General features: G+C 46.2%; 6 protein-coding genes across 6 annotated transcripts; 3 read left to right on the top strand and 3 right to left on the bottom strand.

Moving 5' to 3' along the window:
• Positions 1–18,898: 18,898 nt before the first annotated feature.
• On the bottom strand, positions 18,899–24,160 carry LOC139783181 (uncharacterized). Its single transcript, XM_071722311.1, has one exon. The coding sequence runs from the start codon at positions 24,158–24,160 to the stop codon at positions 18,899–18,901; it is 5,262 nt and encodes a 1,753-aa protein (XP_071578412.1).
• Positions 24,161–28,708: 4,548 nt separating this feature from the next.
• LOC139783180 (uncharacterized) lies at positions 28,709–30,403 on the top strand. The gene has a single exon (XM_071722310.1). It carries the CDS (start codon positions 28,709–28,711, stop codon positions 30,401–30,403), a length of 1,695 nt encoding a protein of 564 aa, XP_071578411.1.
• A 420-nt stretch (positions 30,404–30,823) lies between these two features.
• Positions 30,824–32,918, top strand: LOC139783179 (uncharacterized). The gene is made up of 2 exons (XM_071722308.1): positions 30,824–32,071; positions 32,907–32,918. The coding sequence occupies exons 1-2, from the start codon at positions 30,824–30,826 to the stop codon at positions 32,916–32,918; spliced, it is 1,260 nt and encodes a 419-aa protein (XP_071578409.1).
• Positions 32,919–32,983: 65 nt separating this feature from the next.
• Positions 32,984–33,961, top strand: LOC139783178 (uncharacterized). The gene has a single exon (XM_071722307.1). It carries the CDS (start codon positions 32,984–32,986, stop codon positions 33,959–33,961), a length of 978 nt encoding a protein of 325 aa, XP_071578408.1.
• A 14,470-nt stretch (positions 33,962–48,431) lies between these two features.
• Positions 48,432–52,688, bottom strand: LOC139783177 (uncharacterized). The gene is made up of 4 exons (XM_071722306.1): positions 52,217–52,688; positions 51,110–52,094; positions 50,363–51,015; positions 48,432–50,230 (listed from the first exon to the last, which is right to left on the bottom strand). Exons 1-4 carry the CDS (start codon positions 52,686–52,688, stop codon positions 48,432–48,434), a joined length of 3,909 nt encoding a protein of 1,302 aa, XP_071578407.1.
• Positions 52,689–63,745: 11,057 nt separating this feature from the next.
• Positions 63,746–64,666, bottom strand: LOC139783176 (uncharacterized). The gene has a single exon (XM_071722305.1). It carries the CDS (start codon positions 64,664–64,666, stop codon positions 63,746–63,748), a length of 921 nt encoding a protein of 306 aa, XP_071578406.1.
• Positions 64,667–71,917: the final 7,251 nt, after the last annotated feature.

Genomic DNA, 71,917 nt, shown 5'->3' with positions numbered 1-71,917 from the left:
CACCTGTTACCATCGCCGTACCGGAACCGGAAGTCCTAATTAATAATTTGTAAAATAAGTAATTTATCTGAGATTATTATTTATTATTGAAAAAATTCGTAATTATTTTCTACCAATTATTAATTTTGAAATAAGTAGTAATTTATTTTTTACAAAATACTTATTATTTTTACAATAAAGAATTTATTTCTACTAATTACCAATTTTTAATAAAAATTAATTTATTTTTCTCGCGTAACTAAAAATTTTTGTCTGACAAATTACAAATTTGTAAAATAACAAGTTATTTGCTTTTGCCTAAATATAATTTTTACGTAATTAGTAATTTCTTTACTAATTACTAATTTACTAATATAATATTTGTTGTTATTACTACTGTTGTGAATAATTCTAAAAAATGAAAATTTATTTTTTGCCAATTCCTAGTATATGCGTATACATTATACATATGTCTTACACTTCCGACATTGCATATATATGTACATATTCAGTACTTGATATTAGGGCTCTGATTTTATTCCGTTTTTCGAATAAACGTTTAAACGTGAAACGTTTATCCGTTTACATTTTCTTCCAGAAAAACGTTTACGTTTAAACGTTTAGTAAACGTTTAATAAACGCTTAGTAAACGTTTAATAAACGTTTAGTAAACGCTTAGTAAACGTTTAGTAAACGTTTAGTAAACGCTTAGTAAACGTTTAGTAAACATCACTGACATGTTATTTCGTGCGTGCGTGCATGCGTACGTACGAACGTGCGTGCATGCGCTCGCTCTCACTCGCGGATGTCGTCGATGATGCGAGCACGCGTGACAAAAACTTGTCGAACTGTGTCGTTCCCTCGTGCTTTTGTCTGCAAAATTAGGGCTCGCTATTATTTAAACAAAAACTCATTTACTCGTATATTTAGTAAGTACATTCATTTATGAGTAGAAGAGAGTGTTAAACTTGTTTTGTTCGTTTCATACCTACTTTATGCCATGTAATCATCTAAAAACAACATAACTGTATCCAGATTATCCAGTTTAAAAATGTAACGCGTTATCATTACCGTTACTCGTTAGCAATTTGAAAAAGCAACTTGTTACCGTTATCGTTACTATAAGAAAGTAACAATTCGTTACTTTTTTATAACACTAAAATAAAATGCGTGATTGATTTTAAAAGAAAATTATTATTTTTATAGGTACTTATATATACATAGATATATGTACAATTTAAACATACAGTAAACAAAAATATACAATAATAAAAATTTAAACATTTTATAATACTAACATTTTGTAATACTAAAATAAAATATGTAATTAATTTTAAAATGTAATTATTACTTTTGTTCTATATATATTATATGAAACATACAGCAAACAGAAACATACAATAATAAAACTTTAAACATACAATATACATTAATATTAATTTATTATGTAAAAATAAATAAAGCTTGCATTTATAATTACACATAAAATTAATTTCTTCGTGTTGCTTGCACTATTTGCACTCAATTTCATTCTTGCTTTTATACCAGCATCCGAATGCGTATTCGTTTTGTTCCAAGGCCAAGAAGTGCAAGCAGCGCGAACAAATCTAATTACTTCTGATTTATTGAATAGAAATGACTAAAGTAACGATGAAAGTAACGAATTCGTTTCCGTTACTGTAAAAATGTGACGACGTCACCAGAAAGAAAGTAACGGTAATAATATTGCAAATACTACATTACTTCCCAACGCTGACTATATTTGTAATAAATATTTCATTAATAAAGTACATTCAAAAATAAAACACTTAAGAAAGGGATAATAAACGTTTATAGAAAAACGTGAAAATATTCGGAAAAACGTTTTTAGTAAACGGATATGCTATAAATATACGTGTAAACGTTTAAACGTTTAAACGTTTAAACGTTTATCAGGCCCTAGACTTAAAACACGTGTATTCGGAAAAACGTTTCTAATAAACGGATATGCTAATTATACGTATAAACGTGTTTCCGTTTAAACGTATAATAGCGAGCCCTACTTGATATACATATACGTGTGTGTGTGTGTGTGTGTGTGTGTGTGTGTGTGTGTGTGTGTGTAGATGTACACACACACACACACACACACACACACACACACACACACACACACACACACACACACACACACACATATATATATATATATATATATATATATGTATATCAAGTACTGAATATGTTCCGTGTACTACTTTTCCTCTCCCTGCTCGCTCAGCTCCGTCCTTCAAGTCACACGTACGATACGCGCTTCATGCGTATGCGTGTGTTGACATATATACCGCACCGGCAGGAATTTTTGTCCCGCGGCCGCTATGTAAACATATGTCAACACACGTATACGCATGAAGCGCGTATCGTATGTGTGACGCACGGAGCTGAGCGAGTAGGGAGAGGAAAAGTTGTACACGGAACATATTCAGTACATATTCAGTACTTGATATACATATATGTGTGTGTGTATATATATGTACACACACACGTATATGTATATCAAGTACTGAATATGTACATATATATGTAATGTCGGAAGTGTAAGGCATATGTATAATGTATATGCATATACTAGGAATTGGCAAAAAATAAATTTCCATTTTTTCGTAACATTGTAATATTCTTTCAGAGTGTGTATATATATATATACACACACACTCTGGTCGGGTCTCGGTTGCACGCGGTGCTCTTAGCGCACTCGTACACGCACCAGCAGGAATTTTTGTCCCGCGGCCGCTATGTATACATATGTCGACACACGCATAAGCGCGTATCGTACGTGTGACACTTGAAGCACGGAGCCGAGCGAGCAGGGAGAGGAAAAATAGTACACGGGAAACTCTGATTTTGCGTCTTTAGCGCAAATCAGACGATTATGTATGCGTGTGTCTATACACGTATATGCCGCGGAACATCGTTCCTGACGGTGCGTGTACATACACGCCACGCACTTGTGTGCGGCACGAGAGTCATCTCAGTCATCTGTCACACACATGCTATCGAGGCCGTCGACACATTGCATGTGTGCGACGTGTCATGTATTATCAACACATTCTGAGATAGACCGGTAATGTAGAAAACGGGAGATTTATAAGAAATGTCGATATTATCGACATTTTTAGTTCCGCTTAGATGATGGCGCTATCCCGTCGGAGTTCGGCCTCCGCTATAGGATCCCCTTAAGTGTAGGTGCTTTCGCTTCTTTCTATCTAATTTTCGATAAAAGCTTTCAAACGATTGGCGTGGACGCGTAATGTCTTTCGTTTGATCTTAATTGTATAGTTTACGTCGCTGTGTTTCTCGACAATTACGTACGGTCCAATCCATTGGGATCGAGTTTTTTCGATCGTCCGCGTCGTACTGTCTCGTCGTGTAACAGTACCTTGTCACCTACTCTAAATGTTTCCTTATTACACTTTTGGTCGAATTATTGTTTTGCTTTTACCTTTTCATGCTTGGTATGCTCTCTCGCGACTTGATTCGTTGCGCGAATTCGTTCTCGGAGTTCCTGTGCGTAATTGTCGTATGCATACGTTAATTTCGGAGGCTTCGTTAATGCTGTCGGCAGGTTAGCTCGGTGTCCGTAGACTAGTTCGAACGGCGTAAACCCTGTCGTCGTATGAGGCGTTGTGTTATAGGTAAACATCGCATAGGGTATCCATTCATCCCAATCGGTTTGATCCTCGTTTATATAGTGCTTCAGGTATTCCGCTAAAGTGCGATGCGATCTTTCCAACGCTCCGTTACTTTCGAGGTGGTATGCTGTCGTCTGAATCTTTTCGATTTTTAGTAGTTTGCACGTATTCTTAAACATTTCACTTGTGAAATTCGTGCCTTGATCCATGAGGATTTTCTCCGGTATCCCGTGTTCCAAGACTACTTTCGTGACGAAAGCTTTGGCGACTGTATTTGCCTCCTGGTTTTCCACGGGTATCGCCTTGCTGAATTTCGTTAGGTTGTTTTGAAATGTAAGGATATATTTGTTTCCACTATTTGTGATGGTTAATGGGCCTACAATATCGAGCGCGCATTTCTCGAATGGTCACTCGGGTGTATCGGTGATAATCATTGGCATTTTCGTTTTCCTGCTCAGTTTATTTTTCTGGCAGTGCTCGCATTTGCTTACGTATGCTTCTACATCTTTCGTTATCCCACTCCAGTTGTGCTGTAACCGGATCCGATTCAACGTACGCGTGACTCCTTGGTGTCCTCCTGTAGGTGAGTCGTGATATTCATTTGCTGCTTTTCCTCTTCCGAATATTCTCTCGGGGAGTCATCTTCTTGTTGCGTTACATTTATCGCTGATGCCTCCGCTACCGGGTTTCGGCTTAACTTTCATCGTTTCCTTACTTACTCGGTTAGGCGGAGCGCGTGCCCCGAGAGCTTCGTGCCCCGAGGGCTTCGTGCCCCGAGGGCTTCGTGCCCCGAGGGCTTCGTGCCCCGGCGGTTACGGCCGAAGCGTGTTCTAGAGCCAAGCGTGTCAGAGTGGCGTGAGGCCTCGCGGCCGATCGCCGTTAATACTCCCGCGTGATCCGATTCGAGGACACTGCCAGGCGGGGAGTTTGACTGGAGCGCGTCGGCGTTCACATTATTTTTTCCGGCTTTGTGTACGATTTCGTAATCGTATTCCTCCAGTTTGAGCCTCCATCTTATTAGTCTCGAGCCGGGGTCGGTTACATTAAATAGCCAAATCAGTGGCTTGTGGTCGGTTATTATTTTGAATTTAATTCCGTATAAATATGGGCGGAAGTGTTTTACCGCCCACACAATCGCTAATAATTCTTTTTCGGTCGTGTTATAATTTCGTTCCGCCTTGCATAACACTCTGCTGGTGTAAGCGATCGGTAGGTCCTGGTCTACTGGCCCCTGTGAGAGCACGGCTCCGATGGCGTAATCTGATGCGTCTGTCGTCACCAGGAATTCTTTATCGAAATCCGGATAATTCAGCACGGGTGCCGTCGTTAACTTTTCTTTTAGCAGGTTGAACGCATTTTGCTGTTCCATTGACCAACTGAACTTCTCGCCCTTCTTCGTGAGCCTTGTCAAGGGTTTAGCTATTTTCGAGAAGTTTTCTATAAACTTGCGGTAGTATCTGGCTAGGCCGATGAAAGATTGGATGTCTTTCACTTTTCTCGGGGTCGGAAATTCTCGTACCGTTTGTAATTTGGACGGGTCCGGCTTTATTCCTCCCTCGGAAATCACATGCCCTAGATAGACGACTTCTTTTCGCAGAAACGCGCATTTATTTGGCTGTAGCTTTAGATTAAATTTCCGGAGTCTGATTAACACCGCGATTAATCGTTTGAGGTGCTCCCTTAGAGATGCTCCGTAGATCACGATGTCGTCGATGTATACGAAGCATTTTAAGCCTAATAATCCGGCTAGTACTGCGTACATCAGCCGTTGAAATGCTGCTGGCGCGTTTTTTAATCCAAACGGCATTCGGTTAAACTCGAAATGTCCGTCCGGGTGGAGAATGCCGTCTTACTCTTGTGGTCTTCGTGCATCGGGATTTGGTGGTATCCCGATGCTAGATCTAACACCGTAAAATATTTCGCGTTGCCTAGTTGGTCGAGTATGTCGGTGATATTTGGCATGGGGAAAGAATCTCCCATGGTTAAGTCGTTTACCTTTCGAAAATCTATCACGACTCGAAATCTTATCTTACCGGACGTGTCAGGTTTTTTAGGAACGACTATTATAGGCGCGTTCCACTGGCTTGCGCTAGGGCGGATTATTCCGTCGTCTAGCATTTTCTGTATCTGTTTCTTTACTTCGGCCTTATGCTTCTCCGGTAACCGATATGGTTTCACGTTCACCGGCGCGCTATCGGTTCGCGTATTTATTTCTTGCTCTATTGCCGTAGTCGCGCTCAGTTTGTCGCCGTCTAAATAGAATACATCGCAGTAATCATCGCAGATTTGTTCTACCGCTTCACGCTCTTCATTATTTAAATGATCGAGTTGTAGTTGCTCGCGTAATTTCTCGCGTCGCGTGGTAATGGGCTCGCGTTCCTCGGTCGCGTGTAACGTGAGAACGTCGGCGGAGTCGTTCACCGGCATATCTTCTAACGTTACATGTGGTGTGAGTATCTCGACCGGCTTGTCTGTAACGTTCAATATACTTATCGGACATTTGAATTCGACAGGTTTTACCAGACAATGTCCGATGAAAACTCCTGGTGCAGGCTCGCCGCTTTTCACTATACCTACTTTATTGTGGTCGGTGACTGCTTCTACAATGGTTTCACTGCGGGGTGGTAACGTCACTTTCCGATACGGTCGAAGTTTGAATGTGGCTTTACCTATCTTTAACTGCTTCGACGTGTTTGATATATCGGCCTTGTGCTTCGTCAGGAAGTCGTTTCCGAGTATCCCTTTGTACTCGATCGGGAAATCGTCTTTTACCACATACATTGTGTGGCGTATCATTTTGCTTCCGAGATCCACTGTTGCCTTTACTTTTTCGAGCGTGTGGATCTGGTGTCCGGTTACGCCTATTAGCGCTAATTTTTCTTCCCGCACCATTGTTTTTCCTTTTAGATTACCTACTTTAATTAACGTCAGGGTCGCGCCTGAATCTAGTAGTAAATCCATTTTTCCCTTTTCCGCCTCTTGAATAGGCAGCGTTATCATGTCCAACGGGCCTACTTTATGCTTCCCCGTTATCTGCGTCACTCGATACTCCTCGGCGGCGCGTGCCTTATTCTTCCTGGGCCGCTCTTCCTCTTCGCTGCTACTGCCGGATGACGTTTCGTCGCTCGTTTCTCGCGACTTATCTTTTCTTACCGTGCTCACGGGCGCCTGTTTCTTGGCGTCCGTTTTCGGTCGGGGCGGTCGCTCTGGTTTTGGTCGCCCGTTCAGCGACCAACATTCGTCTCGCTTGTGCCCTGTCTTCTTGCAGTAGGTGCACTCGATCGTGTTTATGCCGCCGGGCTTGTCCGCTCTCGGCAGCGAGAATTTATTTGCTTGCCGGCTCGTACGGCAATCTCGCCCGTAATGACCGGTCTTTCCACATTTGTGGCATCGTACGGCCGCGTTTCCCGCATTTCGCGCGTTTTCCGGATTAAATTTGTTTTTGTTTAGCAGTTGTCCGTTCCGCGGGGAGGGGCCTCGTAACTTCTCCTCGGCGCTGGCGCCGGTTATTGCCTCCTGTAGGCTTTGATATCGTTGCGCTCGGACCAGCATCTTGATATCGTCGTGCAACCTAATTTGGAAATTATGTAGGGCTTGCATCTTAATGCTGTCGAGAATCGCCTTCTGCTGCTCTTGCGAGTGCCCTTGGCCTTCCTCCATGGCCTCGTACAATTCTCGCGCTAGCTTTTCGACTCGACGCCCGAATTCCTGCGCGCTTTCTCCCGGTTTTTGTTTCATGGAATTAAATTCTAGTTGCAGGTGGGTCATGCCGCTCTTTCCTAGATATTCCGTTTCCAGCTCGCGCTTTAACTGCTCGAAATTATGAATATCGCGCGTGTCAAAATCTATCATGGCTTTGCCTTTAAATTTTGTGCGTAACATTGCCTCCAGAAGCCTCGATTCGTCCGCGGGCGGTATGTTTTTCATCGCGTAATTACTTGCGTTTAGAAATTCGCGGACGCGTTCACGGGATTCTCCGTTTATCTCGGGTATCGAATTTCGGGCTTCCTTTAAGCTAAGGCACCTGAGGTGATGTCCCGATTGGTTTCGGACGTCGGTATTCGTTCGCCCGTAGGTAACGTCCAGAGGACCTTGGCTGCGTCCGCGGCGACCTATTTTGTCGGGGCGATCGTAGTTTGCGGCTTCTATCCTGCTCACGCGGTCCTGCATATCGCGCATTGCACGAAGGAGTTCGACAGAGCGCTCGAATTCCGCGGCCTCTACACGGTTTATGCGGTCCTGCATTTCGCGCATCACGTTCAGGATGTCGTCGAGCACGGAGTCCCGTGCTCCTGGACCGGTTCGCGCTGGCTCAGGGGCTCGGCTTTGGTCAATTTCGGACGGTTGCCTGTTTACCGAGCGTCTGAGTCGCGCTATTTCCGAGTCGATCTGCTCTTGTGTCACCGGCATATCTCGAGTTTCGTCGCGGGGCGTATTAACCGGAACCGCTCTTCCTTGCTGGCTCATAGTGTCCTCCGCGGAATCTTCGTTAGGATCGAATATGTTGCTGTCGTATGACGTGAGGGAATATTCTCTTCGATGAGAGATTCTGCTATTCGTACTGTTTGCGACGTCTGAGTGTGCGTCTGCTCGTGTCGGGGTCAGTCTATCGTTGTCGTTACCGCAATTATTGTCGTTATTTTCGCGCGCTAAACTTGCGTTTATTTCGTCAAACGAAAATTCCCGCTCTACAACGACGTTCGGGTGCAGTTCTAGCACCGGCGTGTTATTGTCTGTAAATCGCGAGTCTAAATTCCGCCGCACGCGGTCTAATGCTTCGCTATTGGTATGTTTATTGACGCGTACGGGGCTTCGCGAGCTATATTCAATCGCGCGCAGCGCTGGCTCGCTGTGTAGGAACGACGCGTTTCGGACGGGGCGGAATGGGGTGATTTCGCCGTCTGACATTTATCGGCCCTCACCAGGTTTGTTATTGGCGTTCGCGATCCGTATCGCGTCGCTCGCGAAGTTTTACATTCGGCGCTCGCAATGATATTTTGTAACGGACTTACAGTAACGCCGTGTAGCTCATCTTGTCCGTTTTCCGCTGAGTCGTTGTCCTGCAGGGCCGCTTCGCTGCTTCGTTCGTCGCTTCTTCGCTGCGTCCCTGCTTTGCTGCTTCGCTGCTTCGGTCTGCTCGGGCTGGCGAGTCCGTGCGGTAGGTCGGGGCCTTCTCCGGTGTCGCTGATAACACTCGGCGGCTGCTACCGTTGCTTCGCTCACTCGGGATCTGGCTGGCTGTTCCTCTCCGGGATGTGTTACCGCCGTTTGATGATCCGTTCCCTTTTGCAGGCGTAAATCTGGCAGGATGTCCTCTCGTCCGGTTAGCAGATCCCACCGCTGCCACCAATTTGTTGTGCCGCGCCTTGACTGGGAGCTCAGGGCCGGCACCGGGTTCTTGAGATCCGCCGAATAGGAGGGAGAGAGGACACTGGCGATATTGAGCTTGCAGTCGATTTTAATAAAACAGATATTTTTATTGACGCACTCGTTGATTTTTCACTACTCTGACTTGCGGGTTACAATATACTATTGATACGTTGACTCGCGGTACGCGCTCGGTTCTTAGACTGCCCGCCGCTCATTGGAAGGGCGGGCTTTTTATCGCGCTCGGTATTGCTGACTTAGATGTCAGCGCTTTTGACTTCGGATCAAAGGTCTAGCGGGCTGGTGCTGTCCGGAATGCCCATATATGGTCATTGCCGAAACTCGTGCTGCTCTTCGCGTCAGCGGTTCTCGTCGCTAGGGTCGGATTTCCTCTAGGAGGCAACTCGGAGTTGCCAAGTGCAATAATTGATCTCTAATAAGTTGTGCGCTCACAACAGAATGTTCCACCGGAGAGTTACCTCTCAATAAACGTTGTTATTCATTTTAATGATCTGAGTTCGTAATTTATGCGTCACCCCGCCGAATATCGCGCTGCCCCTCATCAACCCCGCCCATAACCGTTTGTGACCAAACTTGTGGTCTAAAATTATTAAATCTTACTTTGAGATGAAATAACGGTCGCCACTACGTTTGACGCTTGAACGTAGAACGTATCTCAGCCAACGATAAAATCGAAAGCCGTGTATCTTCCTTCCTTCCTGTCTATTACCAAGATATGAAATGTCCGCTGCTTATCTTCGTGCGTCGTGAAAGACAATGTCCGTGGCCAAGGTCACGCACTACCATTCGGTTCGCGAACGAATTCGTCAAGGATTAGGATGAGGAATATTAAATAATTACTTCTTATCTTGTTTTGATTTAACAAAAACAAGAATATATATATTTGCTTTAAGCACACGAATACAATTATGCGTAAACGATCGAATTGCAAACTGGTCACGGGCGTTACCCGGGTACGATCTCGAACTCGGTATTTGTCGTTAATATCGTGTTATATTATTCGTAAAACAAACGCTGTGTTAAGACTGTGTAACTGTAATCACGATTCGCGATATTTGTCTTTCCAGATACGTGTATACGCTCTCGAATAAACGATGTATTATTATTGCGCAATCTAGAATTATCTAAGACCGCACTCGACTCTAAGTCCGCACTCTACCGAAGCTCGTCGAGGAAAGACCACAAAGCACGTCTGCTCGCTACGATGGTCACTCGAGGAAAGACCACGATCCCCCCTTGGAATCTCCCACTTCGGTCGCAGGCATGCGCGATTGGCACCTGGATGGACACGCCTTCCGCATCTGGCATATCGCTCTCTCTCTCTCTCTATCATATAGCTATTTCTCTCACTCTTGGTCAACCAAAACATTCCTTTCGACGTAAACAACTTTCCCCTTGATCAAAACATGCTAACAGGAATTTTCCTGAACTTCAAAATAATATTATGAAAGTTATTGAATCTAATGTGTAAATTATTCAAATAATTTGAGAATTTTAGCTATATAATCCCAACTCCATTATTTATGCATAATTCAAGAAAGAACTTAAAATTAAAGAATTCCTGTGATTTATGATCCCTTAACCTAGTTATGTAATTACGCACCCTCTAACAATAATAATAAATACGTTACGTTAATGCAAATACGTTATGCTATCAAAATCGTGTCTCACAATCATTTTAATTAAGTCCCTGCTCATTACATTGTTTATAACGTATTGCGATCAATTTCATGATTTTAATTACTAATCTCTCTTTTATTTTCAGGTACGCGACTTCGCCGCTGGATCTACGCTGGATCATCACAGGAATCATCAGGTAAGTATAAAAACTAATATTCGAGCATTAAAAACGAAATATTTAATGCTAACGCAAAATTTCAATTTTTCAGGAATTTTAGGTGAAACATTATTAAAATGCCTCAGCTGCCTTCAAAATAATGCCAAATAACTTTTCTAGTTATTCAATCCACAGATATATCGATTGTATTATTCTCGTACTTATAGTACGAAATTCGATAAACTGATCTATGACAATGTACTTCTTCAAATATGAATTATTTGCATTTTTTACTGTAGAATATCAAATGTCACGCTAATCTATAGCTCTTTATGCTATTTTGTTCATATAATTATCGAAAATCAAGTAATTGACAAGTTAATATTTAAAAAGTAAACTTTCTTAATAATCATCCGATTTGTTTCGGGTAAAGTTTATTGGCTTTATCTTGTGCCTAGAAACACGAATATATCATAAAATATTGTAAAAGTATCAAATTACCAAAATGTATTATCTTCCCCAAGAATATGTGTTATTGTTATTCAATGATATTTTCACGTTGAAAATCATATGTACTCTTTTGTTTTAACCACTTATACATGAATCGATCAAAATAATTATTAATTATTTGATATTTTGTTACGTCCTGCGAACTAAACGATTTCCCTTTTCCGCGGAAATTTCTATGCGCCTAGGATAGGCCTTAAGATTAAGATAAGTAAACTGAGAACGGTCGGTTATCGATCGACGAGTGAGCCTTGATCCCCTCACATTCCTTTTTTTTATGATCAAAATACCTATTTGCTTAGGCAACTAAAAACAACCTTCCAGATGACAAACTACTGACAGACGGGACATACGTGATCGGTCTTTATCAACCCATAACTATAAACCCGGCGCCACGACGCGCCAAAAGGGGCCTTAATCCCAGACGAAGAGTTTGCTTAGGATCTTTATTGCATCGCGCGACTAGTTCAAAATTGCCCGCGCAATGTTCCGACAAATGGAGACGAGATCTAAAACGTGCTTTTGGAAATCTTGTAAGAGCACGTGGCGGAAGTTTCTGTTTGCAATAAAACTGCAATTAAGATTAGATGGAATGCATTTGTCTGTCGATACTGAAAGCAGGGTCGCGAGATAAATAAAGGACCCTAATAAAAAGAGAAATCGGCGATAGTCGAAAACAAATGAGTCACTGGAAGAATCGCTGGGTTGCACCCCCGATAAGACAGTGGGGGCCTTACGAGACGACTCACCAATGAACAGCCGGAAAAATCAATAACCGTCTCTAGCTCTCTAGGATAGGCGAAAACTTAAAAATCTAGCTCTTGGGTGAGAAACATCTCACCCAATAAGAAATCCTTTAAACAAAAATTAGAAACATCCTGCCAACCAGAAGTTCCCAAGACGAAACCAGACACCTCCCACAACGAAACCCACCCTTTCCATTCTTGAAACTTCCCTATAAAAATCGCGACATCACGGGACTTACTCTCTTAGTTCAGCTCCTCTTCTGACAGTTCACTTTTTCGGCCCGGTTTATTTCAATTTACTTCGCCTCTCTTCCGTTTACGAACAGTATCACATTCAAATCCGATCTCAAGTTCTAAGTTAAATTCTGTGCGTGAACTTAAACTCATTGAGTATCGACGAGAAGCTATCCACAGGGCCCAAAGAGATCCAGCTAGCTACCCACGGGGCTCAAAGAGATTCAGCTATTCTACTTCAGTTTGATCAGCACCAAGAAGTAAGTCCTCTACATACATATTCATATATTGACATCGGGTCCCATTTATCTTTTATCTTACCCCTTTTGTATTCACTCGAACACTCACGCGTTCGGGAAGTCTCTCGGTTAAACACTAATCCTTAAACATTAAACGTTAATCCTTCCACCCCCCCCTTCTCATCACTATTCCGAGTTAGCTGAGTTATCGGTGGATTCGGAGTAATCTTCTTCACTATTATTCCCGGATTAGCCGATTCATCGGCAGATTCGGAATAACCTCTATTATTCCTGGATTAACCGATTCATCGGCAGATTCGGAATAACCTCTATTATTCCTGGATTAGCCGATTCATCGGCAGATTCGAAATAACCTCTATTATTCCCGGATTAGCCGATTCATCGGCAGATTTGGAATAATCTCTTCTGCTATTCTCGGATTGGCCGATTTATCGGTGGATTCGGAATAACCTATTGCTTCGAGTTAGCTGACTCGTCGGTGGACTCGAGCTACTGTTTTGTCTCTCTAATCTCCAAAACCCGAGCTGACTTCCCCGCAATTAGTGAACTTAAGTATTAACAATCCACTAATTTGTAGTGGATTCGGGAAGTCCCACCCCCAAGAGGTCGCGAACCGCCGCGAGACATATACGGAATCGTCGGAACAAACGGGCGCAAAGGGAGCTTGACTTCCCTCAGGAATAAGTCAACGCAGGTCCTCCGCGGCTTGCCACTTCCCGCCTCCACCAGATCTTACGGAGGAACCCTGTTCGTCACAGGAGAATCGCCCCGTTGTTCCACTTTCTCGCCCTGTCGTCCTACCTTCTCGCCCTGATCCCGCACCTTCTCGGCCTGTTTGTCGCGTGGCCCCTTTTGCGTGGTCCCCGTCAACCCCGATCCCGCCCGCTTACTAGAACCTCCTGATTCCCTCTCCTCTTCCCGAAGTCCGTCCCCGACCTCCTCGACCGCCTCGACTCTCGATCTTGAGGAAGTAGGCGATCCTGAGATCGTAACCTTAGATTGATAGCTATAAAATTAAGTTTTACTTATTATAATTCTCATATGCTTTACTTCATCGATTAACATACACACGCACACACACACACACACACACACACACACACACACACACACACACACACACACACACACACACACACACACACACACACACACACACACACACACACACACACACACACACACAGCAAATTCATGTAACTTCAATCCTAAAACTAATTGTAATAATAGCGGGCAGGATGTGCATTTTCAAGTAGGTATCCCCTTAGAAATCTTGCCCGATCACCCCCGCACTTATGTAACACCCGCGAGAAGTACACACATGTACCTTAAACATACACTTCCATTGTAAAATGCTTTCAATCTACCGTTTAACTTGCCTAGTTCTCACCTATTGTAATATCGACAGATTACTTAACTTAAATTTATAATAAATGTTTTATTTATGTTAAATACAAATTTCCATTTATTTATAATCTAAGACCTAACCCACTACTCTTCTCCCTCTCGAAATCGCACGAGGTCCGATCCTGAGTTAAAGGAATTGAATTCCCTGACTCGAAAGAGGACCGACGATCGCACCGCTCACGGAAGCCGTCCTACCGTCCCTACGGACGTTGACCCTTCCTGAGCCATCGAAAGTGCGTTCGGCTCGCGCCACGCGCCTCAGAGCGTGTACCTGCGAGCGATATTCTTAAGCGTCTAGTTGCGTCCTTCCTTACCCCGACCCCTCTGGTTAGCCTTTCCCTCGCTTCCCAATTTTCTTACTCTAATCCTGGGGTTGGACGTAACATTTAATAATGTTAACAAAATTCTTCAACAACACATGTCCTTTTGAAATATTCATATTTCTCGTTAAATTTATATATGTAATGCTTAGTAAAGCTAAACCAAATAATAATATCGCATTTATAACGCATAATTACCATTAACTAATAATCTCACCGTTAAATGTCAAATCTCAAAACATCGTGAAAATAAAATTAAAAAGTATATGGGTTTTGTTAATTCACCCTCCTGAACATGAATATAACGTTATTTAAGCGTAACGACGCTTCGTTCAAGTTTCTACTTGACAACTTGAAATTTGCAATTAACACTAAAAATCACATATGAAGCATATGGATTACTTTCTGAGGTCAAAAGAAACAAGACTCACCCCTTTGTAACGTGATCGGATTAATTATAACAAAGTTGGTTTTGCATTACACGAAAAGTCAAAGTTATTAAACATTGATAAATCACTAATTTTATCATTACAGATTCTTGTTCATTGAATCAAACCATTGACGTTAAGACTTTATTCGCTTTAAATATCTTAATTTTCAGAGTAGTCATATTGTTAAGCCTATTTTTCAAATAATTGACCGATCTTTAAATAATGGGTATTGTCGTACTTGTCTTGCCTCCCTTAATCTAATTATATTATAAAAACATAAGATTTGATATTATTTCGTACATTTCGTAAAATTTAATCTCAATCACGTTCTTGTGACAACAAAACGATTCTGCCAGTATTTGCAACAAGACGCGGTTTCCCTTAATTGTTATTAATTTTTTATTGATAATTTATTCTCTGGCGATCGATAGCAAAAAACGATTCTTTCCAAATTTTTAGGACATCACGTTCTTATGACAACAAAACGATTCAGCCAGTATTTGCAACAAGACGCGGTTTCCCTTAATTGTTATTAATTTTTTATTGATAATTTATTCTCTGGCGACCGATAGCAAAGAACGATTCTCTCCAAATTTTTAGGAGATCACGTTCTTGTGACAACAAAACGATTCAGCTAGTATTTGCAACAAGACGCGGTTTCCCTTAATTGTTATTAATTTTTTGTTGATAATTTATTCTCTGGCGATCGATAGCAAAGAACGATTCTCTCCAAATTTTTAGGAGATCACGTTCTTGTGACAACAAAACGATTCAGCCAGTATTTGCAACAAGACGCGGTTTCCCTTAATTGTTATTAATTTTTTATTGATAATTTATTTAGCAGCGACCGATAGCAAAGTACGATTCTCTCCAAATTTTTTGGGGATTACGTTCTTGTGACAACAGAACGATTTAGCAAGTATTTGCAACAAGACGCGGTTTCCCTTAATTGTTATTAATTTTTTATTGATAATTTATTCAGCAGCGACCGATAGCAAAGTACGATTCTCTCCAAATTTTTTGGGGATCACGTTCTTGTGACAACGAAACGATTTAGCAAGTATTTGCAACAAGACGCGGTTTTCCTTAATTGTTATTAATTTTTTATTGATAATTTATTCAGCAGCGACCGATAGCAAAGTACGATTCTCTCCAAATTTTTAGGGAATCACGTTCTTGTAATAACAAAACGATTCAGCAAGTGTTTGCGATAAGACGCGGTTTCCTTTAATTATTATTATCTAAATTTTTGTTAACTGTCATTTCATTTTTTTGCGAAGTCCATGATGCGGTTTAAAAAAATTCGCATAATTTCTTACCGACATTACATAAAAATTAAATAGGATTCAATTTAATTATTGCATCTGTGATTATAGCAGACAAAACGAATAGATTTTGTTTTTGTTTTGTGCTCGTCGGCGAGGGATCGTATTGTCCGCAAGAGGTTTAAGTCCGAAAAAGTATCGGAAAACAAAGAAGATATACATTTCTTAAAGCTTGAAATAATTATATGATACGCGCTGCTAACAATGACTATCGGAAGTGAGAGTAAGTATCTGACAGGTACGAAATGACACGAGTTCGGCGGCGGCACGCGGCGGCGGCGGCAACAGTGAAAGCGTCCGCGTGCCAGCGGATAGGTAAATAGGCGAATCTAGCGTCGCCACATTTTCTGTCTGGCGGCTTGAAACAAAGGGAGCCAATGATCGCAGGAAACCGTGTTTACCTCCTCACTCGCGTTTCATCAATCGAAACGACCAATAAGAGAACTTCTTCGGCGGAACGGTGACGGCGGGGGAAATTGCGACGTCTGAAAACATTAATATTCTGCCCGCAGTCTTAGAGCAGTACACACCTCGAGTCGGTATATCGAAAATCGCACAACGACTTTAGTGGATGATACATAATATAACAGGTATGTTCAGCAGACACAACCGTTGAGTTCGTCGTCCTATTAACACTTTGTTGATTAATTGGTTCTAGTTTAATTATATTGTGACTGTTTGCTGTTCGAGACACTGGCTGGTTCGAATCGAATCGGACCGAGCGCACACGTCGTCACCCTTGATTTTTGAGTGGGTCGTTCGCCCGCGCCCCTTTCTTCTTCTTCAACCTGGTATCTCGCCGTCCGCCAATTTCACTGTTGCCGCTCTCGCGTCAGATTACTGACTGTTAGATACTCTCTTGTTCGATACTCTATCGTCGCACGACGACTTTAGTGGATGATACATATAACAGGTATGTTCAGCAGACACAACCGTTGAGTTTGTCGTCCTATTAACACTTTGTTGATTAATTGGTTCTAGTTTAATTATATTGTGACTGTTTGCTGTTCGAGACACTGGCTGGTTTGAATCGGACCGAGCGCACACGTCGTCACCCTTGATTTTTGAGTGCGTCGTTCGCCCGCGCCCCTTTCTTCTTCAATCTGGTATTTCGCCGTGCGCCAATTTCACTGTTGCCGCTCTCGCGTCAGATTACTGACTGTTAGATGCTCTCTTGTTCGATACTCTTTGGTTAGATATTCTTACTGTTAGATATTCTTACTGTCGATAGTCATTGTCCGTCTCATACACAGAGAAAGAGTTCTTTACATTTAGTATTTCTATTTGTTTGATTAAAATTTCTTTTATTGAAACAACATATGCTTAGACGAAATAATATTTTTTTGAATAAAACATTTTTGTTTTTATTCAAGAAAATCCTATTATTTAACGGAAAAGATACTATTATTTAAAGTAATATTTCCCAACCAAATAATATATTATTTAGTTACAATGAATGAGATAAGCGTTTTTGCCGCTAAGCAGCAGCTGCTAAACTCGTACGTCAAATTCGACCGGAGACCGTATATAAGACCCCACGGCGAGGCGAGGGGTCTTATATACGGTCTTATATACGGTCTATCACTCGCAGTTGTACACACATCATTGGAATACCAGCGGTCACTCGAGTGATGAAGATATGACAATTATTTATTATTTATTTATTTATATATGGCAGTCAACCGACTGCTTATATAAATAAATAAATGTTTAAGACATTTTTTATAAAGCATCATGTTGTTTAAATGAAACAATAGTATCAATAAAGCGACAAAGAATATGTCTTTTGTTTCAAACAATTTTTTTATTTAAGACAAAATATCTTTGAAAAATCAAACAATTGTATTTGTTGAAACAAAAATTTGTTCGGACTATTCCAAAAGATAAATTTGTTTGAATTTAATACAATTTATTAAAACCAAAGAAACCGTTCTCTCTGTGTAGTCATTGTCAGCGTCTCATATAACTTTTTCACGCTTTGAGAGATGTATATTAATTTCTTTCTTTTTTTTTATTTAGACGGTTATAATACAATCCTCGCCCAGCGATGAGTAAGAAACAGATAGTCGTTACGCCTGCTATGATCGCAGACGCAATAGTCAAATTGTATCCATTTCATTTTTCACGCTATGTCAGCAACGAGCAGTTATTCGATTTTTTAAAAACCGCATCCTGGCAAAAATCAAATTGCATTTGGGAACAGATTTGCAATTGTATATTTCCGGATAGATACCCAAGAACAATCAAGTCGTATGTTTGTGCACTCCGCGATCGGGTTTCGATTTGCGAGCGCGGTTGGCTGGTACAGCCTTGTAAAAAGGACTCGGCAATCAAGGTATTGGTGAGAGGAACGACTACGAAGAGATGCGGTATTGGTGGTATCGAAAATTTAATGTGTTACTGTGTCGAGGTATCGAGAAGTTCTGAGGCGAGCGGTATTCACAATAGGTATCTAGGCGGTAATTGCGAGCGCGCGAAGAGAGGGAAGGTTCGCCGAATAACGCGAGTATGTCCGAGGAGAAATTCGGGTACAGGTAGCTGTCGCGGAATACGTCGGGTCCGACAAGGTCTCGGAGATCAACAACAGGAACGAAAACACGGCGAGCAATACAATCTAACGCTCGAAATCAACGGATGGGGCGAGAGATATTTCGCGATTCCTGAACATACCGCCCGCCTCGAATGCTTACATTCGAAACGAGAATTATAATACAGTGAGAACTTACGTCTAAATACATAATAAACTTAAATCTAAAGACAGAGTTTATACAATGAAAATTAATTCTAAATGCATTGGCGCTTTATATTTATACATATGTACATCTCGGTGTCGTGACCGGGAGATGGGTCGCATCACGGCCGCGAACCGCCCGCCTTGACCGCTTCCTTTTCGGTTTCGATATTGATATCGATCGGCAGGAAACACAGCTTGACAATGGGTCGCTTATATTCGGAGCGTGCGGTTTTGACGGTAACGACGCGTGTCAGCCCATCATCCCCGGGATGACAGACGGTAATACGTCCGAGTTCCCAATGACTTGGGGGGGCGAGCGGATTACGTAAGAGAACGATCTGACCAACTTTGGCCAGGTTGTGGATAACGCGCCACTTCGGGCGTTGTTGGAGCGTATGCAAGTAGTCGCTCACCCAAGACCTCCAAAAACCTTCAGTAATTTTTTGTACGAGTTGCCAACGCGAAAGCCGATTCTCAGCGATGTCGAGCACGCTCGGTTCCGGAATTACGACAAGATTGGCACCGATCAAAAAATGACCGGGCGTAAGGGCGCTATAATCGTCGAGACTCTCGGACATTGATGAAATCGGCCGCGAATTTAAACATGCTTCGACTCGGCACAATAGCGTATTCATCTCCTCGTACGTCAGTGTGTGGGAGTCTACGCATCGCTTTAAGTGATATTTGACGCTACGGACTCCTGCCTCCCATAATCCGCCGAAATGTGGAGCCGCAGGAGGGAGGAAATGCCACGCTATCTGATCGCCTGCTAATCGGTTCAAAAAATTGGGATCGCGCTCGGCAGCGTTACAAGCGGCGACGAGCTCTCGTTCGGCGCCCTGAAATGTCGTACCATTATCGGAGTACATGCTATGTGGACGTCCGCGTCGAGCTGTAAATCTGGTAAACGCCGCGAGGAAAGCTGCCGAGCTGTAATCGCTTACTAACTCGAGGTGAATCGCTTTCGTTGTCATGCAAATGAATAAGGCGATGTAGGCTTTGTGAGCCTTATGACCGCGTCCTTTCGCAGATCGTACGAGTATCGGTCCGGCATAATCGACTCCGGTATGTTCGAAAGCTCGCGAAGATCGATTAACTCGCACGTCTGGTAAGTTGCCCATGAGTTCCGCCGGGACGATAGCCTTTTCGCGAGCGCATTTAACGCAGCGGTATAGAACCGCTCGTACGGTTGCTCTAGCGCGCAAAATCCAGAATTCGGTACGGAGGTGAGCGAGGGTAATGTGCGGGCCTCCGTGGAGTGTGGTATGGTGAGCATGCGATATGATGAGAGATAACAAAGGATGAGACTGCAGGACGATTGGATGTTTGGCTGAATCGGGGAGATCGGACTTTTGAAGCCGCCCTCCGACTCGTATGAGGCCATCGGTGTCGAGATACGGGTTGAGTGCGACAAGTGAGCTTGATTTGGAAACGCGACTGTTTGCTGTTAAACTCGCAGTTTCTTGCGGAAATGTTTCACCCTGAATCTCCTTGAGCCAAAAGATCTTGGCAGTTTGAATTTCGCGTGGAGCTAATGCGAGCGATAGATTGACCTCCGCACTGCTATCCGGTATGGAATTGAGGCAAGAACGAAGGATCTTGGCGAACCGCATGAGATATGCCGTCACGCGCAGAAGCTTAGTCCACGAGGAATAGCGAGTCGCGAGATCCCACGGTTCGATAGCGCGCGCGACGCAAGCGTGCACGACGACTCGGTTTTCCCGTGATATTTCAGATTCGATTGGCGACGAGCATGACGTCGGCCAGTGCTCAGGGGATTTTTTAAGCCAGGAGGGCCCCGACCACCACAGGGCGCAATCGGCAAGTTCACTAGGGCGCAAACCGCGAGATGCGCAGTCGGCGGGATTATCCGCCGTCGGAACATGGTGCCAGATTGCTTTCGGTAAAAGCTGTTGCACTTTGGCTACTCGATTAGCAACGAAAACTTTCCATCGTGATGGAGACTGCTTGAGCCACGCTAATACAATACGTGCATCTATCCAACAGTGATATCGGAGATTGGGAATGTCGAGATTCGAAAGAACGAAGGACATCAACTGTGCGAGCAGTAACGCGCCGCAAAGCTCGAGTCGCGGTACGCTTATTGTTTTGATTGGAGCGACCTTTGATTTCGCGACGAGTATGCAAACGATAACGGGGCCGTTTCTCGGTACGAGACGGAGATATACGACCGCGGCGTAAGCCTTTGTCGACGCATCCGAAAACCCGTGAATCTCACAATCAGCGATGTTAGAACCGTAGTTTGTCCAGCGAGGAATCGATATAAGTTTGAGACGCGGTAATTGACTGTGATATTCGCGCCATTGTTCTAGGAGATCACCGGGCAACACGTCGTCCCAATCGCATTTTAGGGCCCATAGGCGTTGCATGAATATTTTCGCGACAACGATAACGGGGGTCACCCATCCTAACGGGTCGAACAATTTAGCGATAGTGGAAAGCACCGCACGTTTCGTCTGCCCCGGGTTCGGTGGGGTCGTTACGCGGAAGTGGAAAGAATCGCTTTCGGGATTCCACGCGACGCCTAATATCTTTAGAGGCTCGTCGGCGTGTAGATCCTTATCGCGTGCGAGACCATGATCTGAGGGATCAATGTCGGAAAGCAACTCGGGACAATTACTTGCCCATTTGCGTAACCGGAAGCCGCCCTTTGCCAGGAGAGCAATCAACTGATCGCAAATTTTAAGCGCGAGTTCACGGTTGTCCGCTCCGAACGTACAGTCGTCGACGTACGTTAAGAGAAGCAAAACTAGAGCGGCCAACGGAAATTCGTCTCCGTGATCCTTTACGAGCTGTAGCAGGACGCGAAGCGCGAGGTACGGGGCGGAGGCAGTGCCGTATGTTACGGTGAGCAACCGGTAATCCGCGACTGGCTCGGAGGGCGACGAGCGCCAGAGAATTCGTTGGTAGTCTACGTCGCGATTATCGATTAGAATTTGCCGGTACATTTTAGCGATGTCGGCAGTAAAGACAAACTGATGCTGACGCCATAACAGAATGACGGCGGCAAGATCCCTTTGTAGCTTAGGACCGATTAGCAAATGATGGTTCAACGAGGTACCGTTCGATGTAGCGCAGGAAGCATTAAATACAACCCGAAGCTGAGTGGTGACGCTGCTCTCACGAAAGACAGCGTGGTGCGGAATATAATAGACTTGAGAGTGACTCGATTGTGAGTCGGTATCGCTAACTTTCGTCATATGACCGAGCTTCTCGTATTCGTCGAGGAATTCGCGATATAACGCGGCTTTATGTTGTTCGCGAAGAAGTCGACGCTCCGAGCGAACTAAACTTGCTAACGCGGTAAAGCGGGATTCGCCAAGATCTATAGGGGGGCTGGTTTTGAACGGTAGCCGAACGACGTATCGTCCCTCCGGCGTGCGAGAATGAGTAGCGGCGAAATGCTCTTCGCACTGTTGCTCTTCGGGACTTAAATGCGTTTTATGAGGGACTTCTTCGATCTCCCAGAAGCGGCGAAGATCGAGATCCAGGTTTTCAAGGATTGTTCCGTGATGAATGTGAACGGAATCGGGATGGAGGGATTGAGCTGGAGCGATAGGCCCGAAAAGTATCCAGCCGAAAGCGGTATTTTGCGCGATAGGCTCGCTTGCATTTCCTTTACGGACACCGTCTAATATAAGCATGCCGTATAAATCAGCTCCGATAATTACATCGATTGGATCAGAACTCATGGGATTCCTATCCGCTAGCGTTAGGTCAGAGATGTGCGCCCATTGTGACGTCGATTGAACGCGATTCGGTGCGTACTTTGACAGCGATGTGACTATATACGCGGTCGTCGAGAATGCAGGTTTGTCGCCGAAAGAGGCGGTTACACAAATATGTGCGGCAGAATGCGACAACGATTGCGATTCTCCGATTCCGGTAATGCGGGTAGTTTGCTTCACTTTCGCGAGACGCAACCGCTGAGCGATATTTTCCGAAATTAAAGTCGCGACGGAACCTTGGTCGAGCAAAGCGCGGGCATAAACGAAGCGACCTTGTGGAGAGTAAACACGAACTCGAGCGGTTGCCAAAAGTACGGTTGACTTCGGCGTCATCGTATTCGAAATTAAATGAGACGCGATTTCGTTAGCTGTCGATTTCGTTAGCTCGGTACTCGTTGATTCGACGGTAGGAGCGGACTCTACGCTAGCCGGCTTTGCATCGTCCGTGAAATGCAGTAGGGTGTGATGTCGCTTATGACACGTTTTGCAGGATCGCGCGCTTTTACAATCCTTCATCGAATGTTTACACCCGAAGCAATTGATACAACGATTCTCTTTCTTTACATATTCGTATCGTTGCGACGGAGTATACGCTAAGAATGACGGACATTGATATAGTAAGTGCGAGGATTTGCACAGCGAGCACGCAAGGTTCGCAGTGGTTGTCGAATGAGAAGCGATCGATTTCGATTTAGACGACGGTTGAGAAGTCTCGGATTTCGGAGGCGAGATCGCCTCGAAAGCACGGATACGCGATTCTAAAAATTTATCCAACTCGTCATATGTCGGGTAATCGACGGTCTCGCTCAACTGTAATTCCCACGCTTTCCGGGAAAATTTGTCTAATTTTTGCGAGATCAGAAATACGAGGATATCGCTCCACGTATCGACGGGACGATCGAGATTTTTGAGCGCTTGAACTGAGGCATTCGCTTTGTCACGCAGATTCTGAAGGTCTTTGAAGGTTTCGGACGCGAGCTGTGGCAACGAAAATAACGTTTGCAAATGACCGTTAATCAACCGACGTTTGTTCTCATAACGCGACGTAATGATATTCCATGCCACGGTAAAATTCGCGTCGGTAATCGCGAGATGGTTGAGCGCGCTACTTGCATCTCCCGTTAAACTTGAGCAGAGATAATGCATCCGATCTACATTAGAAATATTGCGATTGTCGATAATCATCGATTTAAAACGATCGCGAAAGCTTTCCCAGCGGTCGAAAGATCCGTTGAAGGTCGGTAGGTTGATCCGCGGAAGCTGAGGCGTCGGACGGTGGATGAAATCTGAAGCGTGACTTACGTTAAGGTCGACCACGTCTACGCCAGAAACCTGGGCCAGTACCTCGGACATGTAGTCAAGCGCTTCGTCGAACTGATCCTCACAGGCTTGGAATTGGTCGCTGCAGAAGTAAGGCAGCTCCTTGGCTGTGCTCACGTCGAGGGATGCCCGGATCTGAGCGTCCAAGTCCAGCGATTGCGAGAACTTCTCCTTGAGGGCTGTGATTCGGCTCTGCAACACCGCCTTGGTCATCTTGGCGTGACCCAGTTTTTTAAGATTGGTCATGGTACGAGCAATTGATCCCATCAGTTGGGTTTGCTTTGCCAGGAGCTTGTCGGCTGAGGACGCCATGGCGAACGGGTATCGTCACTCCGCACCTCGAGCGTCGTATCCGATATGATAGTCTTCTTGACTCCGAATCCGGCTCGAAGGACCAAAATGTGCACTCCGCGATCGGGTTTCGATTTGCGAGCGCGGTTGGCTGGTACAGCCTTGTAAAAAGGACTCGGCAATCAAGGTATTGGTGAGAGGAACGACTACGAAGAGATGCGGTATTGGTGGTATCGAAAATTTAATGTGTTACTGTGTCGAGGTATCGAGAAGTTCTGAGGCGAGCGGTATTCACAATAGGTATCTAGGCGGTAATTGCGAGCGCGCGAAGAGAGGGAAGGTTCGCCGAATAACGCGAGTATGTCCGAGGAGAAATTCGGGTACAGGTAGCTGTCGCGGAATACGTCGGGTCCGACAAGGTCTCGGAGATCAACAACAGGAACGAAAACACGGCGAGCAATACAATCTAACGCTCGAAATCAACGGATGGGGCGAGAGATATTTCGCGATTCCTGAACAATGTTCCTAAATCATATAAAACTTTTTTACGACATTTTAACGATATTTGCAGGTTATTGGAAACACGTCTGAAAGTAGTTACAGATGATAAAAGCTGCGGTAAAAATATTATTTCCACAAATCACCACGAATCTCGGGATTTTGATGTTGCGTCGAGTTCTGATACATTGATTCTTGTCGATGTATCAAAACTCGACTGTTCCTCACGGACGGAGGGCACATATGACCTTCAAAGTTCACTTACAAAATCTCCATCGCCAATAAACGATCCCACGATTTCAAGTCCATTATTCATTCCACGAGATGTAAAATCAAGCGCACAAAAGGAAAATTTAGCGACATTTTCTTGCTTTCCTACCGAAATTACTACAAATGTGGTGGACTGTGAGTCTTCAAACTTGAGTTTGACATCGTGCCCTGATTCATCGGTTCTAGCCAATGACGATCTTCAAACAAGTGGTACAGATGTACTTCATGACGCTCGTGACAAAATTATTCAAGAACAGGAGAATTGTTTTTCACCCTTACCGAAATCGGGATCGAGTGTTCCTAAAAATCCGATTTTAAAAGAAGAGATATGGGTAACAGTACCGTCGACATTTTGGCAAAAGTTTTGGTCAAAGGACTTAAAATTACGTCAAGGATGGACTGATGCTTTGTACGACATTGTCAAATCCTCGTTGATTTGTAATTTGTCTTTCCGTTGGCACAAATGCAATATTCCGAAATCGGAAACATTTTCATTGTTTCAAGCGTACGCCATTTGTACTTTTTCGACATGCACAAGTTTCAAATTCTCGACAACAGAGCCCATATTTTCCCCATTCCGTGACATACGCGTTCGAATAGTCCCGATGGGAGTTATACACCACGTAAAAGGTGAAACACATCGACGATTTGTTACTGGCGAAAAACGTTTGGCCTTATCAAAGACATTGCAAGTAGAAGCCCCCAGTACGGTTAAACAGGAAATGATGACAGCTGCAAATACAACTTTACTAGAAGCTGGAAATCTGAATGACGTATGCAGCCTGACGATACTGCAAAAGATTTCGAGTGATAATAACTCGAAAGACGATCTGGATCCTAATTATTATATTTTTATGCGTAAATTAATACAAGAGACAAAAGAAAATTGGAAGGGCAAACATATTCATGGTTTTATACAGCAACGGTCATTGGAACCTTTTTATGTTGTGTTGTTTACGGAAAAACCGCTGAATGTATTACTGTCCGTTGAGAAAGGTATGGCATGTTGCCATTTAGATGCCACTGGCAGTATAGTTTTGCCTCCTCCCGATGTCAATAAACGGATTTTTTATTATTCACTGATTTTGCCGGGTAACAATGATTGTGGTCAATTTCCTGTAGCAGAGTTTATATCCAGCATGCACAACACATTGTACATAAGTCACTTTTTGAAGCTGGTCGCCATAGCTTTGAAAAAGCTAAGCACTCGATCTCCGGCGATTGACAAAGTTGAAACCGATTTCAGTTTAGCACTGATGCAAGCGGTTATGGAAGGATTGAATGGCATTTCGTTGCTTGATATAATAAACAGGACACATACCGTAACCTCACTGACAATTCTGCATATCTGTTCTTCCCATATGATTCACACCATTAAGAGGAAAGGTTCAAAAATCTTTCGAACAGAATCGCAGTATCGTCTTGCGGGGATGGCAATGACGAAACTGATTCATAGTAATAATTTAAACGCGGCTGATGAAATATTTACTCACACCGTCAAAATTTTTGATTTCGAAACAGCGCTATCAGGCTTGGTAGATAGCGTCAATTTCATTCTCGAGACCGAAGATTTTGACGAAATACAGATCAAAACAGAGAGCACACAATTCTCGCTATCCAACCGTGACACTGACCATGCAGCAACTAGAAAATCGCCATTTTTTAAATTTTTTAGCGACACATATCAATCTGTTAAGGCCAAAAATATAGAAACGAGCACGGAGTCAAACGAGTACTATTGTCCGGAGTTCATTGATTACTTGCTGCACTATATACTACCTTATTATCCACTTTTTTCAGCGACTCATTTGACAGAGTTTGACTTGAAGCGTGACTCTAACGCATCGGTTGAAAGTTGGTACAGAGTTGTAAAATGTCTTTGGCTGAAAGGTAAACGATATCCGGTGCCTAGATTGATTCAAAAAATGGCATCTATATTGAATGGGCGAGTATTGGAAAGATCATACACCACGAAAACAAGTCGCCAAGTCCGAGGAAAAAAACGAAAGAGCACTGCAACCAAGTTCAAAGAACTGACAGAGAAGTGGAATAAGCGAAAAGACAGACACACCAAACGTACTAATTCGTTTTTTAGCCCAGTAGCAGGGGGAAAAAAATAGGTCTTGCCCTACAAAAGGTCGGGTAGTTCTGATTTTTGGATATGTTTTATATTTTGGGGTCCTAATAAAAAATCCAAGTTTTCGACCTTGGCGCACTTCCGCTCGCGCCGCCATCTTGAAAAAATGGAGCACAAAACCGGTTTTTTCGGAATATCTCCTTACCAGTAGGTATTTAGGCAAAAATAGTTATTATCAATTTTATAGAAGATATAATTCCCTACAACTTTTGTCTGAAACATTTTTTCGTATATGTAATAGATAGCGAGCTACAGCACTGTAAAGTGGAACAAATTATTAAAAATTTCACAAAAGGTTTCTTTTTAAGCATATTTTATTATAATTATTGTTTATTAATTTCTAATAATATAAATTAATTATTATTATTATTAACAATAGTAATAGGACTCTAAGATTTAAAATCGATATAATGTGAGTGTTGAGAATTGAATAAATGCGAGCTGAATATTCTCGAACTTCGACGAGACAGCAAGCATTATTCGAGAACGCTCGAAAGGCTCCAAACCGCGAGCGTTTGCTTCCCCCCTTTTTTTTGGGTGTTTTGCGAGCAAACGGCTCGCAGGTGTCTATCGCGTGATCGCAAGTACCTCGGCCAATAGTCTGCACGCTAGTCGGTTTGGAGCCAGTCAGCGGATCTCGCGTCACCAAATTCCTCGCGGCCTAACGCGAAGCTCCGGCCGCGATCCCTTGCCTGCTCCGGCCGGGACGGGCAGTGAGCCGTCATAACTCGTACGCGATACATTGATCGACGTCGAGAACACGGAGTAAAATAGCGAGTGCGAAATAGCGAGCGCGAAAGAGAAACGCGCATACAGTGTAAACCGCTTTTAATAAAGTTGACTGACTGTTATTTTTTGTACTTATTTTCTTGTACTCTCCACGGCGCGCAACGCGAAAACGTCGAGCGGTCCACTAACATTTAATGGTCCTTCGAGCCGGATGAGTGATAAAAGACCGGCATATACAGTTCGACCGCCTCAACAGTGATCGCGTCGTGCTACTCCGAGATCGACATACCGTCGCGCCTACACGACTCGCTCAAAAAAGGAGTTCGCCGTTCGAACCGTTGTCCCGGTTCATCGGGTACTTCGCGATACGTGCCCTCGACTCCGTGGCTCACTCCGAACATTAAGCGCTCTGCACCCGCTCTCCTAAAGATTGGTGCCTTGTGATTTTGTGAAGCGCTTCGGAGGCTCCTGCGTGACCTCCAGCAAACGTATCGTGCTCCTTGCGATACGCATCCGCCGCCCGACGGCGCCCTGCGTCGAGACGTGCTATACGTCCCTGCCTCCCGCGAGTACCTGCTACTCGCCGCGGAGTCGCACACCGAGACGTGCTATACGTCCCTGCCTCCCGCGAGTACCTGCTACTCGCCGCGGAGTCGCACACCGAGACGTGCCGGACGTCCCTGCCTCCCGCGAGTATCGCCCTGCTACTCGCCGCGGAGTCGCACACCGAGACGTGCCGGACGTCCCTGCCTCCCGCGAGTATCGCCCTGCTACTCGCCGCGGAGCCGCACACCGAGACGCGCCAGACGTCCTTGCCTCCCGCGAGTATCGCCCTGCTACTCGCCGCGGAGTCGCACACGAGCGTCTTCGCTCGACAAGAAGATTGACACGCAAGTGTCGGAAAGATTTCTCCACGATCCAGACATCCGCTTGACATGTCTTCGGATCTCGAAAATCTACTCATTGCTCAAGGCGATACGATTGCTACGCTCACGCGATCGCTGACGAACTTTAAGAAGCTTGCCAAGGCTCAGGTCACCCTCCCCAAGACGAAAGGGAGACTGACGAACTTGGAAGCGCTCTGGGCGCAAACTCGAGCCCTTCATATCCAGATTCTGCAGACGGCTACGGCGGAGGAGAAGAAGTCGACCCCCTACTTTCAACAAGAGGAAATTCTCGCCGCCGAGGACGCCTACTTCAACGCAGTGGACCACCTACAAGAAGTCATCGGTAGATTAAGTAACGACGCCCCGAGCGCGCCGTATCGAGGTAACGAGTCTTCTTATCGCGACGCGCACTCCGGAGTGTCATTGCATCTGCCTCGTATCTCGCTTCCGAACTTTTCTGGTGCTTTCGCTGAATGGGAGAATTTTCGCGGAATCTTCGAGTCTTTAGTAGCAAACAGTGAATCGTTGACAAGAACGCAAAAATTACATTATCTGAAAGCGAGCCTCTCCGGCGAGGCCGCGTCGTTGATTAATAACATTCAAATTTCTGACGCGAACTACGAGGCAGCTTGGCAACTTCTTACCGACGAATATGACAACCGCAACGCGATTATTCACGCGCATATCCATTCGTTCGCCGACTTACCGAAAATGAAAAACGAGAACGTGACCGAGTTGAAAAAACTTCGCGATAGTGTGTCCGCATCTCTCGCCGCGTTAACGAATCTCGATCGTCCGGTCGATATGTGGGACGACCTCCTAGTTTATATTATCTCGCAAAAGTTCAGTCCGCGAACGCGAAATGAATGGCATCTTAAACGAGGCGACACGGATGCGTACCCTACGTATAAAGAGATTCATGACTTCATGACTCTTCGCATTCGCGGTCTCGCGGATTACCCTTCGCAATCCGAATCTGCGTCAAATGGTGCGCGCGGTCATAAAGCTCGTGCTTCAGTGAATACTGTTTCGCCCGTCAAATGCGTCCGTTGTTCCGGAAACCATGGTCTGGCAAAGTGTAATCAATTTCTACGTCTGTCGGTCGAGCAGCGTCGACTCGCCGCGCGACAGCATAAATGTTGCTTTAATTGTTTGAGAACCGAGCATTTTTTAAACAATTGTCCGAGTAAAGGACGGTGCAATCACTGCCACCAAGCTCACCATTCGCTGCTTCACCGCGAGGGTACGGAAGCTGGTACTAAATGTACGCTTTCCGCGATTAATCCGCCGTCCTCAGCTCCGTCAGCTGTGTCAGTCGCCGCTGCCTCCGAGTCACCGGCCGCGCCCTCAGCGTTCGTTCAAAACGTGCATGCTACTCGAGATTTTGTAAAGCCGCCGCCTCATGTACTTCTCGCCACCGCGTATGTTAGTTTAAGTACAATCGAGGGCCGCACATTTAAAGTACGTGCACTACTAGATCAAGGCTCGACATACAGTTTCATATCAGAATCTCTTTGTCAGACTATGCGAACCAGGCGTCATCGTGCCGCGTTGAAAATACATTGTTTTGGAGAAAAATTTAATGGAGTCGCGCGGTCGCAAGTTAATCTTACTCTCGCGCCCTGCGACAAACAGGGACCGATATTTCCCTTCTCGGGCTACGTATATCAGAGAATCACTTCTTATACCGCCTCTCAACAGAAGCCGGCCGCAATGTGGCCGCATCTACGCGATTTACCTTGAGCAGATCCTGATCCCTCATGTAATCACCCGATTCATGTATTAATCGGCGCGGATTTATACGGGTCTCTGCTACTCGACGGCCTACGTCAAGGCCCGGTCGGCACACCGACGGGCCAGCTTACAATTTTCGGATGGATCCTCTCCGGTCCCGTCGGCCCTGCGCGCCCGGCCGGAGAGTCCGCTTCTGTCCTGAATTGCGTATCCTGCGAGGATACGAATTCCTTAATTCAAAGTTTTTGGGAGGACGAAAGTATCCCCTCTCGAACCCCTCTCACCGAAGAGGACGAACGTTGCGAGAGGCATTTTGCGACGACTCATTCTCGCGATTCACAAGGACGCTACATTGTGCGTTTGCCGTTTAAAGACGGCCCCCCTTGCGTCGGCGACACATTTCGAAAGGCTTCCTTTCTGTACTCCAATATGGAGCGCCGACTCTCGCGGAAACCAGAAATCGCCGCGCAGTATCACGATTTTTTAAGGGAATACGAATCGATGGGGCACATGGAGGCGGTGCGGGCGGACGAGCGCCCCCCTTACCCCCCGATATACATCCCGCATCATTTTGTGTTACGCGAATCAAGTACAACGACCAAGTTACGCGTTGTGTTTAACGCCTCAAGCGCATCGACCGACAAAACCTCGCTCAATGACTTCCTAATGGCGGGACCTAAACTTCAACAAGACATCGCCGCGATAATCCTGCGCTGGCGACTTTTTCGGTACGTGTATATGGCTGACATTGCTAAAATGTTCCGACAAATACTCGTGCATCGGGATGACGCGGACTATCAACGAATTCTTTGGCGCCCTCCCGACAGTCTGTTGATTCGGCTTTACCGCTTACTCACTGTGACCTACGGGCAAAAACCCTCGCCTTTTCTCGCACAGCGCTCCCTTCTCCAATTAGCTCGCGACGAAGGTAAAGACTTCCCCGACGCGGTCAATATAATCGAAGAGTCGACCTACGTCGATGATGTTCTTTTCGGAGCAGACGACCTTCTGTCACTGCTCGAAAAGCGCAAGCAACTCGTGGGCATAATGAATCGCGGATGTTTCCCCCTTCGAAAATGGGCCGCGAATTCAGCCGAACTTTTGACGGATATTCCAGAGGACCAACGGGAATCCTCGGACTATCCGATCAATCACGATGACACGCTCAAGGTCCTCGGCCTGTCTTGGTCTCCGCGCGATGACTCGTTTTGTTTCGTAATTTCGCCATACGCCGTGACAGTTCATACTAAGCGCTCCGTTTTATCGTTTATTGCAAAGCTGTATGACCCCCTCGGCTGGGCGTCACCGATAGTCATCGCGGCCAAGATGTTAATGCAAGAGCTCTGGCTCCGTAAAATTGATTGGGATGCTCCCATCCCCGATGATCTTCTGCATCAGTGGATCAATTACGTTTCAGATTTGCCTAATATTAGCAAAATACGCATTCCTCGATGGACAGGGATGCGTCAAGATAAACTCGATGTTGAATTGCACGGCTTCGCGGACGCCTCCACTCGCGCTTACGCCGCGGTAGTTTTCCTCCGAATTGTGCATTCTCCCTCTAACATTCAAGTCATCCTCCTCGCGGCCAAAACGAAAGTCGCGCCATTGAAAACCGTTAGCGTTCCACGCTTGGAACTTAACGCCGTCGTTCTATTAATTCGATTGATAGAATGGGTAAGAAACACCACGGGCTTGATGCGAGCTCTCTTATTTGGATGGACTGATTCCCAAATCGTATTAGCTTGGCTTTTACAACATCCATCCCGATGGAATTCCTATGTCGCGAACCGCGTCTCCGAGGTGCAGACGCGCCTTCCGACCGTACGTTGGCAACACGTTCGCTCCCAGGAAAATCCTGCCGATTGCGCTTCGCGCGGTTTTACTGCCGCCGATCTCGTCAATCATGAATTATGGTGGTCGGGGCCCCGGTGGCTTAGCTCGACCACGGCCTCGTGGCCGATCCCCCCGACTCCTATTGAAAAGGACATTTTACAAACGGTATCTTCCGAAGCGCGTAAAGCTACCGTTCATCTCGTCGATTCAGCTCCTGAGTGGGATCTGCCCACCTCCTGCTCGAGCTGGATCCGACTTCTTCGTATTACCGCGTACATTCGGCGTTTCGTTCGAAACTTAAAAAATAAAGTCGCCTCTTCGGTGATCGTCAAGTCCCCCTTGACCGCAGAGGAGATCCACGAAGCCTCCGTCTTTTGGCTTCGATCGGCACAAGCGACTTGTTTTTCGGATGACTTGAAAGCTTTGAACGCTCACGCCGCTGTATCGCGATCAAGTTCCTTACGCTCTCTCCACCCCTTTATCGGGAAAGATAAATTAATCCGGCTTGGCGGGCGGCTCGAAAACTCCGCGCTGAGTTACAATGAGCGACACCCCGTCATACTTCCCAGACATCATATTGCCGAACTTTTGATCGATCAAGCACACCGACGCTCCCTCCATGGAGGGACTCAACTCACGCTTAGATGTCTCCGTCAAAATTATTGGTTAATTTCAGCGCGAAGCATGATCAAATCTCACATTCATAAATGTGTTACATGCGTTCGACATTCCGCGAAAACTCCGACGCAACTAATGGGTGATCTCCCGAGTCCCCGAGTAAATCCTGCTCCTCCGTTCTCTCACACGGGCATAGATTACGCCGGACCTATGAACATTACCCCCGTTGTCGGTCGCGGTCAAAAGGGGAGCAAACACTACGTCGCGGTATTCGTTTGTCTCGCCACTAAGGCGATCCACCTCGAATGTGTGGAGGATTACTCCACCGATGGATTCCTCGCGGCATTTCAACGGTTTGTCAGTCGCCGCGGACTGCCATCGGACATGTATAGCGACAATGGCACGAATTTTGTGGGTGCTGACCGCGAGCTTCAACGCAGCTTCCGCGCGCTTGTGAACAACCCCTCCCTTAAGGAAATTCTCGCCAACGACGGTGTACGGTGGCATTTCGTGCCCCCTGCGGCACCACATTTCGGCGGGCTTTGGGAGGCTGGAGTGAAGAGCTTTAAGCATCATCTCAGGCGAGTCACCGGTGCTCGCACTCTGTCTCGCTCTGAATTCGGTACGCTTTTATGTAGGATAGAGGCTTGCTTGAACTCGCGACCGATCTCTCCACTTAGCGACGATCCGTCCGATTATACCGCTTTGACGCCTGGTCATTTCCTTATCGGCCGACCGCTCACGAGCGTACCGGAGGAATCCGTCCTCGAAATCAATGCGAATCGTTTGTCGCGATGGCAACACGTACAATTAATGCTCGAACAAATCTGGCGTTCTTGGTCGTCGGACCATTTACATTCATTGCAACAGCGCGTTAAATGGACCGAATCTCACGATAATCCGAAGGTTGACGAGTTAGTTTTACTTAAAAATAACCTACTCCCTCCTTCAAAGTGGGAACTCGCAAGGATTCAGCAAGTCCATTCCGGACTTGACGGTCGCGTTCGCGTCGTCACATTGCGCACCGCCAATTCCGAGCTTAAACGACCGATCACGCAGATCTGTCGGTTGCCTGCATCTATCCGTCCACCGGGACCCGTAGAATCTCGTTAGATTTAAGCCAGCGTTTTTCATTATATTTAAGGACATTGTAAACATAGGTTAAGTTCTCAAATGTATATATTGTATATAAAGCTTTGAACCAAGACGTTCACACGCTCCTCTATGCGACCTTGTCAACCCCCGTTTGTTTCGCATTCCGTCGAATGCGAGGCGGGCGGCATGTTGAGAATTGAATAAATGCGAGCTGAATATTCTCGAACTTCGACGAGACAGCAAGCATTATTCGAGAACGCTCGAAAGGTTCCAAACCGCGAGCGTTTGCTTCCCCCCTTTTTTTTGGGTGTTTTGCGAGCAAACGGCTCGCAGGTGTCTATCGCGTGATCGCAAGTACCTCGGCCAATAGTCTGCACGCTAGTCGGTTTGGAGCCAGTCAGCGGATCTCGCGTCACCAAATTCCTCGCGGCCTAACGCGAAGCTCCGGCCGCGATCCCTTGCCTGCTCCGGCCGGGACGGGCAGTGAGCCGTCATAACTCGTACGCGATACATTGATCGACGTCGAGAACACGGAGTAAAATAGCGAGTGCGAAATAGCGAGCGCGAAAGAGAAACGCGCATACAGTGTAAACCGCTTTTAATAAAGTTGACTGACTGTTATTTCTTGTACTTATTTTCTTGTACTCTCCACGGCGCGCAACGCGAAAACGTCGAGCGGTCCACTAACAGTGAGAATATGCCGTCTAGTCCGAGCTTTTGGATCTAAGTAACGAAATAATTTTTTGTGTGAATTTTTAGTCGATACTATTTCCAACAAATACTGCGCGCCAACTGAATTGTCGGTCTTGAAACACAGCATGCTTGTAGAAACATTTACATATTTTTAAATCGATAATCGATTTAATTTTTGATGCTGATACGCATCGTATCTAAGATCTCCTCCCCCCAAATATTACTGTAAAGAATTTATTGCGAAAAATATCACCTCAGCCAGGATTCGAACCTGGACCTCCCTCATACCGTGCGGGCGTCTCACCAATTCGATCACCGAGGCATGTGTGAATTTTTCTCGCGAAATAATTTTTTTTTTTTAATAATTTGCTCCACTTTACAGTGCTGTAGCTTGCTATCTATTAGATATACGAAAAAATGTTTCAGACAAAAGTTGTAGGGAATTATATCTTCTACAAAATTGATAATAACTATTTTTGCCCAAATACCTACTGGTGAGGAGAGATTCCGAAAAAACCGGTTTTGTGCTCCATTTTCTCAAGATGGCGGCGCGAGCGGAAGTGCGCCAAGGTCGAAAACTTGGATTTTTCATTAGGACCCCAAAGTATAAAACATATCCAAAAATCAAAACTACTCGACCTTTTGCAGGGTAAACTTACCTAGCTACTGGGCTATTTCAAAATATCAAAGAAAGGCGAAAAACAAAAATTGTTAGTGTCACAAATTGCGAGTTTTGTCAAATCGAATGATAGTACTGATCCGTCAATCATTATACGCAGCAAATCTCCTGCCCGTTCCAACAGTTCACAAGAAAGGTCTCTCTCATCGAATGAAGTCACTGACGAATACGAAACCACTGATCTTTCGTCTTTGACAATGAATTCTATCGTTTTTTCGAGGGTCCCAAGCACAGAGACTAATGATTTTTTTTCAGCAAATTTATCCTGGCCTATTGGCTTTCCGAATTTATCAAAAAATATTGCAGGTTACAATCTACAGCCCGCGAATTTCATGAACCTTCGTTTCGACGAGTGGTTCGACGACAATATAATGAATGCTTTCTTCGCAGCGATAACGGACGATGCAAGAGCTCGAGGGTCTTCAATAATATTTTTTGATATCTTTTGTACCCTGCGAATGTTAGAAACAGGAAAGATAAGTAAAGGGTTCCAAAAATGGTTGTCAAGAACCGGTGTTCTCAATTACAATGTGTGGCTATTGCCCATCATGAAAAATTCTCATTGGTCACTACTTATTATCTGTTTCAGAGACAAATTATTTTTATATATAGACTCACTTCATGGCCGTCCACCACAAATTATAATTGATTCCTATATTTCTTTGATTGATCGCGAAATTTTAAATGTACAGAAGACTCCTCCTGATTGGAATGAGTGGCAGTTATACTGCCCAGACGATATACCGTATCAGAACGTGACAAATGATGGAAGAAGAATTCCATCTGGAGACTGTGGAGTTCACGTTTGCACTTGGGGGTACACGATAGCGACTGGTTCTTCGCACGTATTCAGCAGCGACGATATGCTGATCGCGAGGAAAGGTATAGCGCGATATATTATGGGCGCTGCAGAACCGAAAAAAGTCGAGCAGGCACAGTCAGAGTATACGACCTGTCTTATCGATAGCGACGACGCAAAAACAGCCAAAAGTCGAGATATTAGTTTCAATACTAAATCACGAATGGTAAGAGGTCCACCAAGTGGTTTTTCAAGCACACTTGAATACTGCGCACAACTCTGTACAAGATCTGATATTTCTTAATTTTTCCATTTTGTTCAATTTTTTTACTTATACATTAATTTTTTATTTTTGCTTTAAAATAATTTTTTAAATACCTATATAAATTATTAGTACTTCTATAAGTGTTAAGAGAATTGATATGCGTTCGCGGAATAATCTTTTAAAGTCGTGAACTGCATTTGTTATTATATAATCTTTTTTTATGTATTTATTAATCAGAAACTTTTTGTTAAATTAGCGTTCGCGTAATATTCACAAGTGAAATTCAAATCGTGAACTGCAATTAATACTACGCAATCATAAGACAAAACAGTAGTAAAATTAATAATTAATAGATCAATGAAGAGCGCTCAATCACTATTATATTAAAGCGTTCACGCAATGACTGTATAGGAGCGTGAACTGCAATTGATACTACGCACGCAATCATAAGACAAAACAGTAGTAAAATTAATAATTAATAGATCAATGAAGAGTGCTCAATCATTATTATACTAAAGCGTTCACGCAATGACTGTATAGGAGCGTGAACTGCAATTGATACTACGCAATCATAAGACAAAACAGTAGTAAAATTAATAATTAATAGATCAATGAATAGCGCTCAATCACTATTATACTAAAGCGTTCACGCAATGACTGTATAGGAGCGTGAACTGCAATTGATACTACGCAATCATAAGACAAAACAGTAGTAAAATTAATAATTAATAAATCAATGGAGAGTGCTCAATCACTATTATACTGAAGCGTTCACGCAATGACTGTATAGGAGCGTGAACTGCTGTATTTACTTGGTTATTTTGTATATAATGAGTAAGAAAATAAAGTGTAAATAAATGAAATAAATGTATACCTTTTTATTTATGCCTTAATTTATATTTTCGATTTTATCCTTTCTATTGATTGAGAGACAAATATATAATAATATATATAATATAATATAGATTAGAAGAGGCTATAAGGGTCACACGCGGATCAAGGTGCGTTTAAATATTATAGTGATTTATTAATCAAATTCCAACAATCCAAACGTTTCGGCTCCTGTCCGAGCCATCCTCAGTGGTATAATGTTAACAATAATAATATGTTCTCCTTCAACATGGTGAGTTTACTGTTTCAATTTTACAGAAACCTAGTAAGACTACAAGGTCCAAATCTGTAAAGTAATTAAGGAGTTACATCCTTGTCTTAAATTAGAATTCTAGAATAACTCACCAGGTAGTCTGGAGAAACGAATACATCGCAGAGTCAAATAAAAAGATGTGAACATATGGCAAAAGCAATGATCAGTACAAAGAGATCTGTACGAGGAGATCCCGTCGACACGACGCACAACACAAAAATGATTCGGTGACACAGGCAGGGACACGTCTTATGACAAACTTTGGCAGATATAAATTGAAAAACGTGTAGGTCAAACATAGCAAACAATAATTTACCTTTATGTTGCCTTTTTACTGTAGATACGTTGATGACATTGCGATGGCTGTGCCTCGCAATTCAATTGACACAGTTTTACAAGCATTTAATTCTTATCATCCGAGGTTACAGTTTACTGTCGAAGTAGGAGGAGACAAATTAAATTTTTTAGATGTAACGTTGATTAAAAGTAATAACGGTTTGGAATTTGATTGGTTCCACAAGCCGACGTTTTCAGGCCGTTATCTTAATTTTATGTCGCAACACCCTGTTTCCCAAAAAAGAGGCACGGTCATGGGCATGGTTGATAGGGCCTTTTTATTATCTCATCCCAGATACCATCAAAAAAATATATAATTCATTGTAGACACTCTGTTACTGAATGACTACCCGTTGACATTCATATTCGACACAATTAATACGAGGATCAAGTCTCTACTTAATAGACGCACCCGTAAACAGAATGAACCTCCACCTACGAACGAAGAAAGTCGAGGCAAGTGGTTTACTGTACCATATGTTTCCAATATATCGGAGAAATTCAAAAATGTGTTCACGGATCTGAATGTCAACCTGTCATTCTATAGTCTTAATAAACTAAGGAATTTCATCAAAGTACAGAAAGATATCCTTCCTACCCAATCAAACAGTAATGTCGTGTATAGAATTTCATGTAAAAATTGCGACGGGACTTATGTTGGCCAGACGTTGAGGCAACTCAAAACGAGAATTACGGAACACCGGAATCATATCCGTAGAAACACCGGAACTCAGTCCGTCATTACGGAACATAGATTAAATTTTAACCACGAATTTGATTGGGAAAATGTGGAAATATTGGACAAGGAAAAGTTTTTATCGAAGCGACTTGTATCGGAAATGTTACATATTAAACTACAAAAGAACAGTTTGAACTCTCAGTCCGATACAGAGTTTTTGCACCACGCATACGTTTCTATCTTAGAGAAATTGTAAAAACCATGTCCATGACACTTTTGTTCGTCCGCAAGATCATATGTTTTTTACCGTTGATTAATGTGTGGAATTTTGTATTTTTTTATTTAAGTTGTGATCTATACGTTTAAATTTATTTTTACCAATGTTTGACTAAGACATTCCCGACCAGCGAAAAATTTTTGTATTTATCATCGTTCACTTCATATTATTTATTGTTTGCTATGTTTGACCTACACGTTTTTCAATTTATATCTGCCAAAGTTTGTCATAAGACGTGTCCCTGCCTGTGTCACCGAATCATTTTTGTGTTGTGCGTCGTGTCGACGGGATCTCCTCGTACAGATCTCTTTGTACTGATCATTGCTTTTGCCATATGTTCACATCTTTTTATTTGACTCTGCGATGTATTCGTTTCTCCAGACTACCTGGTGAGTTATTCTAGAATTCTAATTTAAGACAAGGATGTAACTCCTTAATTACTTTACAGATTTGGACCTTGTAGTCTCACTAGGTTTCTGTAAAATTGAAACAGTAAACTCACCATGTTGAAGAAGAACATATTATTATTGTTAACATTATACCACTGAGGATGGCTCGGACAGGAGCCGAAACGTTTGGATTGTTGGAATTTGATTAATAAATCACTATAATATTTAAACGCACCTTGATCCGCGTGTGACCCTTATAGCCTCTTCTAATCTATATTTGAATTTCGAGGGTCTTTCATACTTTATTATAATATAATAATATAAAGATCATGATATTATAAATTTCTATATTTTTTTCTATTTTAAGTTATGTATACATAAATTAATACATATTATTATTAGCTGGTTGTAAAATATTATTTTAATAATCTAATTTATATTTTTAATTACATTTGTTTTACTATATGATAATATATGTTCACCCCTGTTGAGCTGGCTTTCCTCAACCTTTCAGAAATTAAAAAAGAAATAGCGCAAAATTACAAGCTGTTTATAAACTTTTATATCCCGCTCATTTTAAGTACAGTTCTCTCCTAAGCTGGAAAGATGTGGGATGGTTTTCTTGCTAAGGGGTTGTAACTAAATAATCGAAATGCATGTATTTTGCAAGCTCATAAATTAGTAAGCAATATTTAGTTGTAAAATAATTAATTTTATTTATTTTTTAAGTACAGTTCTTTCCTAAGCTGGAAAGATGTAGGATGGTTTTCTTGTGAAGGAGTTGTAGCTCAATAATTGAAATACATGTGTTTTGCGAGCTTATAAATTAGTAAACAATATTTAGTTGCAAAATAATGAATTTTATTCATTTTAAGTACAGTTCTCTCTTAAGCTGGAAAGATGTGGGGTGGTTTTCTTGCTAAAGAGTTGTAACTAAATAATCAAAATGCATGTATTTTGGGAGCTCATAAATTAGTAAACAATATTTAATTGCAAAATAATTAATTTTATTTATTTGGAGTACAGTTATCTCTCAAGCTGAAAAGATATGGGATGTTTTCTTGCAAAGGGGTTGTAGCTCAATAATCAAAATACGCGTATTTTAAAAGTTTATTTTTAAAGTTCATACTCTATACAAATTATATCCACGATTCGATATATTTAAATTTTTTCAATATTTTTCTCTTGAGAATCAATTAAAGAGTTGTTTCGAGGTTAAGAGGATAAGCTCAAAAATCAAAACTGTCATTTGAAAGCTCATAAATAGATCCTAATTCTGCCGCAAAGATCAATTCAATATCTCTATTTTTAAGTAGTGGGGGCAACGTTGACTCAGCTCTCCCACAAAAAATATTAAATTCCTGTTTAGTGTGACGAACTCAAAATTTTTAATCTGCGGGATATAAAAGCTTATAAATAGCTTATAATGTGGCGCTATTTGTTTTTTAATTTCTGCAAGGTGGAAGAACCAGCTCAATAGGGGTTATATATTCTAATAAATAAAAATATATAATTTTATGATTTAATTTAAAATTTATGATTATCTAATTTTTATATACTTTTAATATATACTTTATATAATATATTATTTAATACATACTTTATATAATAGATACTATATAATAAGCAATATATACGTTTAAATTTAATTCAGAAAAAAAGAAGGAGATAGAGGAAGGGGAGAGTCGTAATTTTATATAATATATATTATATGGATTTAATAAATAATCATTGATAATACCAAAAACAAGCTATTTTCAGTAATTATTAAACGGCACATCAAAATGACTTTCTTAATACTTATATCACTATACTCGTTAAACTATAATCTTTGCAAATATAATATTATTACTTTACTTAAAGAATACAGATTAACTATTTGCCTTTTCTTATTTAGATAAACTGTAAAACAGAATGTAAATAGGCTATCATGTAACAAATATAAATATGATTTTAACATGAGAAAAATAATGACTTAATAAATTAATTAAAACAATAAGTATAAATAAAATAATATCACGAAAAATATAAAAAGTTTAAAATTATAAAAAAAGCCGTGCAAGCAAAACATTTTTATTATTATATACCTAGTTTCAGAAACTGTGAAGGAACCAATCTTGCAAGATTCTTTTTCAGGGAATCATTTTTTTCCTAATTTTACCTATAAAACATTTATGCAAGAAATATACATAATTACATTTTAGTAATTTATTTTAATAAAATTTTTATTTAAAAAACAATTTATTACAAAGTAAAAAAAATGTTAATATATTTTTAAATATAAATATTGCCGTATTTATTATATAATACAACTGTGTTGCCACGGCCACGGCCACGACCACGGCCATGACCTCCACGACCACGGCCGCCACGACCACGACCACCATGATCATGTCCTCTTACTTGTCCACCACGACCTCGACCACGACCATAGTTATATCGGCCTCGTCCTGGCCAGTTTTCCATCTGTTTCTCCCGAATCTGTCTTTTTATAGTCTGCAGTTCTCTCTGCAGCTCCAATATACGCATATTTCGTTGCAGTTGTTGTTGCGCCTTTTCTTGTTGTGCCTGTAGTTGTTGCTCCTGTTGCTGCTTTTGCTGCAGCTGTCGTTGCTCTTCAGTTTCTGGAATGGCAGCAAGCAAACGTTCTTTTCTCTTTTGTCTACATTTAGCGCGTGAGCGCTGTAACGCCGCTTTTCCCGGTCGTCTCCAGAAAAATCTTACGTCTATATTAGACAACAAAAATTATAAATCATATTTTAAGTCTTAAAAAAACCAAAAATAACGTCTAAAAATGTGATTAATGAAATAATAAACGTATAATAAAAGAAACTAGAAGATTAATGCAGAAAAGATATTTTCTCTAATTTTGTTTCTATTTAAGAAATTGAAAGTGATTTTCATGTGACCTGCAAATGAATATCCAAGGTTACATCAATGACACCCCCCTTCGAAACAACTTTTGTCTGAAACGTTTTTCCGTATCTTATATTTTTCGAGATATTTGCCTGGCTCTTTTAAAATGGGCCATCCTGTACAATTATTAATATAACATATAACATATATACCTTCATCTATCGTGGTATCATCCATCGTGGTATCATCCATCGTGGTATCATCCATCGTGGTATCATCATTCAGTACTTCATCATTTAAATTAATTAAATCATCAACGACCTTGGGAACCTTGGCCATGATGATCAATTAGCTTTATCAAGACGGACGAACACCTTCGACGTGTCTTGCTCTTGCTTCGCTTTTCTTCTTCTATCTATATGGCACCCGCTTCTCTGAAGGGCACGATACGGCCAGCGATCTTCGTAATATGGCACAGATTGATAAACGCAACACACAAAAAGCCGCTCTTGCTCTTTGAATCGAATCCGTCCGCCATTAACGTCGCCGAAAATTACGCCGCCGCAAACCATCGAAAGAGACAGCCTCCCCACTCTCGTACTTTGGGATGTGCTTTGTCTCACTCCCACTAACTTTTCCTACCCTAACTCATAGGCTGCGTTCGAAAACGTCACTCGAGTGCACACGAGTATACTCCCTTCTTTTTCTATCTCAGCGAGTTAGAAGGAGAAGGGAGTAAGGAGAAGGGAGTATACCCGTGTGTATCCAGGTGATGTTTCCGAACGCAGCTCTGCGCGGCAAGAAGCGACGCGGTAGCCAATCAACGTATCGCTTTTACGTAAGAACCAAAAGTTTATTGGCTAATGTGTCACTTCTTACCGCGCGGCAATAGAGTCCCTATAGGGACTCTACGCGACAAGTGTTTCCGCGTCCTGTGGGCAGAAACCATAACTCGTCGGCAGATAAATGCGCCATCTATAGATAGAGCGGTGCTTTTAGCACTGTGAGCGTGAATCGGATCGCAGCCTCATAGAACCGAGCAAAAACCGTAAAAATGTCACACTGCATCGCACGCACATGATTAAAAAAAAAGATTTTTATATAAAAATTTGGGGAAAATCTTCTTTGCTATCGGTCGCTGCTGCATAAATTATTGATAAAAATTAATAACAATTAAGGGAAACCGCGTCTTGTTGCAAATACTTGCTAAATCGTTTTGTTGTCACAAGAACGTGATCCCTTAAAAATTAGGAGAGAATCATTCTTTGCTATCGGACGCTGCTGAATAAATTATCAATAAAAAATTAATAACAATTAAGGGAAACCGCGTCTTGTTGCAAATACTTGCTAAATCGTTTTGTTGTCACAAGAACGTGATCCCTTAAAAATTAGGAGAGAATCATTCTTTGCTATCGGTCACTGCTGAATAAATTATCAATAAAAAATTAATAACAATTAAGGGAAACCGCGTCTTGTTGCAAATACTGGCTGAATCGTTTTGTTGTCACAAGAACGTGATCCCCTAAAAATTTGGAGAGAAATGTACTTTGCTATCGGTCACTGCTGAATAAATTATCAATAAAAAATTAATAACAATTAAGGGAAACCGCGTCTTGTTGCAAATACTGGCTGAATCGTTTTGTTGTCACAAGAACGTGATCCCCAAAAAAATTGGAGAGAATTGTACTTTCCTATCGGTCGCTGCTGAATAAATTATCAATAAAAAATTAATAACAATTAAGGGAAACCGCGTCTTGTTGCAATTACTGGCTGAATCGTTTTGTTGTCACAAGAACGTGATCTCCTAAAAATTTGGAAAGAATCGTTCTTTGCTATCGATCGCCAAAAATAAATTATCAACAAAAAATTAATAACAATTAAGGGAAACCGCGTCTTGTTGCAATTACTGGCTGAATCGTTTTGTTGTCACAAGAACGTGATCTCCTAAAAATTTGGAAAGAATCGTTCTTTGCTATCGATCGCCAGAGAATAAATTATCAATAAAAAATTAATAACAATTAAGGGAAACCGCGTCTTGTTGCAAATACTTGCTAAATCGTTTTGTTGTCACAAGAACGTGATCCCCAAAAAATTTGGAGAGAATCGTACTTTGCTATCGGTCGCTGCTGAATAAATTAGCAATAAAAAATTAATAACAATTAAGGGAAACCGCGTCTTGTTGCAAATACTGGCTGAATCGTTTTGTTGTCACAAGAACGTGATCTCCTAAAAATTTGGAGAGAATCGTTCTTTGCTATCGATCACCAAAGAATAAATTATCAATAAAAAATTAATAACAATTAAGGGAAACCGCGTCTTGTTGCAAATACTTGCTAAATCGTTTTGTTGTCACAAGAACGTGATCCCCAAAAAATTTGGAGAGAATCGTACTTTGCTATCGGTCGCTGCTGAATAAATTATCAATAAAAAATTAATAACAATTGTGGGAAACCGCGTCTTGTTGCAAATACTGGCTGAATCGTTTTGTTGTCACAAGAACGTGATCCCCTAAAAATTTGGAGTGAATCGTTCTTTGCTATCGATCGCCACAGAATAAATTATCAATAAAAAATTAATAACAATTAAGGGAAATCGCTTCTTGTTGCAAATACTAAATGAATCGTTTTGTTGTCACAAGAACGTGATCTCCTAAAAATTTGGAAAGAATCGTTCTTTGCTATCGATCGCCAGAGAATAAATTATCAATAAAAAATTAATAACAATTAAGGGAAACCGCGTCTTGTTGCAAATACTAGCTGAATCGTTTTGTTGTCACAAGAACGTGATCTCCTAAAAATTTGGAGAGAATCGTTCTTTGCTATCGATCGCCAGAGAATAAATTATCAACAAGAAATTAATAACAATTAAGGGAACCGCGTCTTGTTGCAAATACTGGCTGAATCGGTTTGTTGTCACAAGAACGTGATCTCCTAAAAATTTGGAAAGAATTGTTCTTTGCTATCGATCGCCAGAGAATAAACTATCAATAAAAAATTAATAACAATTAAGGGAAGCCGCGTCTTGTTGCAAATACTAGCTGAATCGTTTTGTTGTCACAAGAACGTGATCTCCTAAAAATTTGGAGCGAATCGTTCTTTGCTATCGATCGCCAGAGAATAAATTATCAACAAAAAATTAATAACAATTAAGGGAAACCGCGTCTTGTTGCAAATACTCGCTGAATCGTTTTGTTGTCACAAGAACGTGATCCCCTAAAAATTTGGAGAGAATCGTTCTTTGCTATCGATCGCCAGAGAATAAATTATCAATAAAAAATTAATAACAATTAAGGGAAACCGCGTCTTGTTGCAAATACTTGCTAAATCGTTTTGTTGTCACAAGAACGTGATCCCCAAAAAATTTGGAGAGAATCGTACTTTGCTATCGGTCGCTGCTGAATAAATTATCAATAAAAAATTAATAACAATTAAGGGAAACCGCGTCTTGTTGCAAATACTTGCTGAATCGTTTTGTTGTCACAAGAACGTGATCCCCAAAAAATTTGGAGAGAATCGTACTTTGCTATTGGTCGCTGCTGAATAAATTATCAATAAAAAATTAACAACAATTAAGGGAACGGCGTCTTGTTGCAAATACTGGCTGAATCGTTTTGTTGTCACAAGAACGTGATCTCCGAAAAATTTGGAGAGAATCGTTCTTTGCTATCGATCGCCAGAAATAAATTATCAACAAAAAATTAATAATAATTAAGGGAAACCACGTCTTGTTGCAAATACTGGCTGAATCATTTTGTTGTCACAAAAACGTGATCCCCTAAAAATTTGGAGAGAATCGTTCTTTGCTATCGGTCGCTGCTGAATAAATTATCAATAAAAAATTAATAACAATTAAGGGAAACCGCGTCTTGTTGCAAATACTGGCTGAATCGTTTTGATGTCACAAGAACGTGATCTCCTAAAAATTTGGAAAGAATCGTTCTTTGCTATCGGTCGCTGCTGAATAAATTATCAATAAAAAATTATTAACAATTAAGGGAAACCGCGTCTTGTTGCAAATACTGGCTGAATCGTTTTGTTGTCACAAGAACGTGATCTCCTAAAAATTTGGAGAGAATCGTTCTTTGCTATCGATCGCCAAAGAATAAATTATCAATAAAAAATTAATAACAATTAAGGGAAACCGCGTCTTGTTGCAAATACTTGCTAAATCGTTTTGTTGTCACAAGAACGTGATCCCCAAAAAATTTGGAGAGAATCGTACTTTGCTATCGGTCGCTGCTGAATAAATTATCAATAAAAAATTAATAACAATTAAGGGAAACCGCGTCTTGTTGCAAATACTGGCTGAATCGTTTTGATGTCACAAGAACGTGATCTCCTAAAAATTTGGAAAGAATCGTTCTTTGCTATCGATCGCCAGAGAATAAATTATCAATAAAAAATTAATAACAATTAAGGGAAACCGCGCCTTGTTGCAAATACTTGCTAAATCGTTTTGTTGTCACAAGAACGTGATCCCCAAAAAATTTGGAGAGAATCGTACTTTGCTATCGGTCGCTGCTGAATAAATTATCAATAAAAAATTAATAACAATTAAGGGAAACCGCGTCTTGTTGCAAATACTGGCTGAATCGTTTTGTTGTCACAAGAACGTGATCTCCTAAAAATTTGGACAGAATCGTTCTTTGCTATCGATCACCAAAGAATAAATTATCAACAAAAAATTAATAACAATTAAGGAAAACCACGTCTTGTTGCAAATACTGGCTGAATCGTTTTGATGTCACAAGAACGTGATCTCCTAAAAATTTGGAAAGAATCGTTCTTTGCTATCGATTGCCAGAGAATAAATTATCAATAAAAAATTAATAACAATTAAGGGAAACCGCGTCTTGTTGCAAATACTGGCTGAATCGTTTTGTTGTCACAAGAACGTGATCTCCTAACAATTTGGAGAGAATCGTTCTTTGCTATCGATCGCCAGAGAATAAATTATCAACAAAAAATTAAAAACAATTAAGGGAAACCGCGTCTTGTTGCAAATACTGGCTGAATCGTTTTGTTGTCACAAGAACGTGATCCCCTAAAAATTTGGAGAGAATCGTTCTTTGCTATCGATCGCCAGAGAATAAATTGTTAATAAGAAATTAATAACAATTAAAGGAAAACGCGTCTTGTCGCAAATACTTGCTGAATCGTTTTGTTGTCACAAGAACGTGATCCCCTAAAAATTTGGAGAGAATCGCTCTTTGCTATGTTCTACAGTTATTTATCGAATAATCTATTACAATTAAAACATATTTTTATATCAAACCGATGAAAAACAGTTTAAATATTATCAAAAAAAAAAAAAAAATATATATAGATATATTTAATCTTCATTTATTAATTATATCTAAGAAAAGCCCAGCGGCCGATAATAATTAACCTACGATACGTTCGTACCCCCCGAGAAACCTACATGATATTCGGCCCTGTCCGCGAGACGTTCCGCTGCTAGCGCCCGCTGCTAGCTTCAGCGACATTGAGCAAGTACGCCTGGGCGATCCCGCTCAAGACTAAGAGCGGAAAGGAGGTCGCGACGGCTCTCCAAAAGATCTTTCGCGAGGACGCGCGATACCCTAGGAATCTGCAAACGGACAAAGGAAAGGAATTCTACAACGCCGACGCGCGCAAAATCTTCGACGCCCACAAGGTGAATCACTACTCCACGTATTCGGTGATGAAAGCGTCGGTGGTGGAGAGATTCAATCGCACGTTGAAAAACGACTTGTGGAAGCTCTTCACGCTCCAGGGATCGTACAGATGGATAGACTCGCTGCCGCGCCTCTTGTCGAATTACAATCGTCGCAGACACAGAACGATCGGAATGCGTCCGACGGACGTGACGCCCACCGTTGCCGAAAAACTGCTGCGCACGGTGTACAGTCGCGCGAAGATCGCCGCGCCGGCGAGATTTCGAGTCGACGATCCGGTGCGCGTGAGCAAATTCAAAACGATCTTCGAAAAGGGCTACACTCCCAATTGGACCACCGAAATCTTTCTCATAGCTAAAGTACAAAGAACCAATCCCGTTATGTATCTGTTGAAAGACATTCGCGGAGAAGCGATAGCCGGAGTATTCTACGAACATGAGTTGCTACGCGTCTCCGATCCCGACGTCTATCTCGTGGAAAAAGTCCTGCGTAAGCGGGGCAATCGAGCGTACGTGAAGTGGCTAGGAATGGACAGTTCGCACAATTCGTGGATAGATAAGGGATCTGTATTGTAACAAAAAATAGTTAGACATTCGTAGACACACGCAAATTGTACTTTATTAATAAAAGTTTACACATTCATCGGTTTGTTTCTTACGTGCTATTGACTTTACGATAAAACAATTTTAGGAAGCCTATGATATTGTTTCTTTTTTTACAACGGTATTCCGTAATGTCCCCACGGAAGCGTTTCTTCGCTGTTCAACGTCACGTATCGCTTGTCGTCGTGCGGACTGAGAGCTAGTTTTTGCTCCGACACGGTGTAAACCTCGTGCAACGTCGAGCGTATGCACGACTGGCGCGTCTTCAGCTCGCGCGCGTTCCGCAGGCACGCCACGTAATCCTCGAACGTGATCCTCTTTGCGACTACGTTTCTTTTAACGCCCTTTATTCTCTTGGTGTCGTCGCGTACCTTGTAAGTGTACATCTTCGCTCTGAGGCCCACGAACTCCGTCATGATCGCGCCATTGTTCTCGTCCTTCATCAAACCGGGCACCTTCTTGTTGACGAGCGGCATACCGTGCGCGTTATTCTCCGTGTAATCGCTCGTGTCGAATCTGTCTATGTCGCGTCTCATACGATCGTACGCGTCTTCGCACTCCAACGAATAGATCAGACTATCGGTATCCGTGTAAGCAATTCGACACCGGTCGCGATAGAGCGGCACCATGTAGTCATAGTGAAACTCGTAGAGACGCGTCTTGGATATCTCGAGAATACACATGCCCACGTAGACCGGCTTGTTGAATTTTACCTCGAGCCTTCGCAGCTCGATCGCGACGAGATTCTCCGAGAAGACGCTTCTACTGTGAAAGTTCGGCTTAGCGATCATCGCCTCCGCGCCATATCTCCCGTCCCATCGCGTCACGAGACGCACGTCCACGTAATCGCGCACGTTCTCCATCGTCTTGCCGAAGACGGCATTGTTCATCAGTTTGTACATATTCCGTTCGAACTCGTTGCTCGCGCGCGTCCTAAGCGTAGTGTTCAGCTCGATGTAGCCGCGAAGCCACGGTGACTGGGTGAATCGCAGAACGCGACGAACGCGCGTCAGACGCAAACCGAGTCGCACACATTGCTGCAGGTTTCGATAGTGCGTCACGTAGCGCGATTTGTCGTAGAGAGTAGCGAGCAGTTTCTCCTGCCGCTTACCGGGCGGTTTATCACGCGTCGGGCACAGCGGCAGGTCCGCGTGGACGTCGTGCAGGTTCGGCGGATACTCGAGATCCACCTCCAGAATGTAACCGATATCGCTGTCCGCCGGCACGGTCGTCACGTCGAAATTCTCAGGGTCGTCGAGCCACTGGAAATTCGCGTACGGCAGCGATTCGCTCATAGCCCAACCGTACAGATTGTTCACGTCGTAATACATGAGATACGTAGTGGGCTGGGACGAGTTGTACGTCGGTACGTGCCTGTTGTTAGCTCGCGCGTACCTGAGCGAACATTGACTAAGGCCGCCGCGTATTCCGCGTTCCACGAACAGCACCATGTCGATGTCGGTGAGCAGTTCGAAACGCACGCCGGTGTACCTCAGCATGGCGTCCCACGTGTACCCCGGCAACGTATAATAATGCGCGGGATCCAGCCCGTAACTCGCCACACACGTGTCTCGAAAATTTTCAAAGATATCCGCCAGAAGAAGCACGTCGGTCTTGAGATACAGATCGCTGTACTCGCCGAGATCTCGCACGCGAAAACGTCGCCAGACTCTCGTCGCGTGCTCGTAGTCGCTCTCGCTCGCGGTCTCGTCGGTCAGGGAGCTGTAAAAGACCTCGCGCGGCGGAAGTTCGGTCTCCCGCAGTTTGTCCACGCTGTCGACGTACTCGTACGGAAACACTCCCTTGCGAGTGAGCAGATCGAGATCCTCCGTGTTCAAATCCGCGTACTCCGAACGCGTTATTCTCAGCTTGTCTTTGTCCAGATAGGAAGCCAGAGTTTCGATACTCGCGGCTAAAAATTTGTACGAGTCCACGAATCAAAGCTTCACGTACCGATCCCATCTCCCGTCCGTCTGCGTCTCCTTAACGGTCTTCGCGAACGATATGTAGCTTTCCTTCGTAAGCGGCAGGAGCTCGACTCCACCCTCGAAATCGTTCGCGATTTTCTCGACGATAAAGTGCGCGTCGTAACCCGACAGATTGTGGAAGAACACTGGAATCACGTACACGTTTCTATAATTCAGATTGCAACGAGAATGCGCCGGACCTCTGTAGCGTCCGGTTAGATGACAGTGATCTCGTACGCTGTTATCCTCCGGTTGGAACGCTTTTCCACACACGTGACAATGCGTCGCGAGCCAAAACTCGCGTTTTTCGTTCTCCGTAAGTTCTACCATCGATATATTGGTGGAGAATTTAGTCCAAACGCAATGTGCGAGAACGCGAAGCTCGTTCACGAACCACGAAACGCAATCCTCGCCGCGACGATATTTGTACGTAGATACGGTATCGTCGTAGGTGCAGCACAGATAGTAGCCCAAGCTGAACGGTACGTGACGCTGATAAGCGTATCTTTCCGTTCTCGCGCCCCCTTCGACATTCTCCCTCTCCCGTTGTTCGAGAAGACACTCCAGATCCGCGTACACCACGAAGGGAAGTCGCTCCTTTCTGTCGTGATTGTCGAACGACAGCCACTTATCGTCCTCGTTCGGAAGAATGATGGCGCAGTCGTTCATTCGGCCGCAGTCGACGCTGTGAGCGGCCAACTTTTCACGCGTATAGAAATAGTGTAGACATCTACGAAATAACGTGCGTGTAATTACTATGTGTTTAGTATATATAAAAATAATACCTCGTCGTTTCCTTATTCCTCAGGTTTTTTTTTACTTACTGATCGCAAACGTGCTTCACACACCGTTTCGCGGTTAATTGCAAATTCACCAATCGCGACAGATTATTTATCCAGGCGAAATGGCCCCTGTTGACGCCGCGTAGCGTATCGCGCAGATACAAAAGATTTACGTGTCTATGCCTCTTATCGTCGGTCAACCGCAGAGGCACGATCGCGTTGTCATCGGCGCCCCGTCCGAACTTAGTTTTTTTTTCAATTCCTTCCCGAGTTGTAAATACATTGATCGATACGTCGTTCTGACGTTCGAACTTTCCGATCTTTTTCAGATCTATGGGAAGATTGATCCCGTCGAGATTCAGCACCGTCGCGTAATCGGGATACGAGCCGCATCGGTCCGCGTTCCGCTCGACGGGATACAGAGCAGCGACCACCGCACGCGCGAAACACGTGTCGTTCTTCGACCGCACGTTGACCACCGCTTGTTTAAGTCTTATACCTTGCGGTATCTCCATCCAACATCCCACGCGCATGGGATTGCACTTGTTAACGTTCACCGTTAGGTTCAGTATTCGCGACAACGCCCATCCGTTGTCGCGTTCCTGAAATTCGTCCAACGCCGCTAGAATCGCGTCGCGCACGTGCCTGTCGTACCACTCGCCCAGATCGGACCCTAGGAGGAGTTGTTCGTTCCGCGTAGAGATACTCTTCACATCGGTCTTAACATCCGCTACGAATTCTCCATTGAATATGACATTGACCTTCAGACACGAGTATCTGGTCAAATTATCCTGCACTTTTTCGAGCACGGTGCCCTTCGCATCCTCGAGAAATCGCGCTGGTTCGATGTACGTAGAATTCGTCACAGCGCCGGTGAGTACGCGACTTCGGAACGCCGTATCGATCTCGACCCACGAAAATCCTCTGCTAACGCCGCTGCTGCTACCGCCGCCCCCACCGTCCAAACCGGCACCTACGACGCGTTCGAATCGTCGGCGCAGATCCTCCCTCGAACCTTCCAATCGCGCTATTCGAGCCACCAGAGCGTTCACGGCTCCCGTGTTTCCTCGCCCCCCAGATTGCTTGACTCGACACCTCTCCCGCAAGAGCCGGAGACACTCGTCGCATCGTCGTCCCCACGCGCGGTACCCATCCGCGTCGCGGACGTCCGCGGCGAGCAACTTGTCGCACTCTTCCCACATTCCATCCAGAAGGGCCTTCCACCCTCGGGAACACTGAATTTCACTTGTTCGAAAAGACGACGAGACTTGTAGGTCTGAATCCTACGTATCTTCTCTCCTCCATCCACCGTGTGATAGTAAAGATAATACTCGAGCGGCAGGCAACGCATATAATCGTTCGCCCTAACGGAGTTTGCCATTGTCGTCTCTATCCACGCTCGCTCGCGCGCAGTTCGCGCCCCGATCTCCCTTCGCAGATGATGAGTCGCCAGATTCCATCGCGCGTCCTCCTTCACCACCGACGCGCATACGTTTGACGGCAACGACGCGTCGACTCTCGCCGATTTGTCGTCCGAATCGGACGAGAACTTGGGCATGGACTCGTAACAGCGCAGTTCGCTGTCCGATTCCTCGGACGAGTAATAACGGCGATCGTTCATTCGCGAGTACGCATCGCTAATGCTACATCAGCTCCGCTAACGCGTCGAAATTAAAAGCAACTACATCCCCGACATCGTCGCGTATATATATTCTTTCATCAAGTATCTCGTTATAGAGATACGTACGGTGCGATCGGCGATCGACGATTCCGATTTCGCGACGAATCAGATATCTCGTTACGTCGACGCGCCGCGGATCCCCATTCCTCCTGAACGGTTCGCTAACTTTCACGACCGGTTTTCCGATTTTAGAATTGAACACCGGTTTGCAAAGTTCTACGTACTCGTCGCTCATACCACGTTAAAAAATTAAAAAAACAACAGTAACTTATCCCATTCCCGGTACGCTTTACGTCGCACCACTCTCTCTAGATAATGCTGCAATAGCGCCGCTAACGCGTCTCAGTCAATAGTAACAGATTCCATTCTCCACCACTCTTCTCCAAAATATTTGGTATTGAAGAGACCTCCGGTTCGATCGACGATCGGGAATTCCAATTTCGCGATCGATCAGATATCTCGTTACGTTGACTCTCCACAAATCCGATCCACAACACTTCCTCGCGAACGGGTCGCTGATTTTCGCGCACGCCGGTTTGCTAAGTTCTACGTACTCGTCGCTTATACCGCGTTTAAAAAATAATAACAGAAACTTATTCCGATCCGTTCGCACCACTCGCTCTCTCGATACATTTGTCCGTCCGCGTCACCGTTTGCCGCGCTGTCGCGCGCCTGTTCAATTTATACTCGTTCCTTATCTCAAACGGAGGATGTACCTACGGGATACACTCTTTCCCGGAAAAACGACAACCGCTCGCCGCATCCTTCGAAAAAAATAAAAGAAGGAAATGACAAGAGCGACCTCGAACGAGTTCAAACGCGCGTTGAAAAATAATCGCGAAACGTGCGAATCGGGTGAACGAAGAGAATAGACGCTCTTTCCCGGAAAAACGACAACCGCTCGCCGCATCCTCCGAAAAAAATAGAAGGAGGAAATGACGAGAGCGACCTCGAACGAGTTTGGACGCGCGCTGAAAAATAATCGTGAAACGTACGAATCGGGTGAACAGGAGAATCAGTTAGCGCGCGACGACCGACGCGGGAGGACGCGCGATTTCCGCGCGCGGTCGGTAATACTTCTAGCCTCAGGCCGGTCGCGGGGGGTGAGGGGCGCGGGGAATCGGGTGAGGGGGGAGTGCGCCTGACCAATCACCAACCGACCTTTCCGTACTACTTGTGAGAACGGAAAGGCAAGATGGTGATTGGTCAGGCGCACTCCCCCCCTCACCCGATTCCCCGCGCCCCTCACCCCCCGCGACCGGCCCGAGCCAGAAGTGCCTGTTACCATACTACTCATGGGATTCTAATATCGCACATTCACGTTTTCATACCCTTTTCCTCTTTCTTTAATCTTAGCTTTTTTGTTTCAGGTACGCTTTCCACGCATCCGGACTCTCCAGGATTCTACAGGTAAGTACAATCAATCAATTTGATCGTCGATATCACGTAAATTCATAACGTAAATTAATTAATATTTTTCCTTTTCAGGTTTCGAGATGAAATCTCAGTAAAACGTGATTATCGTTCGCAAAATGATTCCAATAGACTTTGGTGGACTTCCAATAATTGAATCTGTCGTTAAATCGACCTTTACACATGTGTTTCCAATTTTGATGTAACTGACCTACATTACCGAAATCTTCCTACGCGATGTTTATGCATATTTAACATTAAATGTACTTTAGTTATTTTCAATAAAGATCCTTCATGCACTCAAACTCGCACATTTATCGATTTCCAAGGTTTTTCATTGTCAAAAACTGTAATAATCGTTATTTCTTTACAAATCGAAATTTATTGGACTCCTTTCATGTCAAATAAAGTGAATCTATCGTTGAAATTCAATAAAACTAATAATTACGCAAAATTGCAAAAAGTGTTCAAAATTGTGGATTTCTGAAATAAATGATTAAATCAGATAAAAACGTTATGGCTGGGCTTAGTACATTCCCCTGAATCTAAATTCGTCGTAATAATTCGCGATTATTCGATATTTCAAAAAGTTACCCAAAATAAAAAAAATCCACAATTTTGGAAAATATCGCGTTTTATCTTCACGAATATTGTTAACTAATCCTACTGAACACGTACATATCATAAAATTGTTATAAAGTGACCTTATTCAACTTTTGGCCCAAAATGGTCATTTTGCAAAATATCGATAAATTCGACATAATGACACTACGATATCATTCTCTAGGCTCTACTGAACCTACCCACATAGTCATTACAGGCAATTATTCATTAATATCAAAATTGCAAAACTCGGTGTTATCATCAAAAATCATATATTTCGCTTTCTTACAATCTAACGAATCAATCTAGACCATTCTTGTCTCAATCGCACAAGAATTCGCAAAGTTGGCCAAAACGTATAAAATGTTTAAATATTGCAAAATTCAAATAAAAAATCATATGGCTGATCTATTTAGAGCCTAACAAACGCATCTATGCCATTCTTATCGCGCTTGATCGAGAATTACCAAAGTAGGCCTAAATAGGTAATTTTCCCCCAGGGGTCGGGGGAGGCCACCGTGGGCCCTTAGGGGCCCTTAGGAGCCTTCCCCGATACGGGGTCCCGAGCACGCCAGCACCGTAATCTCCGTCAGTCTTCGGGCTGGTGGAGACCGGGGAGTCCTTCGGGACTCGCGAGGTAGGCGACTTCTATAATAAGTTCGCCCGGCTCGGACGGGGCCGTGAGGGAGAAGCCGTAGTCTCCCAACCGTCCTCCCAGGGGTCGGGGGCGGCCTCCGGGGGTCCTTCGGGGCCTCTAGTGGGCGTTCCCGATGCGGGTTTGGCGAACCCGGGGTACCCGAGCTCGGGCAGGCTGGGCTCGTAAGGCCGGGAAGCCAACCAGCCTAGGAGACGGCAACTCCGAAATAAAACCAAATTTTCTAAACATAATGATGAGTGAGAAAAAGAGAATGAACTCCCTGGGTTCGGATACCAGCGGCCGGGTTGGGGGGGGTAGCGTCCCAGCTCCCCCCTTGTCGTCAACGAGCGATGGGCGACCCGGCGGGTCTGGAGCAAGCCTGCCGGGCGAATTGGCGATCGCTGCCATTTCCACTGGGAGTGAGAGTGGAGAGGGTGATAGGCCATGGCTGGCCTCACCCTTAGAGGGGATTAGGGACAGGGAGGATCCCGCTGAGGCGGAATGGAGGGACACGATGTTGGGATGGTGGAAAGGATTGATAGATGAGAAGGATTTTGTGAAAGATAAGGGCTTTATGGAGGCAGTTTTGAAGTATATGGGGGTTGATTTGAATGAGGAGGAGGCCCATATCCAGGTTATCATGGAGGTGATAGCTTTGGGGATGGGAAAGTTGCGAAAGGAAAGAATGGAGTTGAGGGGGACTTTAAAAAGGCAGAGCGGGCGGATCAGTGCCCAGGAAAAGGAAATAGAGAGACTGAGGGGGAAGCTGGATGCTGCAGGCACAAGCCTTCCCTCAGCTAAGGAGACTTGCGATGCGTGCACCCAAATTAGGGTGCACGCTCGCCTTAGGGGTAAGGTTTTGGAGGCTTGCGTGGGGGGAGTTTTCGGAGGGCGACCCCATGGAGGCGGCGGAGGAATCTCCTTCGAGGGTGGAGGGGCGGGACGCGGCTGTGCAGGCCGCACCTCGTACCAAGAGTAGGGGAAACGACCCCCCCGGAGAGGGGGCGTTTGGAGATCGGGGACTCGACGCGGGGGTTAGCTCTCGCGTCGAAGCCCTCGAACAGAAGGTGGATGCCTTGGTGAGGGAGATACGCTCCCTCGCCAGGCTGAGAGAGGATGCCCCTTTGGCCGGGCGGGCCGGCGGGGGGGTCCCTCCTCAGAATAGGAGGGCTTCTAATGCCCCCCCTCCGCCGGCGGAGAGGCCGGTGGGGGCGAGGGCGACTAGGGGTAACGATGGGGGGGTGCGGCGGCATCTGCTCCCTCTCCTGTCGGGCAAGGGTCCGGCGGGGGTGGGGGCGGGGGGGAGGGGCGTGCCCCTCCTTTTATAGGGAGGAAAAAAAGGGCCAAAGCGGTGGGACCGGCCCTGCCCAAAACGGCGGCGGTGTCCGTCACCGTCCCTGAGGGTGGGACGGCCTCATACGCCGAGGTTCTCAGGACCGCGAGGGAGAGAGTCTCCCTCGCGGACCTGGGCATTGATAAGGTTAAGTGCCGACGGGCGGTCACCGGGGGCCTCATAATAGAGGTCCCTGGTGACAGCCCGGGTGAAAAGGCGGACCTTCTGGCGCGGCGGGTGGCTGCCGCGCTGGAGGGATCGGGGGTCCGGGTCGCCAGGCCCGTCAAAAGCGCGGAGTTGCGCGTGACGGGCCTGGACGATTCCGTGACCCAAAAAGAGGTAGCCGCTGCCATCGACGCGGCGGGCGGTTGTACAGTGGGGGACGTAAGGATCGGAGAGATCCTGCGTCCCCCAAGGGGAATGGGGACGGCCTGGGCGCGGTGCCCTGTGGGCGCTGCGTCGCAGGCCTTAAAGAAAGGAATCCGGGTGGGCTGGAGCGGAGCCAAATTGGAACTGCTCCAGACCCGGCCCCTGAGGTGCTACCGGTGCATTGACGTGGGGCCCGTCTGGGCGCGGTGCACTTCCTCGGTGGACCGCAACGGTCGTTGTTACCGTTGCGGTGTCGGTGGCCACCGAGCCAGCCGTTGCACCGCGGCGGCCCCGAGATGTCCGCTGTGTGCGGACTCGGGGATGCCGGCCGGGCATAGGCTGGGAAGGGGGCTGGGTGGACCCCTTAGGGAGTCCCGCTTGAGGCCTCCCCTCGGTCCGCTGGGGAGGGGGGCGGGGGGTCGCGGTGGGGCTGCGGTTTCCCTCCCCTCTCCAATGCTTGCGCGGAGCCTGCCGGTTCGGGGTATGGTGGGGGGGGGGCTTTTTTTCGCAGGGGAAATGCTTTACGCATACCTAGGGGGATAGGGCTGTGACCGGAACAACGAATGGAATGATAAAAATTGAAATCTTAGCCACTTACTACTTGGGCTGAATTTACGGTCGCCACTGTATTTTCAGGCATCAATACAGAAAGCCTTGGTACCTGCGTAGCCCCGTCTTTCCTTCTCAGCAAGATGGCTGTCGTTTGTACGTCGCGGACGCGTTCAAGGCCCTCGGCCACGCCCTTGTTAAGCGAAGCGTAATTTACGAAATATCGGATAGGATGGTCACTGGGGTCGCGAATGAATATTTGCTTGTTTATTATAAACAAATAACAATTTATTAATACTGGTTGTACAGCAATCTCTACTCGCGCACGTGTTCGCTCGATCGCGTGTAATTACGTCGAGTGTTCTCGAACCGTCGCTATTCTCGTATGTGCGGATCGTAATAATCAAAATAAGCGCAATAGGATTTCCCGTATCACGCACTCACTGTCTCTATGAATGTATAAATCACGCTACTGACGCTAGCGGATAACGGGATAAGACCGCCTTTTTCGATTAATATGACGCAACCGATAAACGTGTTAACGTCTCGAAAGCTCGCGACGGACTGTCCGGGAGGAACGGGTCAAGTTCTCCCACCTTAGACTCACGCATGCGCTGAGTCTACGTTTTAGGCGCGCAGCCATCGCCCTGGCTGTTCGTACCTCGGGGTGTAGATGGTACGATTCCATCTGCACTTCGCACACCGAGTCGCTCTTGGGACTCGGCACCTTATCGAGAGATGCTACACTAAAGTGCAACGGCGTGAATTGGCTTTCGCGCTCGCGTGAACCAACCACGTCGCTGCACGGCAAATTTCGCGCAAGCGAACCGAAAAGTCACTCGATTTGCACCGAGTGACTCTCAACGTCACAACAGACGAATCCTATGAAACCAGGTAAGTATACAGGTAATTTTACCCATTTTTAATTCTCCTCTTTCTTTTCAGGTACCCGGGATCGCTATGGAATCGTCTCATCTAATCACCGGATTCGGTGTAATAAAGGTAAGTATAAAAGGTAAGTATATCGCGGCTTAATATTACCGCACGCATAATTATATGATAATAAATTCTTAAATCGACAGGGAATAAGATAAAAGTATTAAAATCATGAATATAATATTAAATTGGCTGAATGCCGTCTAAAAGTGTAGAAAGTTCACAAAAGTGTAACTGAATACAATCCAAATCAATGTTAAATGAAATATCAAATAAATCTTTGCCTGGAATAACTCCATTTGGCTGTTTTCTATGTTGCAAAATGTAAGCGTTAATAATATATTGAAAATCAAAGGAATTTAATAAATCTGCACCTGAAAGTGCTCAAAGTGTATCAAAAGTGTAACTGCCGTCGCTGGCACATCTCGCACGCTTATTCTAAGACGTCGAGTGTAGAAAGTGTAGAAAGTGTTGCACCTTTCGGTGACTTCGTCTTGTATGCTGAAATCTAACATGTAGGTGTAGAAAGTGTCGAAAGTGTTGCACCTTTCGGTGACTTGGTCTCGCACGCTGAAATCTATCATGCAAGTGTAGAAAGTGTCAAAAGTGTAAACAGAAGTGTAGAGCCTTCGCTGGCTTTTCTCGCACGCTGAGTCCTACGATACAGGTGTAGAAAGTGTTAAAGGTGTAATGAAAAAGTGTAACTGTTCAAAATGCTTCTAAATGTTATAAATTACTGCAATTAACTCTTAATCGACCAAATGGGTCGTTTTCTGCAATGAACTCTATAAATTATCAATGTTAAATGTAATAAGTGCTAAAAATGTGCATCTTGTGCACCGAATCGGCTTAAGGCCTTTTATTTATTATTTAATTCTGTAAATCTAAATGAAGCGTCATGAAATGACTGAAAACAAGTTGAATGGGATTTCTTTCCCGTGTGTAAGTTATCTCTTTATGTTTTAATCGGCTCCATGCCTGTGTAAGTGTAGCTAGTGCTATTAAGTGTAAAGAAAGTGTATCTTGTTCGAAACGCTCTAAAATTTGTGAACCATCCTAATTATATAACTTAAATGAATCGTATAAAATATGTCGAATATCGACGCTGGCTGGAATTATCGCAATTAAATGTTTAATAAATCATGTTACTTGACCGTCACTCGCGGATCGGTCGCGGATCTACTCCGATACTTAAAATTAATATGTAGAGTGTGAATAGTGTAAACAGTGTAATAAGTATTTCTGGATCAGGGAAATGCATTGTTAAAGGGAAAAATATTATGATCGAAACTATTAAATATTCTTTCAAGTTCATGATGTAATTAATGAGGATCTGATTGTACTCTGTACGAATATGTCAATAACAGTATGCATACTACTGCAATTGCAAACAAAAGGAATATTATTGATAATACTAATATTTTAAATTTATCTTGGTCCATTTCTTATCGGATTTATCTTTTTATTTTGGAAATAGGATATGGTTCGGCGGGTAAGCAATGTCGTGTATCTTTTTAATTAATTACATGTGTAAAATATATTTGTACTCGTTATTGTAACAGGTGTCGTATAAGTGTATTTTATAATCTATCTTTAAAACCTTTCGCTTTGGCTCGTTACCATATATCTTGTATAAAATTTATTAATAATAATGTCTGTACTAGGCGTACTTACGTGACAAATAAACTCAAAATCGACTAGGCGTCGTATCTTCGAATAAAAGGTTCTTTATCAAAATGACTCGACTCGCTACGCATGTAGCTTTACGTTAAATAAAATCTAACTCCATATAAAAACTTAACATTATTTCTTACGTTATACATTAGTAAAAGGGTATCGCGCTACAGTTGGGTGTAGACGCTTCCTGCACCTGGTTCCCGGTGACAGGTTTCTTCCGGGTGCAACTCCTGCTGCACCTCCTCCTCCGCTGCAAATAACTGGCTTCCGGGCGATGTCCTCTCCTCGACCTGCGTGCTGCCCCTGGCCATCAACCTCCGGACTTCCTCGTCCGGCAACTTGTCGTAATCTGTTGACTCGAGACCACTCTGCTGCGTTGTCGGGCCTCCCTGAGTCTCAGCTGGCTGCTCGTCTGGCTCTTGGTGCACCTCCACCGGCTGCACCGTCTGCACTTCTTGTACCCCTCGCACCTGGCTGGCGTGTCCGGGGTCCTGAGACATGTTCGTCGTCTCCTGGGTGTTGTCCCGGCTTTTTAGGGAAACGGATGATTTAGCATGCGGTTCCAGGGCCGGGGTTATGTGGGACTCTCCCATACGGGCCTACCCACTAAAACCCTTGCGGGTGTCCACCTCTGGCACTTAGCTGGAGGGTGCCCGGGAATCGCTAAGCAGCATGCTTCCGGGCACACCCCGCGCTATTAATCCCTAGGGAGGAAGGAAGACTGGGAGGACTAAGAGGAAGTATCCCAGTTGGGAAGTACCTTTCCCCCCAGTCCCAATTAATTTTTTTTTTATTGGGGCATCCTTCCTACTCCGCGACGGGTTGGGGACACCACCTCCGTCTCCGTCGCCCAACTGCTGCGAGGCATCAGGGAGGTGGAGCACTACCCCGCTCCACATCCCCTCTCTTTCCCCGGCCGATGCCCGTGGCGCCACGTGCGCGGCGCTAGCGCACGCACCACGGGCAACGGCCCTCCCCCATATCCGAATGCTGTCACGGGGGGTGGGGCGGGCGGGACTGACCGGAGGCCGCGCGCGGCTTTTAAACCCGGTTAAGCGCCCGCCCCACCTCCCCGTCATCCGCCCTCTCCGCGGCGCTGTAGCAGCGCCACGTAGTCGCGCAGATGCGCTGCGCGATCCGTGCGCGGTTTCCGCGGGGGCCCCGGGCGGGCGCGGTTTGCGCCGCGCCCACCGCCCGGAGGTCTTCCGCCCCTTCTATTAGCTCGGGGGGTCCCGGGCGGGCGCGATTGTCATCACGTCCATCACCCGGGGGCCCCCCGCCTACCCCGTCGCCACTAAGAGGCGGTTGTGGGAGAGGATGTAGCGGCGGCGGCTGGCGCCCAGCCGCGGGCACCTCCCCCCTGCGCTCCCGCTTGGCCTGCTCCTTCTGTGAGATGACGACCTCACAGAAGGAAGCAAAGGCCCTCCAATTCGCCTCCCCCCAGCATCGCTCTCACGATCGCCGGGAGAAAGAGGTCCTGCCTTATCTGGGCCTCAAGTGCCGCGCGCTCAACTTCCCACGCCGGACACACAGCTAGCGTATGCTGGGCCGTGTCCAGCTCATTCTTGCAGTGCCGACACTGCGGGGTGGGGTCCCTCCGGATCCAACACAGGTAGTCACCGAAGCAACCATGCCCGATGAGCACCTGTGCCATCCGGAAGGAAACCCCCCCCCTCGACCGCTCGAGCCATTCGCAAAGGAGCGGAGCGACCGCCCCCACTGTCCGATTGGACAGCCCTGGGGCGGCCAATTGCTCCGCCTACCTCGCGAGCATGGCCCGTTTGGCGCGTGCCTTCACCGCACCGCGCACGCTAGAGGCGAGCACGTCACCTCTACCCCTCGCCTCCGCATGGAGCTGGCGCATGCGCTCGTACACAAACGCGTACGATTCCGCGACCAGCTCCAGAGGCGGTAGGCCCGCGAGGACCGTGGCCGCCCCGTACGACACGGTGCGGTAGCACTGCGCCACCCGGAGGGCCACCTTCCGCTGCACGCTGCGCAATTTCTTGCATAGCGTGCGATTGGCGGTGACCCTCCCCGCCCAGATGGGCGCTTCATAGAGGGCGATGGAACTCACCACCCCCGCGAATAGTCGACGGGCGCGACCCCCCGGACCACCCACGTTGGGCAGAAGCCTCCCCAGGGAGGCCGCGACCCCCTCAATGCGGGGAGCAAGACGAGCTATGTGCTCGCCGAAGCTCCATCGCCCATCTATGTTGAGGCCCAGGTACTTGACCTGAGCCCCAACCTCTACGGAGACGCCATCCACCACGACGGTGAATCTTTGAGGCGGTTTACGCCGGGAGCCGCCGCGGAGAAAGACCGCCTCCGTCTTCTGTGGAGCTACACGTAACCCCATAGCTCGGATGCGGCCTACCACACATGCGACCGCCACGTTTGCCGTTGCGCACGCGTCGCGCAAATCCCTGCCCGGGGCTATGATCATGGTATCGTCGGCGTAGCCGACGACCGAGCAGCCGGGTGGGAGTGGCGCCCTAAGTACGGCATCGTATGTAGCGTTCCACAGGTGGGGTCCCAACACGGACCCCTGTGGGACACCGCACCTCAGCTCCCGCTCCTGGAGCTCTCCGTCCCGCCCGCCGAATACCACTGCACGATGGCAGAAGTACCGGGCGACGGTGGCGATGAGGTAGCGAGGCACATTGCCTCGCTCCAGCGCCTCTATTACCTTACCCCAGGGGAGAGAATTAAATGCATTGGCGATGTCCAGTGACACCGCAAGCACGACTCCCCCCTCCTGGGTCACCTCCTCGGAGAGCTCCCGGACGCGCGCGATCGCGTCCATGGTGGACCTCCCGCCCCGGAACCCATACTGCTCAGCGCAGAGCTGGGGTCCCACCCGGGTCTGATGCTGGACAAGGCAACCAGCAATGACACGCTCAAAGAGCTTGCCAGTCTCGTCCAGCAAACAGATAGGCCGGTACGCCGATGGCGTATCTACCGGCTTTCCGGGTTTGCGGAGGAGGACCAACTTGGCCCTCCTCTACTCGGGCGGGAACTGGCCGGCCCTGAGGCAGTCTGTGAACAGACGCCCCAGGAAACCGGCCAGGCATCCTCTCACCGCGACGGCTAGGACACTGCCCGGAACACCGTCCGGGCCAGGCGCTTTACGCGCCTTTATCTTCCTGGCCGCCCTCGTAACCTCTTCGGCCGTGACGGCCCATTCCTTCAGCCACGGGATAGGCGCATCCGGGTCGGCACCGCGACCCGCGCCCTCCGGCAACGGAGCGCCGTCGCCGGGAAATAGTCCCCCCAACACCTCCTCGAGGAGCCGAGGCTCCATCAACTCGGTGATGGGGGGCGCCCATGGCTGAAGTCGCCCCATGACCAGCTTGTAAGGCCGGCCGAATGGGTCGCCATCCAGGCCGAGGAGCCACTCATCCCATGCGCGCATTTTGGCCCTCTGCATAGCCCTGCAGAAGGCCCAGCGCGCCTCCCGCGCCGATACGGCGGCCTCCTTCACCATTTCTGGCGTGCTCCCGCGACGCCGGCGGACTCGCAAGAACCGTCTCTTGGCGCGGACGGAGATGCGACGCAACTCCGCGATCTCCCCGGACCACCAGTAGGCTGCCCGCCTACCGGCACCCCCCCCCCCCGGGCCCGGGGCATCGCGGCGTCGCACGCTTGCGCCATTGCCTCGCGTAACCAGGCCACCCTGCCCGCGACCTCCTGGCCACCCCAGAACTCTTCCGGGGGCCAGGTCGCGATCAGTAGGGCAGCCTTGAGGCGGTCCCCATCCAGCTGCCGGACAACCCACCTCGCCATATAAAGGTGATCCGACAGGGATTCCACCTCCTGGAAAACCCTCCACCCAAACAACCGGCGGGCGGCGAGGGGATTGGCCCAGGTGAGATCGACAATCGATTCACCCTGAGCCCTTACGCAGGTGCTAGCCCGACCAGAGTTAATCAACTCAAGGCCGAGTCCAGCGGCCCACGCCTCCACCTCGCCGCCTTGGGCATTCGCTCGCGGGGAACCCCACAACGCCGACTTGGCGTTGAAGTCCCCCGCAATAATGAGCGGGCGTCCTCCGCACCGGTGCGCGCAGCCGGCCAGCCGGTCCAGTAATGCACTGAACTCGGCCGGCCGATCGTTGGGCGAGGAGTATACGGAGATGACGTAAACATCCCCGTATCCCGCCGCAACGAAGCCGTCGCCGCTCTCGAACAACGAGAGCGGCGGCGAGTGCTGCGCGCCACTCCAGAAAATGGCCGCTTTACCGGTCCGGTCCACCACCCAGCTTGGGTGGTTTGCCGGAACACGGTAGGGCTCCGCCACCACGGCAAGCCCAGCACCACGCTCCGCCAGGACCTGCGTCAGCAGATCCTGGGCTAGGCGGGCATGGTTCAGGTTGATTTGGGCGACCTTAGTCGCCGGCATTAACCCGTGAGCTCCGGGTCCTCCGGCCCCGTCACCTCGGGGCTGGTCCAGCCCTGTCCCCCCTTTTCTTCCGGCCAGAACGACCGATTCAATTCGGCCGGCACGGTCAGATCGACCAACGCGATTGTCGTCGCGTCCGCGCCCACCGAGGGGAGAACCGCCGGCCGGTCAGAACCGGATCGGACGGTCTTCACCTCCACCTCCATCTTCGTGTCCGCGGCTCTTCCACCATAGGAGGAGCCCGCCACCGACGCCGCCACGTCCGCGCTAGTGGAGGGGACGACAGCCAGTCGGCCGATCCGGAGATCTGAACCGAACCGGGCAGCCTCAACCTCCATTCTCGCAGCCCCTCCCCAGAGGGGGAGCCAGCTGCGGACGCCAGCGCGTCGGCGCTCACCGCCGCTCGCGCCCGCGCGCCAGGGCGCGCGGCGGGCGGGGCGACCGACGCGCTTGTCGCCGGGGGCACCCCGCCTCTCCTCCTCTTATTTGCGGAGCGGCAGGCCTGCGACCCCGCCCTGTGCCTCGCCGGTGCACCCTCCCTAGAACAGAGAAGGCACCGGAGAGGCGCCGCACAATTCTGGGCCTTATGTCCGGGTTCGCCGCAGCGGTAGCATTGACCGAAACGGTCAATCTCACTGCGGCATTGGGCCCGGACATGGCCTCCGTCCAGGCACCTAAAGCACTGCAGGGGCCGCTGCTCCAAGAGATCGACCCCTGCCAGTGCCCAGCCCACCGTGAGCCCGCCCTCCGCCACGACCCTATTGGCCGCAGCAAGAGGGCAGCGAACCCACGCGGTCCCTGTCCCACTTGGGGCCCGTCTTATGGGCCCTACCTGTATCGAGCTGGCGGGGCACGCGCCCTTGTGCGCCAGCGTCTCCGTCAGTTCGGCCGTGGAGACAGAGTCGTCCCGGCCCTTGACGCGGATTTCCGCAGTCTTAACGGGCCTGGCGACTCTGACTCCCACCCTTCCAGCGACCGCCTCTGCCACGCGCTGGCAGAGTAGGTTTGCCTTGGGACCGCTGTCTGGTCCCGGGACCTTCAGGGTGAGGGCTCCGGTGATCGCGCGTTTCACCCGGAGTCCACCTATCCCTAGGTCCTGAAGGCTAACCCTCCCCCGAATCTCCGCCATCACTTCACCATACTGCCCCTCGGGGCAGATGATAGTGACGGCGGCCGACCTCGGGGGCTGCCGCCTCGTCTTCTTGGCTGGCGCAGTCTGACCTACAGGTCTCGCCGCGCCAGTCTTCCCGGTTCCTCCGGGTCGGGAAGAAGGGGGGCGGGAGCGGGGGCCTCCCTCTTTTTCCTCTCCCGCCTCCCCACCACCTTCGCCCAAGTTCTCTCGGGCTCAGGCTGGGGGGCTCGTCGGGGTACATCCGACGCACCGGCCCCCTCCTGCCGCGTCCCCGAGGTTCCAGCGGGGGCCCTCGAGTATACGTGTGTGTGTGTGTGTGTGTGTGTGTGCGTGCGTGCGTGCGTGCGTGCGTGTGCGTGTGCGTGTGCGTGTGCGTGTGCGTGTGCGTGTGCGTGTGCGTGTGCGTGTGCGTGTGCGTGTGCGTGTGCGTGTGCGTGTGCGTGTGCGTGTGCGTGTGCGTGTGCGTGTGCGTGTGCGTGTGCGTGTGCGTGTGTGTGTGTGTGTGTGTGTGTGTGTGTGTGAGCAACCAGTGCTCACCTACCCTTTATCCTCCAGGTGCTGCAGATCCAGCTAGTCCCTGTACTCGGGGTCCGAGGGCATCGGCCATAGGGCGGCAGTGGCCTCGGGAGTGCCCCCCACGGCAACGTGTACGGTCCCATCCGGTCACCAGCCGGCAGCACACGCGCCGTGGGATTTTCGCAACATGGTGGGGCAGCCCTTGCACGCTGGTTAGGCGGCGACGGGCCCCTATACTATGTTGCAGCCATTGAATGCCTTAACTATGTTTATCTCCTGTACCCTCTGCCGCACCCACGACCGACGCCAGAACCCCGAAGGAATTCACCAGACCCACAACACTCGGAGGCCTCCAGGTGGGCAACGACGTCCGCGGATCCAGACCCGGAAATATGTCCCGGCGGCCCCGCGAACGCCGAAACCCCTAGCCGGGCGGCCCAGACCCAGAAATACGTTCTGGCGGCCCGCCCGGCTCTCTCCTCCTACTCCGGGCCAGCATGCTGGCCACGGCCTCCTACCCTCCGCGGACCATGCCTCCCCCCTTTTTATTTGGTTTTCTACTTTTCCTTGCATGGCCGCAGAAGGGAAGGAACCCCGCCATCCTCCATCCCGCCGGAACACCGGCGTGCAGTGGATTAGCAATGCCACCCCCCATCCCGCCGGAGCACCAGCGTGCAATGGATGGGTAATGGAAGCGGGGCCCCTCTTCTCCCCTCCCGTGTTTTTCATTCGGGGTTGTCTCCCCTAGGCTGGCGGAGAGGATATCCTCTCCTAACGGTCCCAGCCGATCGGGCGTTTGTACTCAGGGTCGCCATCCCCTACCGACGCTTAAGAGCCAGCGAGAGAGACACGTAGTGCCTCACCCTGGCGGGAGCGCCGGACCCCATGGAACAGGCGTAGCTTCCCATCTGGGAAGGACGCCCGTTCGGTGTGCTCTTGGACCTTGCTCCTCCCTACCGGGCTCTCCCAGCGTCCGAAAACGCTAGTACTGCCCCAGTAGATCAACAGAGACAGGTAGCCTTCCCACCGCGACAAGGTGGTACACCCCGAGAGGGATGGTGGGGGGGGCCTAGTGCCTCTTCCCGAGCCCTGCCTCGGCGGTGGGTCCCGCGCGGGGGGGGACGGGATGCGCCGAAGTCTGCCCTTGCGTCCTCCGGTTCCTTGGCCCGCGGGGGGGAATGGTGGGGAGATTTCCATGCCTTTCCTCCCGCGGGGGCTGGGGCTGGGGGTCGTGGGGGGCTGGCCGTGGGGCACGCCCGTCGGTGTCGAACAGGGTTCGACGGCGTGGGCGCGGCCCCGGGGGGGCTTGGTCGGATTTCCAACGGGGTTTCCGACACGGGTGCCCCCTCGGGTCGCGGAGGGTAGGGACTGGGACCCCGGGGGCGGGAGAAACGCCTTCGGGTCTTGGCCCCACCTGCCCTTCTCGAAGGGCGCGGTGGGGAGGGGGCGCTCCGCTTGGTGGGCGGGCCTGACTGGTTGCCCGGGCGCTCCCCGACGGCCCGTCCAGTATGGCGGAGGTTCTGCCCTCTCCTCTACCGCCCGGGGGCGGGCGTGCGGTCGGGGTCCGCCGCGCGCCCGTGCGCAAGCAACCCCGGAGGAAGGGGTGGCGGATGGGGACGGTGTTCCCTTCATCCGCCACAAATTAGGTTCATGACCAGACAGGTCAGGCACGAGGGGGCCCACGGAGGTAATGCTCTAGCGATTCCCGGTGCCTCCTCATAAGTGCTAGAAGGAACACCCGGGGGGGTTTTAGTGGGTTGGAGTCCCACATAACCAGGGGGAGGAAACTCCCAATGAAAAAGTAAGAATAGTGTTTCAACGCCACCTGGGCTAATAGACCGGTTTTTTGACACTACCAATGAAAAAACTCGCGGATTGTCGGTAATGTGTTCTGAAGGTAAGTAGAATTGTAAAGAATATATATATATATATATATATATATATATATATATATATATTGATATAAATATAAATATATAATTATAAAATATAAATAATTATATTATAAAATAAATTAAGACACAATTATATTTTGAAATATATATATTGTTGCGGCACTGCGCCTTCGCGCTGAGACACCCGTTGCTTCGCTCGCGAGTAGCTTCTAGCCGAAGCGCGTTCCCTGACGACGGGATGTATTGATCGGCGAATCAATTAAAAAACGGTCAGATTTTGTCTGGAGTTGCTGGACTGTTCGGACGTGTGTCCGCACTCTTCTGTATCGAGATAATAAACATTGAGATTGTTTGTTTCCTTAAAACCGCGGTGTTTCTTTTATTCCCGCGGGCTTCGGGAGTGCGAGTGCGTGAGTGCGAACGAGTGCTAGTGCGACGCGGCGAGCGTAACATTTTGGGGGCTCGTCCGGGATCGGACGAACGTTGACGACTGAGATGAGCGGTGAAGGAACGAGCGGAACAGCTACAACGGCGGTCCCTTCGAGGAAGAGGACTCGGGCCGCGACTCCTGCAGCGAGTGCTCCGCAGCCCATGTCGCAACCGGAGACTCTTCAGGCGGTTCTCCTGGAGATGCGGGCGATACGAGAAGAGCAGGCGCAGAGGGAGGCGATCCACGCGGCGGAGCTGCTGCGTCGAGACGAGGAGCTACTCCAGCTTCGACGAGAAATCCAGATAAGTTTTTCCAATAATAGAGCTCGCGGTCCGGGAACGGCGGTTTTGGACGCGGATGTAGATAGAGAAGGTGAAGTCCGCGAATTGTCAAGCACATTTTCCGGAGAATTAGGGTATAGATTAAAGCCCGATACTTTCGACGGAAGTGTTCCGTTGCGAGAATTCCTTGCGCAGTTCGAGTTGATTTCACTCGCGAATAGATGGGATGATTTTTCGAAGTCCGTCGCGTTGGCCTCGAATCTGAGGGGCAAAGCTCGCGCAGTTTTAGATGGGATAACGGAATTAGGAAGTTTAAGTTATGGGGAGCTAAAATCAAAGCTCGAATTCCGTTTTGGCGAAGAACATTTTGCACAGGCTTATTACACACAGTTCACGAATCGTAAACAAAAGTTTGGGGAAGACCTTATTTCGCTGGGCGCGGATATAGAACGTTTATCACGACTGGCGTACCCCGAGTGCTCCCATGAAGTGCGGGATAAGATCGCGTGTGCGCAGTTTGTCGCGGCCTTAACGAATGGTTTTATTAAGCGCACGTTACAGCTGGAAAATATTTCAACGTTGAAAGCGACCGTACAAAGGGCAATGGCTGTTAAAATAATTCAAGAGGGAAGTTTTTCAGGAGAAAAAGATAAGCGAGATGAAAGGTTTAGATTTCGCGCAGAGAAGGGATTTCGCGAGGACAAATTAGAAAGGAATAGTAAATTTGCCTTAAACAAGGGGGGGAAAGACGAAGGCAATACATCGGTAAACGGAAAGTCGCAGGCCCGCTCTGACGGAAGAATAGAAAAGAAAGATAAAGAGTGCTGGCAATGTGGGGCGAAGGGGCACTATCGTTTTGAGTGCCCGGCCAATTCTGCCGAGCAGAAGGGAAATTAGGGATGGTCGAACTTTCCGGGGCGGTTTCGACCAAGGTAAAAAAGACCCTGACACATTCCATTAAAATGGGAAGAATTCATAAAAAAAAGGTTCTTTTGTTGTTCATGGAAATTTGAACGGAAAAGCTTGCTCTTTTAAGCTAGATACGGGCTCTGATGTGTCGATCCTCAATTCTGAATTTGTAGTAAAAGAAAAATGTATCCCGTTAGTAGACGTTGGTTTTGAATATCCTACGGGAGAGAAGGTCCCAATAAAATTTAAATCTTTAGTTCGGGTAGAATTAGGGAAGTATTCTTTTGAAATGCCTATGTTTGTGGCTGAAATCACTGAGGATTGCATCTTGGGAGCGGATTTCTTTGCGCGAATAGGGATGGACAGAACTCTTGAATCTTTCTTCCAGGAATTTTTGCAGGAAGGGAAGCAAAAAAATTCTTTTTGCGGTCGAATTAGTTATAAAACGGAAGAAGTTCCGGAGAATCTTAAAGATTTCTTTGAGCGGAATTGTCAGGAACTGAATACATCACAGAGAGTTGTTTTCGCAGATCTTCTTAGGGAGTTTCAGGATATATTCTCCAATCAGATCGTAGCTGGAAATTGTAACGTCCTTCAACATAAAATTAAATTACGAGATTCACGTCCAATTAAACAAACTCCGAGGAGAATTCCTATTTGTATGCGTGCAGAAGTTGAGGAGATTATTAGGGAAATTAAGAATCAGGGAGTTATTGAAGAATCTTTTAGTCCTTGGGTTTCGCCAGCAGTCTTGGTAAGGAAAAAAGACGGCTCATTGAGATTTTGCGTAGATTATCGGAAAGTAAATGATGTAACTGAGAAAGATTCTTTTCCAATGCCCAGGATAGATGATCTTCTCGATCAATTGTCAGTAAATACTTGGTTTTCGACATTGGATTTGAAAAGTGGTTATTGGCAACTGAAAATCCGTCCAGAGGATAGGGAGATAACTTCTTTTTCGATAGGAAATGGACTTTGGCAATTTACTGTTATGCCTTTTGGGTTGTGTAATGCACCGGCAACTTTCGAACGTCTTATGGAACGAGTTCTCCAGCAATTGATATTGAGAATTTGTCTAGTCTATTTAGATGATGTAATTGTTTTTGGCAAAACTTTCGAAGAGATGGTACAAAATTTGAGAAAGATTTTCCTTAGATTTCGGGCGGCCAATTTAAAGATTAATCCAACGAAATGTAATTTATTTAAGAGGCAGGTGAAATATTTAGGTCATGTTGTTTCAGCTGAGGGAGTTTCTACTGACCCAGAAAAGACTGCTGCAGTAGTAGAATGGCCTGTTCCTCAAAACAAAAAGCAGATTCGAAGTTTCTTGGGATTCTGCTCTTATTATCGTAAATTTGTTAAAGGTTTCTCTTTAATCGCGAAACCGTTATATGCCTTAACTAAGAATCTATCGAAATTTGTTTGGTCGGAACAATGTCAAGAGGCGTTTGTCAAATTAAAGCAGGCATTAACGACAAGTCCTTTACTCTCTTTTCCAAGGGTAGATGGGAAGATTATTTTGGATACAGATGCTTCTGGACATGGGATTGGAGCAGTTTTATCTCAGGAGCAAGAAGGGACTGAAAAAGTCATCGCTTATTTCAGTCGCGTCTTGAGCAAAACTGAAAGAAATTATTGTGTAACGCGTAGAGAGTTGTTAGCAATGGTGGAGTCAATTAAACATTTTCATCATTATTTGTATGGACAGCGTTTTCTAATTCGGACGGATCATGCTTCACTTAAATGGCTAATGTCTTTCAGAGAGTTGGAGGGACAGTTGGCACGATGGTCAGAAAGACTACAACAATATGATTTTGAAATTAGTCATCGGAAAGGACAGTTACATGGGAATGCCGATGGGCTTTCCAGACGCCCTTGTGCTGAAGAAAATTGCAAATATTGTTCTAGAGTAGAATTGCGAGATAGTTCAAAAGAAAATGGATTAATAACTCATATAACTTTGAAAGAAGATTTATCAGAGGAGTGGCGAAGAAAACAATTAGAAGATCAGGTTATTTCAATTTTTCTCCGAGGAAAAAAAAAATATTTGTCCTTCTTGGGAGGAGATTGCTACTAAGGGAACGCCCT

This window comes from Temnothorax nylanderi, unplaced genomic scaffold (assembly GCF_030848795.1).
Source record: "Temnothorax nylanderi isolate EJ_2023f unplaced genomic scaffold, tnyl_v1.0 TNYL_tig0476_pilon, whole genome shotgun sequence".
Classification (NCBI taxonomy): Eukaryota; Metazoa; Arthropoda; class Insecta; order Hymenoptera; family Formicidae; genus Temnothorax; species Temnothorax nylanderi.
Note: the sequence above shows the minus strand (reverse complement) of the source record. Positions and strands in the feature narration are given on the sequence as shown.

Bases quoted from the DNA above. Each gene is read 5' to 3' on its own strand.
- LOC139783181 (XM_071722311.1), bottom strand. From the start codon at position 24,160: ATGGCGTCCTCAGCCGACAAGCTCCTGGCAAAGCAAACCCAACTGATG.
- LOC139783180 (XM_071722310.1), top strand. From the start codon at position 28,709: ATGTCTTCGGATCTCGAAAATCTACTCATTGCTCAAGGCGATACGATT.
- LOC139783179 (XM_071722308.1), top strand. From the start codon at position 30,824: ATGGAGCGCCGACTCTCGCGGAAACCAGAAATCGCCGCGCAGTATCAC.
- LOC139783178 (XM_071722307.1), top strand. From the start codon at position 32,984: ATGGGTGATCTCCCGAGTCCCCGAGTAAATCCTGCTCCTCCGTTCTCT.
- LOC139783177 (XM_071722306.1), bottom strand. From the start codon at position 52,688: ATGAACGATCGCCGTTATTACTCGTCCGAGGAATCGGACAGCGAACTG. The intron at 51,016-51,109 runs GTAAGTAAAAAA...GTTATTTCGTAG, and splicing joins GTGAAGCACGTTTGCGATCA to ATGTCTACACTATTTCTATA. The intron at 50,231-50,362 runs GTGGAGTCGAGC...ACAAATTTTTAG, and splicing joins AATCGCGAACGATTTCGAGG to CCGCGAGTATCGAAACTCTG.
- LOC139783176 (XM_071722305.1), bottom strand. From the start codon at position 64,666: ATGCCGGCGACTAAGGTCGCCCAAATCAACCTGAACCATGCCCGCCTA.